This window comes from Macrotis lagotis, chromosome X, assembly GCF_037893015.1.
Source record: "Macrotis lagotis isolate mMagLag1 chromosome X, bilby.v1.9.chrom.fasta, whole genome shotgun sequence".
NCBI classification, from domain to species: domain Eukaryota; kingdom Metazoa; phylum Chordata; class Mammalia; order Peramelemorphia; family Peramelidae; genus Macrotis; species Macrotis lagotis.
Window position 1 is genome coordinate 143,553,519 of NC_133666.1, and position 72,089 is coordinate 143,625,607.

Consider the following 72,089-nt stretch of genomic DNA (forward strand, 5'->3'; position numbering starts at 1 on the left):
TTAAGACAATCAAACCTCAAGAACAGTTTCAATACCTTTTAAGGAAAAACTAGCTTCTTGGAAACTTTAAAGCACTATGGAAATGTCAGCATTTATTATGGTTTCTAAATTCCTTCATATACATTATCTTATAGAGGTCTCATAATCATCCATTGAAGTAGTTGAATTTATTGTTGCACTTTTGAAAGAGGAAAATGTATTTCAGAGAGTTTAAATGACTTGCTCAGGGAGACACAGCTAAATGTTCAAGGTGGAATTTGAATTCAGGTTTGTCCTGACTCCATATCTAGTATACTTCTCACTATATCATACTGCACACGTGAAGATTTCACATATAATAGAAACTCAGTAAATAAATTGTTCAGTGATTTCAGTTGTATCCAATTCTTTGTGACCCCATTTGAGGTTTTCTTGGCAGAGATACTGAAGCAATTTGCCATTTCTTTCTCCAGCACATTATACAGATGAGGAAACTGAGGCAAACAGAAGATAAGTGACTTGCCCTTAGTCACACAGCTAATAAATGTTTTAGGTCAAATTTGAATTCAGGACTTCCAGACTCTAGGCCTGAGCCCCAAGAGACAATAAACATCTTTAAATGCATACTATAGCCTCCAGGTAGGTGCTAAGCCTTGCTGTTATAAATGCAAAAAAGCTAGATAGTCTCTCTTTAGAGGAGCTTACAATTTAAAGAGGAAAGACCAAACACAAGAGTAGGGTATGGTAAAGGATGGGGTGGGAGGGGAAGGGACAGTACTTGACTTGGAGAAGTGGTGGAAAGGTCAAAGGAATTCAAAATGTGTGCTTCTGGGTGGGAAAGGAGGAAAATGAGGGGAGGTCTTGGGGAGATATCTTACCTTCTTAAATGGAAGTCAAGAAATTCTTGGGGGTACCTAGGTGGCACAATGGATAGAGCACCAGTCCTGGAATCAGGAGGGCCTGAGCTCAAATCCAGACTCAGACATCTAATAATTATCCAGTTGTGTGACTTTGGGCAAGTTACTTAACCCCATTGCCTAGCAAAAACTATTTAAAAAAAAAAGAAAAGAAATTCTTGGCTCCATTCTCTAATCAGTGAAGTGGAAGATGTTCACACTGATTGACCACATCTGATAGTACATATAATATCTCTGTTTTGACAAATATATCTTTTTAAATATATTTATTTAGCACTCTCATATACTCATTTGCTCTAATTCTGCTTGCAAAGCCCTTAAGAACAAGGACTGTGTTTAAAATCTTTTTTATTTTTTTCATCTTACCCAGTACCTGGAATATTGCTTATTGAATAGAACTAAGCAAGCACTCATCAGATTTCATCCCAAAGCATCATTTAGTAATGGGGATTTAAAGGGGTCCTAACTGAGAAAGCCTTCAAATAGATGTGGTTATTTTAAGAGTAGAATGGAATGTTATCAAAACAAATTGGTCACCTGCCATAAGAAATCTACAGAGTAGGCCTGGGTTCAGACCCAGGTCACTGTCTTGCTCAAGAATTATGATCTTGGACAAATCACTATTTAAATCCTGTTTACTTCCTTATAAAATGAGAAATGTGGACAAAGTGTCCCATAAGGTCTTTTCTCTGCTCTCCACTTCAGTCATCTAGTGAAATAAATAAATAAATAAATCCACCACAGCAGCAAAGACAGCAAAGATCTGATCTCCCTGACTTTTATTAAGCACCCACCTAGTATCAGACATTGCAATAGACAATGGGCTTCTAAAGACAAAAATGAGACCATTTCTGCCCTCCGGGAGCTTACTTTCTTGCAACTTATTTAACATCTAGACAATGCAAATACAAGAGTTTCTGAGAGGAAAAGCTGAGAGGATCAGGGAAAAGTCTTTCATCTCATCAAGGACTTACATAACACCTAGACTCTTCCCTGGATACACAGAGGCCTTGTGGTAAAGGTGGGAAGTCTCAGCTCTTAAGGGCATGCTGATTGGCACACCATAACAGAACAGCAAATGAAAGGAACCCATTTTAACCACCCAACTCCTGTTTTATCTCAAACAAATAGCACTTCCTTTTACCAGCCATGGTTTTTATTTTTCTCTACTGTAATGATACAGGAAACTATTATATGTTTGTGTTTTAGGTTCCAAGATTTGTTTATGATGCAATTAAGTATCATGAACTAAATATAGCACATTTATATATGCAGACCCTGTCTTTTAAGGTCATAAGAAGAGTGCTTGCTCTAGACCTGGGTAGTCAGGTGAGGTCAGTTAATATTCCTTTGAGGGTAATTTGACTTTTCCATACAAGGAACTTTTCCATACAAGTTTTCTTTAAGGTTAGCAGGTATCTGTTTCACATATTACATAGCCTAGCACAATCTATCACTCTCTTCTCTCTAATTTTTACTTATCTCATAAAATTCACTTGCTATCCCACCTCTCTCAAGGTTTTCCTGATGTCCCTTCTCTGATGAGAAAATATAAGCTAAAAAAAAAAAAGAAAAAGGGAAAGAGGTCACCAGGCAGAAAGTATCTGATGCTGAATTTGAACTCAGATCCATGTCTAGATTCCTGGTCCAGTGCTTTATTCAATGTACCACAAAATTCCTTCCATACATACATATACATATATATATATATATATATATATATATATTTGATTAAATTGATATGAACTGATTTCTCCCTCCCGTGTTCATCTAGGGGGGAAACATCTTTGGATGTGTTTGATGAATAATTGTTTGAAGATATAGGGGTAGCTAGGTGGGGCAGTGGATAGAGCACTGGCTCTGGAGTCAAGAGGACCTGAGTTCAAATCAGACCTCAGACACTTTATAATTACCTGTGTTGCCTTGCCAAAAAAAAAAAGTATACACACACACACACATACATATATAAAAATACATATATATGAAGTATATCATGAATATGCATATATAGATAAGTATATATGCATATGTAAATAAGTGTATATGAGTATGCATGTTTATGTATATGTATATATATGTATATATACATATATTTAAACTCTATATTACAGTGTAGTTAGATGGGAGCAACTAGGTAGCACAATGGCTAAAGCACCAGTTCTGGATGCAGGAAGACCTGAGTTCAAATCTCAGCTTCAAACCCTTTATATTTGGGATCTTGAGCAAGTCATTTCAACCCCATTGCCTCCCCCCCCATAGATGAAAGCAGGTTGTTTTATCTAAACTTTTATTTCCCCCTTTACCAAGAATCAATTAATCCAATTAACATTAATTAATCTCCAGTGGTCCTGATTCATATCTGGCCATTGGACCCAGGCGGCTCTAGAGCAGAGATTGAGGCTGGTGACTTTGCTCAAACCCTTCAGGTCTTGGCATCACCTCCTTGATGTCTCCGTCTTGGAGACTGAAGGACAGACTTCATTAAGCACCTACAAGGAGCTAAATATTGTGCTAATTGCAGGACCAAGGTTCTCTGAACTCATGAATTGAAATGAATTGATATGAATCGATTTTTCTCTCCGGGGTTCATGTAGAGGGAAAAGCATCTTTGGATGGGTTTGAGGAATAATTGCTTAAAGAGTGTTATGGGCAGTCCCTAAACTTCAGGGGGGAAAAAAAGTCCCAGGTTCTTAATTAGAGCCTTCTGAGGGTAATGCCCAGTACACCTGTAGGTAAAAGGAAGATCGATTTACGGGGGGGCGGGGGGGGGGGCGGGCAGTGAGGAGGGAGAACGATCATCTTTTTTTTAAAAAATAATTTCCTTTTTATTCATTCATTCATTCATTCATTCATTTATAGCACTGATCTTTTAATGTTGGGTGCAAAATGCTCCCCCAGCCCCTCCCCCACCATTAAGAAGGCATGCAGTATGATAATAATGCCCTTTCCATTCAACATTCCTCCGGTAGATTACAATGGTCTTTTCCGAGGGGGGCATTTTAATTGCAAAGAAGTTGTGTGTCCAACGCTGGACACAAAGCGGGAGGGGGAGAGAATACACACCAAAAAAATAAAAAAATAAAAAAATTAGTGGGTTGGGGGAGGGGGAGGGGTCGTAGCTGAGAAGGCGAGCCAGCCTCGGAATAGGTGCGGTGTCCCTTTAAGAGTCAAATGGAATGTATCAAAACAAAAAGGCCGCGCGCCCATTGGTCGGGCGATCAGCACGTGAACTCACAGCTGATTTCCTGGCTTTTTGTTGCTGCCGCCGCTGCCGCCGCCGCCGCCGTGTGTCAGTTTCAAAGCTCGCTGCCCGGCCCGCAGCCCCGCAGCCCCGGCGCCCCGCAGCCCCGGCGCCCCTCGCGCGCCCCGCCGCCCGCTTCCTCGGGGGTCGCCGCAGAGCGGGCAGCACGCCGCCGCCGCCGCCAGCCGCGGGGGCTTCCTCTCCTCGCGCTCCGACCGACCCCCCTCGAGGAGCAGACCCGACCCCCATCATGGCACATTCTGCCCAGCTGAACATCTTGGAGCAGAACTGCCCCATCCAGGTGGAGCACGATCGGAAGCGGAGGCAGTTCACGGTCAAGCTGAATGGTAATGGAGCGCCGGCCGAGGCTCACTTTTCTCTCCCCTCTCTCCTCACCCCCCCACCCCTGTCTCCTTCCCTTCTCCCCTTCTCCCCCCCAGCCATCACTACCCCCCTCCCCTTCTTTTCTATCTTTTGTTTGCACAGAAAGCAAGAAGCTAGCGAGCTAATGCAAAGAGTGCCCTCTAGCTAAACCGGGATTGATTTTTTTTTTCTTAGAATCGAGTTTTCCTCTTTCTCTTTTTTTTATTATTATAATTTTATTTTATTTAGCAGCGGCGGCAAGGCCGGTTATGCAATGGAATTAGAGTCCACAGAGCCCCTGGAAACCCCAAAAGGGTGGGAGGGAGGGAGAATCTGTGAAACGTATCGGAGTCTCATCCCTGCTGGAAGGACAAGTAATGAGTGCTCCCAGCTGATCTCCTCTTACCATCCCATCCCCCTGTCTCAGAGATCTGTGCTTTGTCTCTACCTCTTTGCCCTCCGGTGCCCACCAGAAGCTGGGCTGGTGCCTTGGGGTGCGAAAAGTGGGTGGCAGAGCACCTGCCCACTCAACTTGTGTTTGTAAACAAGCTACATTAGTGGAGGCTGTACTTGCTCTCAGGATCCTGGATTTTCGATTCCGACTCTTGGGGGTTATGGAGAGAGACCCTAGTCCCTCCCGATGATTTTTTTTTTTAAGAAAAAAGGGTCCCGGACTCTTGGAGATCTCCTTTAAGGGGCTTGCGTCCCCCTTCTCCCCCTCCGACCCCCTTCATGTGTTGCAGTCTCAGCCCTGACAGGTTGAAAGGTCCGAATTGCATTCCTTTCCTCCTTCAGCCCTGGGGCTACTGGTGGAAAGTCACTGGATGTGAAAAGTTTTCTTTCTGCAACTTGCAGCCAGGAAGGAAAGATTATCTCTAGTTCATTGTCTCTTCAGGTCAATTGGAGCATTTCATGGGCACATACCAGGCGGAGGAGCTTTTTGAACTCCGGGTGGGAAACTTTGCATTTGTGTTTAACTCTGAGAAGTGCAGTGTGTTGAATGAAGGGCCCTGAGGGGGAGCTCAGGGAAAGACTTGGGACAGAAATCCCACCTTCCAAGTGACTTTCTTGGGCAGGAGAGACCAGAGAAGGAGAGTTTTGTCCCTCTTACAAATAACATCTTCAATAAATGCTTGTTGAATTGAATTAAGACTTTAATTACTTCTTCTGAACTTAAAGCTGCTGTTAATGTTTCTCTTGTTCTATAAAGTTCTCACCACTTTTATAGATCCACCCCTTTCCCTTTTTCCCTTTGAAGTCTGAAATGTGGGGCTTCCTCTATGGCCTCTCTTCTCTTAGAATTTCTTCACCACCCACTTACCACGTTGGAGAAAGGATCTTAGGATTTTTGAACTAACCCGAACCCTGCTCAGTCTCCCTCCACTCTCACTCCCATTTAAGAAAGCCCAGTGAAAAATGATTTTTTCCAAAGCCATTTGGATAGTGTAAGTGAAATCTGAACCTAACACTTCTGGATTATAATCCACTGCCCTTTACACTTTAGATGGTCCTGGATTGAAGTGAATTGTCCTGTTTTTATTCCTTTAAAAAAACAAACAAACCCAAATTAGTCTTTCCCCAGCCTAATTATGGGGGCACTGCAAGAGTCAAGATAGATAAGGGAGAAATACAGCCAAACAGCCCCTTGGAGAGTAGAGACAACCCTGTGATCCTGGTGGGTTTTTTTTTTGTGTGTTTTGTTTTGTTTGTATTTTTTTGCAGTTCGAAGAACCACAGTTTCTTGGTGAGCACCCTAATTGTTCGTTCTAAACATATACAGAGATGGCAGTCTGCTTGCTGCATCTGGTTCAGAATGATTTGGGTAGAAACAGTAGTCCATTTTTAGACCGACAGAAATTGTAGGCAGAGCTGCTAAAAAAGAAAGGAAAGAGGGAGGAAAAAGTTTTGTTTTGTTTTTAAATTGATTTGGCCCTGGAGTCATCATCCCCTGGAGACAGCTTCAATCAGAGGGCCAGACTAGTTCACAGGGATATTTCTAAACTTTCTCCTCCCTTTCTTTCCCTTCCCCCATTCCAGACCACTAATTATAAAGTGTACTCCCTAAGTCAGCCCTGGGTGAAGAGAAAGCAAGACAAATCCAGGGGGCCAGATGAGGGGTTGTTGAGAGAGTGATTAAAGACTGTGAATCAAAGGCAAGAAATCAAACAGAGCTAGACTGGCTTAAGTCCAGAACAGAAAGACACAAAATTCTCTTTGGCCCACATCTGACTTTATTACTGCCCCTAGGTAGTGATTTCAGATTGATTGGCTTACCACCATGTGCCAGGCAGTCATTGTCCAAAACCTACCCAAGGCAGCCCCTGTCTTCTAGGATCTTCCAAATGCTGAGTAGCATTTGGTAAGTAAGACCCTCCACCTTCCTGGGCCTCAATTATCCCCAGCTGGCACAAGGAAAGAAAATGATAGAGGGGATTGTATGTAGCTGAAATGCCTGTCAAAAATATAAGGCTTCTTCTGGCCTTACAAGCTGATTGTTGAATGAATGAATAGCTTGTTGTAAGCCAAGCACTTGTAGACCCTAAAGCAGTATTATCCAAAAATACTCAGAGAGGGCAGGAGAGGGGGACAGTTGTCTACTTAAGTATTTTCAACCATCAACAATTGCCTGAGTCAGCACTCTTGCCAATGATGGATGTTCTTATTTCCTTCTGGAACCAAGGAAGTCTGCCCAATATGGGGACGTCCAGTGCTGCCTGGTGCTTCTGTCTCCCATAGGAGACAGAATTTCTCTCTGAAAGCAATCAGGCCATGGAGTTAGAGAATGTCAGAGCAGGAAAGGTCCTTAGAAGCTCAACGACCCCTTCATTTTATGTGAATTTTTTTTTACTACAAACTTAATCACCAACAAATATTTCTTTTTACAAAGAACGAGGAAGATGGTTATATATAAAACTCGATTTCTACTAAACTGCTAAAGTTCAAAACTGCACTAAGTTTTTTGGAATATCCTTTATAATTGAACAAGGAAATTGAGGTCTAGGGTAGGAAAGTGACTTTCCCAAGGTAACACAGAATAGAATCTAAGTCTCTCAGTCCAAGGTTCTCACTTTTCACTAGATAATAAGAAAAACCCAACCGAGAAACTAATTCCTGGGTTTTGTTATTATTCAACGTTCATTAATTCTTCAAATATGAGTAAAAAAATCTCCCTGATTGGAGACTTTGTCCAATATACAAAATTGGGAAAAATTTTTGTAGTTAAGAGTGAGTTAATCTCCTTCTCCATACAACTCACATTGATCTTGATGTAGGAATTCTTATCATTACTTTATCCTGGAAAAGCATCTAGGCATAATGGATAGACAGCTGGTCTTGAAGTCAGGAAGTGGGTTTGATTCCTACCTCAGATACTAGATAGCTATCAATCCATCAATGTGATCTTAGGTAAATTATTTAACCTCTCAGTCTGTTTCCTCAACTGTAAAATGAAAGTGATAATAAAAGCATTAACTCCAAAATTTCTAACAAGATAATGGATTTAAAAACACTTTGCGAATCTTAAAGCTAACACTGATTGATATATGATAGCTGTGACTATAATTACCAGGGAGACCTAGCTCACAGAATGGCAATATCTTGCCAGAGGCCCTCCTGGGAAAAGCAGTAAGCATGAATCCCTTCTCTGTGACCTGGTTCCTGGTTTCTTTGGTTGTACATGAGTTTCCTGCAAATCTGAATATGCTCATCTTTTGGTTTCTTCACTCATTAATTGAGAAGTTTGGAATGATGACCTTCGAAGTCCATCCAGCTCTGACATTTTAATGATATATGCAAGGATTTGGCCTAAGGAATGCTCTCTCTGATCTGACCAGCTGTGTGCTATGGTTACTTACTGGAATGAGTCAAAATTTATGCTTGTTAAGTAAGTGATTGGGAATGCTTTTTTGGGTCTCCCCAGCTGACTGGTAAAAGTATTTGCATATTTAATTGCCAAAGCTTTACTGTAAGCCTCCTGTGCACAGAACACTATGTGAGGGGATAGGAGAGAAGTATCCAAGAAGTTCTGAAAGTAGTTAATATCTCCAAAGAGCTTGTAGTGTGATTGGAGATAAGACTGTTACTCGTCCATCTAAACAGAGAAACTAGCACCACAAGTAGATGATAGCTTGTCACAGGTGAGGCACAGAGACAGTGGGGGATCAGAGGAAAGGATATCGATGGTGATAGAGTGCAGAGAAGAGTGGACTTGCAGTAAGAGGACCTAGGTTCTGCTCCATATAAGGGCCCTGAATCCAATGATCTAGATGGCCTTGAGGGTCCCTTTTGTCTTTAAAGCTCTGATCCTGTGATTAGTAGATCAATGAGGGAAATTGTAGTCAAGAAGTCTTCCTAAAAGAAGTGCAACTTGGGCTGAGTCTTGAAAGGTGCACTACATAAACCTTAGAAGAGTTGGGGAGAGCCGTCTAGGCAGGGGAGATAAAGAGTAAGGGGGCAAAGGGGATGCTCCTATATGAATGGGGGACAATGATGATTTAGGCAATCAGGCTAACTTGCCTTAGATCAAAGGTGTCAGCCCATGGTAGGTAGGACCTAGGTGTTGTCAATATGCGTCTTTCTAAGTCAATATGTGACCTGCAGGGATCCCTATGTACACATTAGTGCCCCTTCCCTTTTCTATTTGTTTCAGGTCACAGTCTTATGTTTATAAGAAGTTAGAGGGTGGGGGTCAGCTCGGTGGTATAGTGGATAGAGCACCAGCCCTGGAGTCAGGAGGACCTGAGTTCAAATCCAGCCTCACACACTTAATGCTTACTAAGTTGTATGATCTTGGGCAAGTCATTTAACCCCATTGTCTTGCAAATACCAAAAAAGAAAAAAGAAAGTGAAAACTTCGATCTTCCTTTTTTTAATCCTTATCTCTTGTGCCAGTGAACATTAAAGAAGTTTCTTGGGGTTTGATTTATAAAGGATCTTTAAACCTAAAAGCATAAGAATGAACTAGTTTGGGATACCCTATATTCTCTACTGACACTTGACTGATAAAAGATCTAAAAATTAGAGGGTATGTTTGTCAGTGTTGTAAAAATGTTTCTGTTAGTTGAATTGAATGTGGATGTTCCTAGAATTGGAACCTGACTAGAAGCAGAGCCAGGACAAAGATTGGGACAAATAGTAATAATGCCAGCCAGAAATGATTAAGGCTTGATGTTGGTAACCAGGGAGTGATTGATTCCTTCTTGAGAGCTGCCTACTCTCAGCAAAGGCCAAAGGATCATTCAGGATCACCTGAAGGAACCCGAGGACTACCCTCATATTACAGATTAAGTAATTGAGACTCAGGAAGAATGATTCACTTTTCTAAGGTCACACTGTAAGTTAGAAGTAGCTGAATAAAGAGAGCTGGGGGCCTGAGTTCAAATCTAGCCATGAATATTTAATAATTGTGTGACTCTGGGCAAGTCATTTAATCATTGTTTGCCTCAGTTTCCTCAAATGCAAAATAGGAACACTAATAATATTAATTTCCAGAGTTATTGTACCTGTCAATTGAGATATTTGTTTTTTTAGAAATATTTTATTTATTTTGAATTTTACAATTTCCCCCTAGTTTTGCTTCCCTTCCCCCAACCCCCACTGAAGTCATTCTGTTAGTCTTTACATTGTTTCCATGGTATACATTGATCTCAGTTGAATGTGATGAGAGAGAAATCATATCCTTAAGGAAGAAAAATAAAGAATAAGAGATAGAAAAATTACATAATAAGTTTTTTTCCCCTAAGTTAAAGGTCTTTGGTCTTTGTTTAAACCCCACAGTTCTTTCTCTGGATATAGATGGTATTCTCCATCACAGACAGCCCCAAATTGTCCCTGATTGTTGCACTGATGAAATGAGCAAGTCCATCAAGGTTGATCAACACCCCCATGTTGCTGTTAGGGTATACAATGTGCTTCTGGTTCTGCTTCTCTCACTCAGCATCAGTTCATGGAGATCCTTCCAGGCTTCCCCGAATTCCCATCCCTCCTGGTTTCTAATAGAACAGTAGTGTTCCATGACATAGATATAACCACAGATTGTTAAGCCATTCCACAATTGAAGGACATTTACTTAATTCCCAATTCTTTGCCACCACAAACAGGGCTGTTATGAATATTTTTGTACAGGTGATGTTTTTACCCTTTTTCATAATCTCTTGGGTTATAGACCCAGTAGTGGTATTGCTGGATCAAAGGGTATGCATATTTTTGTTGCTGAGATATTTGTAAAAAATGCTTAGCACAATAAATTGTAATTTTTCCTCACCCAGTGGCATTGCTTTAGGTCTAGACTATAAACTCCTCAAAGGCAGGGACAATTGTATTGTTGTCTTTGTAATATCAGCTGGAGGACAGTGCTTAAGACATACTAATTTGATAAACAGATCCTAGGTCTCTTAGGGTTAGGGTGCCCCTCACTATACCTCATGGCCACCCCTGGCACAAGGCAATAAATGATCAGGTGCTAATGAATGGTAAGTGAGTAAATGTTTTGGACTGGAGGAAATGCCTATTTTTGGTTGGTACCCTGTTTTGGGGGTAGCTTGGGAAGCTTGTCCTGGGTGAGAATCCAACCCTTTGGACTATCCTAGGCTCTTGAGTTCCCACTAGATTTGGGTAAATGGAAGGAGGGTCTTCTTGCTTGTTGAAGTTAAATCCAGAATCAAACTGGGAAATCCCAGTGCCTGAGGGAATAAGGAAGACAGGTTAGCAGCTCCTGACTTCCAGAACACCCAAGCAAGGTCAATGCAACAGATATTTATTAATCACTTCCTGTATGCATAGTACTGCTAGGGAGGAACATAGCCAAAGAGCAAAGCAGTTCTTGTTCTCTTTTACCTCCTCTTGACTACTGATTAATCAGGAGGGCATGGAAACAGAATTCTAGAATGTAAGAGCAACAAGAAGTTGGGATAAAGGAGAAAGTCCTGGACTGAGTTTGAGATACATGAACAACAGCAAGTCACTTAAATTCTATTTCTTCACTTTTTAAATGGAAATTTTCATTATCTGTTGTGTTGTGGCAAGGAGATTTTGTTGTAAACCTAAAAGGGATACAGAGACATGAACTGTACATTTATTAAGAATCTACTGTCTACATGGCATTGTGTCAAGATCTGGGGATTCAAAGAAAGTTATAAGACAGTCCCTGCCTCAGAGATCATAGGGACAATCTGGGAGGAAAATGCACAGAGGGAAACTGGAGCCCTAGTGAACATATTGTTACTCTATTTTCAGATAAGGAAATGGAAATCGGTAGCTGTGTGACTCTGGGCAAGTCATTTCACCCTGTTTTGTCTCAGTTTCCTCAACTGTAAAATGAACTAGAGAAGGAATTTCTTTGCCAAGAAAATCCCCAAATGGGGTCACAGAGAGTCAGACACAACTGAATAACAACAAACCAAAATCTAAAAGAGGGAATTGATTTGATATGGCTTCTTAGTGGCAGAGCTAAGACTTGCATAAAGATCAGTGGTTCTTTCTGGTGTGAACGGATGACCAGGCTGTAAATAGACTCCTTGGCTGTGCCATCTGCTTATATGTAGCCATACCAGATGAAGGAACCCTTCTTTCTGATTCCTGTCTCCTCCCCGTGCCTGGAACTAAAAGCCCCCCTTCTGGGATGTTTGCATTGCATCTACTGGGGTGTCTTCTTATGTTTATTTTCTCTCCTTGGTAACATTCTGCTGCCCAAGAGTATCAATACAGAGAGGGAGAGAATCATTTACCTGAAGAGTTTCTACCTTTCCATCTCCTCCCATCCCCACCCCACAGCAGGCAGCTTGTGTGGGCACTGCTCCAGAACCTCTGGTTCCCTTCATTGCCAGAACCTGTTTTTTTTCCAATTTGTTTGTTCAGCTTTTCTGCACATTCACCATGTTCTAGAAATCTGTTTCCATGCCCTTCTGACCAAGCAGTGGAACAGGAGAAGGTAAGCTCTTTTAGAGCAGTAACTGCTCTGCTTTGGACTGGATCCATTCCTAGCACCTCACACAAAATTATATATACAGTAGGTGATTAATAAATGTTTGTTGCATTGATCTTGCTTCAACAGGCATTCTCCTTCCATTCTCTCTATTCCAATGGGAATTCAAGAAGATAACTTCAGATTGATTTTGCAAGTGATCACCCTGGCAGACCATAGTGTGACTATGGCAGACTGGGGGGGGGGGGGGAAGGAAGAGTAAGGGGGGGATGATTGATCCAGCTGTGTTTGAAAGGTACTGGGAAAGACCCTGCCTTTGTCAGGGAGTAGATGAACTGGAGTCAGGAGCATCTGGGTTCCAGGCTCCACCTAGACACCTAGTAGCAGGAGAACTTCTTTAACCTGTTTTTCCATCTGTCAGAGGTTCGACCTCATAGCCAGGTAGACCCAAGGTCAAGTTCCACCTCTGACCCATCTATGCCAACCGGCTACCCCTGGACTTGAACCCTTATCCTCTCAGTGCCCCCCCCACCAAGAAATTCTCTGAGGCCATCACTTGTTGACTTAAATGGATAGAAGTGGCTTTCTGCATCCAAAAATATGGGTGATAAATGACTGGAATACTTAACTTATAGGGTTAGTGTGAGGATCAAATGAGGTGATGTAGTAAGGCAGTTGTTTGACCTGAAAAAGAACTGAGAAGATCTGAATTCAAATCCTGTCTCAGACAACCTTGAGGAAATCAGTTGACCTGTTTTGCAGGCATAGTTACCCCTTCTTCAAAACAAGATTAATTAACACCTACCTAAAAAGATAACAATAATAATAACAACAACGCTTGCCTCCCAGAATTAAATTAGATAATATTTGTAAGGGGCTTTGCAAACCTTAAAAAAAATACACTCATACATACATACCCACAGTAATAATAACATTAAGATGCTTTAAGTTTTCAGTTCTTTTAAATCCATTTGAGCATCATAATAACCTGAGAGATAGGGGTGGGAGTATTCTGGTCATTTGACAGATGAGCTAGTTCGGGGCAGAGTCAGGTCCAGAACCCTTGTCTCTAGGAGTGCCATCTCCAGACCTGTCCCATCATACCCTCCTGCTCTGTGGCCAGGCTGAGATAACTACTTATTCCAATGCTTCTACCCAGTCTGAGGAGCTGTGGTTGGCTCCTCACATAACAGTGTCAGCCGGAGAGGGAGTGAAGCTGCCCAATGGTGCCACTGATTCTACCAAGGACACACCAGAACTGAGCTGTGCCCACAAAGATGGGAGGGTGTGATACCTCTATCAGAAGGGTGCAGCTGCCTCAGTTCTCCTGCCTCACATAGAACAGGGGCATTCAGAAATGGAGAGGGAGGCTGATCAGGGATGGCTCCAAGCCTTACCCCTGCCTTCGTTGGTCTCATCTCTTTCCAGCAGTAGCTGCTTTGCTTTGCAAAGTGTGCCCCACCCCATCTGTACAAGGATAGCCACATCCTGAGAAATGGACACTTTGTGACCAATTTTTCTTCCGAAGAGGTAGTGAGCTCCCCATCCCTGGGAATGCTCATTAGCGAATCGAATGCTCACTAGTCAGGGAGAACTTAGAAATTATACTTGTACTGGGTGGTGGTAGTTGTTATTTTTTAATATTTTTTTTTGGTTTGTTTGTTTTCCTTTGTGTATACCTACCTGCCCCGGTTACTTCAGATTGATGTCTAAAATGATCACTTTGCAAGACAGCCAGTTGTGTGATGATGACAGACTGAGGAGAAGGAAGAGTTCTTGGGGATGGTTGATCCAACTAGATTTGAGAGGTTCACTCTGCCTTTGTTGAGTGGATAGTGACTGGGAATGCTTTTTAATTGATGTTTGAGTCTAGAATTGAATCTTCTAGCCCAGTTCTAGGTTTGGTCAGAGCCCATTTGGTGGTTTTACTTAAAACAATGTGAACTATCTTTTAAGTGATATCCGGTTTTTATTCCCTTATGTATTTATGGCCTCCAAAGAGTCATCATGGTTTCTTAATTGGGAAAGGACTGGCTCTTTCCTGAAGTATTTTGGTAGTACTAGATCTAAAGTCAGAAAGGACTGAGTTTAAATGCAGCCTTAGTCACACTAGCTGTGTGTGACCCTGGGCAGGTCATTTAACCTCTGTTTGCCTCAGTTTCCTCAACTTTACAATGGGGATAATAATTGTACATACCTCCCAGGATTGTTGTGCGATACCCATTCTGAATGTTATGGCTGAAAAAAAAAGATTGATTTCTGAGTATGTGTCTGAAAACTGTAAATTCCATAGAAGTGGGGGCGGCTAGGTGGCGCAGTGGATAGAGCACTGGGCCCTGGAATCAGGAGTAGCTGAGTTCAAATCCAGTCTCAGACACTTAATAATTACCTAGCTGTGTGGCCTTGGGCAAGCCACTTAACCCCATTGCCTTGCAGAAACTTTAAGAAAAAAAATTCCATAGAAGTCAGAACTCATTTTATTTAGAGCTTTAAGGCTAGGAGTTGGTTAAAATCACCTCAAAGAGAAAAACTGATAAAAATTTTTCCATGATTATTTACATCTCAGAAATCAGAGTTTAATGTATTATTTTGTTGCTTGTCTAGACTTAGGAAATTGAAGGAGAAAACATTAGCAGTATAGATTAAACTTGCAAGTGTATCATTTGTATATATTTTTTCTTTCTGGAAATCTGATTGTTAAATACTTAATGAGCAAGCCCCTGCTTTGAAGTGTGGTCCTTACCTTCTGGAATTTATAGTCTAATGGAAAGTGAGGAGTGTGGCAAAGACAAAAGGAGAAATAGCAATAGAAGATATTGGGCAGCCCAGCTTCTATTGCATTTTGTTTCAGAAGAGCAAGAAGCAGCAATGGCCTGAGCCCTTGGAGAGCTTGATGACTTGGCTGTGGAGGAATTTTGTGTCCAGTCTTGCTCCTCCATGTGGAGCTGCTGAAGGCTGGGCCAGGCTTCTCTGGGAGGCCCTGAAATAGCCTCCCCTGTCTGGGTGTTAATGAAACCCATAACAGGTGGCTGGCTGTCATTGAGACACAGCCAGGAGATGGAGAAGGGGGCTGAACCAGAAAGGAGGCAAGCTGGACCCAGAACCAGAAAAATCTGGGGTCTGGGAGGCCACTAATGCTTGCTAGTAGGGAGACCATGGACAAGTCATTTCACTCCTGCAAGTGTCCCCATCTGTAAAATAGGGATGATGAGACTAAAAGTACTAGATTTATGGGCTGTGAGACAGTTTTGATCTAAAGTCCTTTGCAAACAGACAGGGGGGGGGGGTGGTAGAGTGGAAACAGGAAAGCTCATCTTCCTGAATTCAGATGTATCTTCAGATATTTACTACCTGGGTGACCCTGGGTTGGTCACTTGACTTTGCCTCAGTTTCATCTGCAAAAATGATCTGAAGAAGGAAATGGCAAACCATTCCAGTATCTTTGCCAAGGAAATCTCAAATGACTCCTGGAGAGTTGGAAACTATTTAAGTATCTTCATCAGGCCCCCTCTCTCTAGTACCCTAAGCAGAGTTATTAAATCTAATGTTGGTGAAAATCTAAGCCATCTACTCTTTTCAGGTGTTGATAACCAACATGAGGAAGTACAGATGGAAAAAACATACTTGGTTTATTTTGTTGTTTTTGTTGTTTTTGCAAGGCAATGGGGTTAAGTGGCTTGCCCAAGGTCACACAGCTGGGTAATTATTAAGTGTCTGAGGCCAGAACTGAACCCAGGTCCTCCTGACTCCAAAGCTGGTGCTCTATCCACTGTGCCACCTAGCTGCCCAAGGAAAGAATACTTGGAAGGCACATGGTCCAGCCACATGCCCTCAAGCAGGACTAGATCAGTTTGGTGGAGTAAGGGATAGAACATTAAATCTGTAGTCAGGAAGATGCTACTTCAAATGTGGCTTCAGGTGCATGCTAGCTGTGTGGCCCTAGGCAAGTCACTCAACCTCTTACTGCCTCAGTTTCTTCAAATGTAAAACTGTTGTGCTCTCTGGGCCTTGAGTCAGGAAGACACCTTTTCCTGAGTTCAAATCTGTCCTCAGACACTTTCTAGCTGTGTGACCCTAGATAAGTCACTTACCTCTTTTTGCCTCAGTTTCCTCATCTGTAAAATGAACTAGAGAAGGAGGAAATAACAAACTACTCCCAGTATCTTTTCCAAGAAAACCCCAAAATGGAGTCACAGAGAGTCTGACAGCACTGAAAAGTGCCTACAAATTGTGATCAAGGTGATTATTCGAATAACTGATTGATTATTGTCCTTTGTAACAGAAGAAGAACATGTGTTCTTGACCACCCATTTGAATGCCCAGGAGCTCTTTGCCTGGGAAGGATTAGACCCTTTCTCCCCTAGGTCATCGCTTCACAGCCCAGTCTGTATATCCCATTTATACATCAACTTTCGGAGCTGCTGCCTATCATCCAGAGCATAAAGATGTCCTAGGTGCGTTGGCCTTCCTCATTACCCTTCGATGTTTTTGACCCATCAGAAGAGACACTGCTGTGGGTGTATGAACCTGTGTATTCAGGGAGTGTAACAGTTGTGATGGGAAGAATCCTAGATTTGGAGTTAGGTGACCTGGATTTACCTCTAATATAGTCAGACTTCTGACTATGGGTGAGTGATCCCCTTGACAAAACTCTATGATCCTCTGCTTTCTTACCTGTAAGAAGAAAAAAAAAAAGATACTTGTATTGCCAAACACCCAGAGGTGTGAACATCAGATGAGATGGTGCATCCTAAAAAAAGTGATGTGGGGGCGGCTAGGTGGCGCAATGGATAGAGCACTGGCCTTGGAGTCAGGAGTACCTGAGTTCAAATCCGGTCTCAGACACTTAATAATTACCTAGCTGTGTGGCCTTGGGCAAGCCACTTAACCCCATTGCCTTAAAAAAATCTAAAAAAAAAAGTGGTGTGTGTGTGTGTGTGTGTGTGTGTGTGAATTGTTAATAATAATAATGCTAGCTTTCATTATAGATAGGTCACTTCAAAGGTTCACAGAGCTCTTGACCTATGTTATCTCACTTGATCTTCACAACAAGAGAGGTGTTTTCATTATCCCCTTTTTGTTGTTATTGTTTCTGTTTCAATTGTGTCTGACTCTTTCTTAACCCCATTTGGAAGTTTTCTTGGCAAAGTTACTGGAATATTTTGCCATTTCTTTCTCCAACTCATTTTACAAGTGAGGAAACTGAGGCAAATAAGGTGAAGTGGCTTGGCCAGGGTCACATAGCCAGGAAGTCTAAGGCCAGACTTGAACTCTGGTCTTCCTGACTTAAGGCTTGGCATAATATATCAATCAACTGCTGCTTATTATTTATTATTATTATCCTTATTATTGCTGTTTTTAATCAATGATATTTGTGAAGTACTGTGTGAGGTAATGTGATGGCAGGTCGGTCTTGAAAACTTCAGTTGAATACCTTTTTTCTTTTTCTTTTTCTTTTCTTTTTCTTTTTTTTTTTTTTAGCAAGGCAAATGGGGTTAAATGGCTTGCCCAAGGCCACACAGCTAGGTAATTATTAAGTGTCTGAGACCGTATTTGAACCCAGGTACTCCTGACTCCAAGGCTGGTGCTTCATCCACTGCGCCACCTAGCCGCCCCTGAATCCCTTTTTCTAATATATTATGATTCATATGACCATGGACATATCACATAACCTCTCTAGTGTCTTGACAGCTCTGTAAAACGACTCTTCATGTGTGGAGGGAGTTTTCGAAGGAGGAGGTCCTCACTGATGAAATCCAGAGACAGGAACACCCCACCAGGTCCATTAGAACCTGCTGGGGTTCTGCTGCTTCAGGTTTACAGAGGGCCTTTTTTTTTTTTTTTTTTTTTTTTAAACAACAACCCTCTGGAGGAAGACAGTGTAAAGTATTAGAATCCACCCTCCTTTTGTGGATGAGGAGACTGGCTTAAAGAATTCATTGAAATTCATTGATTTGGGGCAGCTAGGTGGCGCAGTGGATGAAGCATAGTCCCTGGAGTCAGGAGTACCTGAGTTCAGCTCTGGCCTCAGACACTTTAATAATTACCTAGCTGTGTGGCCTTGGGCAAGCCACTTAACCCCATTGCCTTGTAAAAAAAACCTAAAAAAAAATTTTTGTCACAGAGTTCTTTTAAATTATAAACTTCTTTTACTGTTTTCTTTATATGTGGTGAATTTTTTTTTTCCGTTGTGAGAATCTATAGTGTAAAGTCAGGTCCACAGAGCACACAGAGCTAGGAATTAGACCAATAGTTAGATTGGAAGCTCCTTGAGGGTGGGGACTATCTTTTGCTCCTTTTTTTAGGCATAGACTTAACATTTAGCTTATTAAATGTTTACTGACTGACCTGCCACTAGCTCATTGTCTATCTTGGATACTCCATGTCCCCCTTCTCTGGGCCTCAGTTTCCTCAATTGTAGAGCACCTTCAGTAGTTCGAAGGAGTATTGGGGAAACAAATGAGTTCACATGTGCAGAAATACTTTGGGGGGTGGGAAGGAACACACTTCTCTAAAGCCATCCTGTTGGTGATGGTATTATTTCTTTCCTTTTCATTCAATGCCATTGAACCAGAGCCATTCCGGATTGCCTGGGAAAAGAGTCAACTTGTTTATAAGAACTGAATTAGCAGGAAGTTGAATTTATGAATGAAAATACCCCAGTGCCGGGTGCAGTCTGTCAGATTAAAAAACAAAAGCATCATTCCTGACCCTAAAATTTTCTGAGAGATAATTTCCCCTTCAACAAAGTTTCCTAATCTTTTTTTTCCTAATCATGAATCACTTTAATAAAATGAGTCTATGAAAACTACAAAATAATATTTTCAAATGCATAGGATTGCAGGAAACCAGTTATAACAAAGAAGAGTTATTAAAATGTTTCTTTTTGTTTTTTAAATTTTTATTTATTTCATTAAATATGTTCTAATTGCAGGTAAAAAGAAGTTTACAATCATTTGTTAAAATTTTGATTTCCAAATTCTCTCCCTCTTTCCTTCTTCCTCCTTGAGAAGACAAGCAACCTGATATTGATTATATATATGAAATCATATAAAATTTTTTTTTACTTTTTTTTTAAGTTTTTGCAAGGCAGTGGGGTTAAGTGACTTGCCCAAGGCTACACAGCTAGGTGATTATTAAGTGTCTGAGGTTGGATTTTAACTCAGGCACTCCTGACTCCAGGGCTGTTGCTCTATCCACTGTACCACCGAGCCACCCCTTGAATAAATTTTTTTAAAAAATCACAAACTCTAGATTAAGAATTCTTACTCTAGGATCTTGTCAGAAAAAATATGTGAAGTATAGACAGTTAATCTATTCATAGCAACATCTTCCCTGTATTAGCTTTTTGATTGGGAGAGGTGGAATGAAGCAAAGCTCTGAGAGGAATGAGCAGGAGTCAAGTGGGTCTAGTGGATAGAACATCATCTTAGAATAAGGAAGTTCAAATCCAGTCTCATATGCTTGATACTGACTAGACATGTGACCTTGGGCAAGTCATTTAACCTAATTGTCTCATTAAAAAAAATAAAAGAAAATTACAAAAGGTCTTCTGGTAGAATTGGGGCTAAGGGGAGTTGGGGAGAGGAGATAGGAAAGAAGTTTCCTGCAGTGTTTAACTTTAAAAACAACAGCTTTAACAGTTTTGGTTGCCCACCTCTCTAGCAGTATCTATAGAGAATTGTTATAATTTATCAACTCCCTTCCACAAACCTCATTCCTGCTTCCTTTACCCCAGGCCCTTGAGCAGCAATGATAATCCAAGGAAAAACCCAGCCTGGATCTTCCCCCAACCGATTCTTGTGTTTTTCCAAACCTTTTCCTATGAGATTAGTCATCTCTTAGTACAGGAATTGACTGATGAAAGAGATAAGGAGACCCTTGCTGCCAGCCAGTTGGTCTCACTCTGCCTTACCCTCTGGTGGTGCTGGCTCTGAGGAGGTCACCCTGTCTGGGGAGGTGGTGACGCGTGCCCCACATTGATTCTGAAACGGGCCCTTGTCAGATGGTGACACAATCAGACAGCTTGGATTTCTCCTGTAACTTTTCTAAGCCAAAGGGTTCAGTTTCTCATCTGATGTCGTGGATGAAGCGAGCCCATTTTGCAGATGGGGGAGACTGAGGGCCAGAGAGACAATGAAACCAGATCAAAAAGAATCAGGGAGTTGGGGCTGAAATGAAGCTCCATTTTTTTCTACAGTGTCCAAACTTTTTTTTGAAAGTTTATTTTATTCTGAACTTAATAAATAAATGGGCATTTCTGCATACACAGTAGAATAGAAAGCAGAAATCATGAATGAAACTGTGAATCTCTTATGTACAACTTGCTTTTCTTTTTGAATATATGATGAATTCAACATGTAGATTTGCAAGCTTATCTCATCTTTTTTTGGCCTTCTTTTCTATAACTTTTTTTTTTTAGGTTTTTGAAAGGCAAATGGGGTTAAGTGGCTTGCCCAAGGCCACACAGCTAGGTCATTATTAAGTGTCTGAGGCCGCATTTGAACCCAGGTACTCCTGACTCCAGGGCCCATGCTTTATCTACTGCACCACCTAGCCGCCCCTATAACTTCTTTTAAGTGACTCTTTTTTTTTCTTCTTTATCTCTTTTCTTTCTCCCTCTGTCCTTCTCTGTCTCAGTCTCTGAGAGAGAGAGAGAGAGAGAGAGAGAGAGAGAGAGAGAAAGAAATCTGAGGTTGAAGATGGTTACTGACTGAGGGGAATCAGGGTTCCTAAGAGAGGTGGAATTGAAGATGGGGTGTAAAGAAAGGATGAATAGGGGCAGCTAGGTGGAGCAGTAGATAAAGCACTGGCCCTGGAGTCAGGAGTACCTGAGTTCAAATTTGTCCTCAGACACTTAATAATGACCTAGCTGTGTGGCCTTGAGCAAGCCACTTAACCCCATTTGCCTTGTAAAAACCTTTAAAAAAAAAAAAGAAAGGATGAATAGAGGTGTGAGGGCAGGGAGGTGAACATATCAAAAGTAAGGAATAGGGTGAGTAAAGACAGACTTGAGACCTTGGGAACGAACAGATAGAGGCAAGTAGGGTGTTGTCCCTATTTGTTGGGGTGTAAAAATAAAAAACAACAATAATATTGATAGCATAACATTATATAAATATTAACATAGAGCTATATGATATATTTTATATAATTATATATTCTATTATATGATGCATATGTTTAATCTATAACTATATGCTAACAATAGCAAGAAAGGTTTTTTGAATGTTGTTTTATTTTTTCAATTATATGCAAAGATAGTTTTTAACATTTTTCCACATTTTTCTCCTTCCCTCTCCTGTTTCCATGACAGCACATAATCTGATAGAAGTTGTACAATCACATTTAACATATTTCTATATTAATCATGTTGTGAAGGAAGAATCAGAACTAAAGGGGAAAAACCATGAGAAAAAAGAAAAAATAACATAAGGTTTAAAAAGTGAACATAAAATGTTTTGGTCTCCATTTGGACTTCAGAGTTCTTTCTCTGAATGTGCGTGGCATTTTCCATCTCAAGTCTTGTAGAGTTGTCCTTGATTACTTAAACTGCTAGCATGCAGTGTTTTAAAATTTGCAAAACATTTTTTTCAAACAAATCTCTAAAGTAGCTCTTGAAAATATTAATTGTTCTCACTTAGTCATTGTTTGCCCTTGGTCCTCAAAATAAGACTGTGGCATCTAGAAGGTGAAGCCATGACTTGGAAGTGAATTAAATTTAAGAGAGAAAGAGGTGTGTAAAGTCACCTTTCAGTGTTCTCACTCTACAAATGAGGACATTGAGGCTCAGAGTGATGCCTAAGATAATAACCAGTATGGGTCAAGGGCTGAGATTTGAACCCATGTCTTCTGACTTCCAGGGTCCAGCCTACTTTCAACTATCTCACATTGCCTGTGAAAAAGAATAAATTGGAGGGGCAGCTAGGTGGCACAGTGGATAGAGCACCTGCTCTGGAGTCAGGAGGACCTGAGTTCAAATCCGGTCTCAGACACTTAATAATTACCTAGCTGTGTGTGACCTTGGGCAAGCCACTTAACTCCTTTGCCTTACCAAAAAAAAAAAAAAAATCAGTCTGCAGAGGTAGTATGTCATGAGTTTGGGTGGGAATTAGAAAACTGATACAGATTTTTATGCAGGGAAAATGAAAAGGTCAGATCTACATATAAAAAAGATTGTTCTGGCTTCCTTATGAAAGATGCATTAGAAGAGGAGCTGTTTATATAGATAGAGAAACTGAGATGAGTCAAGGTTAAGTGACTTGCCCTGGGTGTTACAGTTAAAAAAGTGCCTGAGGCTCGATTTGAACTCTGGTCTTCCCGACTCAAGGTGCAGCAGTCTATCATTGTGCCACCTATCTGTAGACCTGTGAAAAGGCATTGCACTACTTGAAATTCCCAGGACCTCATTTCCCAAGAGAAGGGTATATCTGAGGATGATTGTATTGTGATGGGATAATAGCTGGGACATAGGGATCATAGCAGTTTCTGATGGGGTGGAAATGGGTATAGGGGATGGGGGAAAGGGAAAAAAAGAGAAGGGAGGGAGAACAACAGTTCGTGGACAGAGACAAAGACTGATGAGGGACCTGAGTACCTGAGGCCAGTCAAACTGGGAACCTGAGAGTTTCAGGCTTAACTCACTTGGAAATTCCCTAATCCCATGAAATCATAGGTCTAGTCTTAATCATATCTCTGTTATTTAAGTCACGTCCCTATGATCTCATTAACTTTTTGGCTTTTTTGTAATAGTCTTGACTCATTAAGCTTACTATCACTAAAAGCTTCCTCTCTCCCCGCCACCCCTCAAAGTTTGAACTGCTGCAATATTGTTCCTTCCCCAGTCCCAGTCACCAAACACCTTCCTCTTAGGACTAGTTCCTCCACTCCTTTGGTCTCCACCCATTGCTCCTAGGATCAGTCCAGACTGAAGTCTGACCTTACAGATGAGTGTCTGCCCACCCAGTAGAACCAGAAAGGTCACAGGTAGCCAGGTCCCAGCCAAGAATCATGGTATCATCAATTGCCATGGAATATATATAATATATAAAATCATGGGCTGTCCCTAGTTGGAAGGGACCTTTCAGGATCATCTAATCTAGTCCTCTACCTTGAGGAACCTGAGGTTCAGAGAATTGAATTAAATTGCTCCAGGTCACACACCTTGAAAGTCTAATTAGGATTAGTTTAACATCAGTTTTAAAAAAAGGTCAACCAATAATAGGAAGATTCCAGGAAAGGGAAAAGAGGAGATGCATGCCAAAGACAAACCTGTCTCCATTAATTACTTACTGAGTTCAGCATACCCATTAAGCATGAGGCCTCATGCTAGGGAAGATGACATAATCCCTACTCTCTAGCAATTTATAATCTAGTAAGGAAGATGATGATAACAACGTCAGTATTGATGTAGTTTTGTTGTTGAGATGTTTAAATTGTATCTGACTCTGAAATCCCATTTTGGGATTTTTCATGGCCAAGATACTGGAGTGGTTTTTCCAGTCTATTTTATAGATGAGGAAACTGAGGCAAACAGGGCAAAGTGACTTGCCCAGGGTCACACAACTAGTTGAGACTGAATTTGAACTCATGAAAATCAATCTTCCTCTATCCCCAGTGGCACCAAGCTGCCCCAGATAGTGCTTCATGATTTCATTTGATTTCTCACAACAACCCTGACAGATAGATGTTATCACCCCCATTTTACAGATGAGGAAAAAGAGAAATCAAGTGAGTTGCCCAGGATCATCCAACCAGTTTGGAGTCAGCCAGGACTTGAACACAGGTCTTCTGGCTTCATGCCCCCTTCTCTCTAGCTTCCTTACCCCAATGCTACAAAACAATGGGCTAATAGGCTACATTAAAGCCAGTGTAGAGAGCCAGCATCACAATCAAAGCTCCAACATTCCTCATGTGTCCCTCCCTGGGATTATCATGATCTGAAGAACTGTGTTCAGTTCTGGGGCCCCATTTCAGGTAAGACACTGAGAGTCTGGGTCCAAGGCCAGGAGGGTGGTCCTCATGCCAAGGAGTGCTCTGGGAGGATCAGTTGAGGCAGGTGTGGGAAGCTTCTTGGCAAAGAAGAGCCCCTGGGATGGTAGCTATGTTAGGGTGTAAGAAGTCGTCCACCATGTGGCCCTGATGGACAGGACCGGGACCCTGGGGCATGTTGGTATCAGAGTGGATTTGGGCTCAGTCTGAGGAAGAATTTCCCAACAATGAACTGGTCCAGTGAAAGGCGACTGTTTCCTCATGTGAGTCCCTGTGACCAGAGGCACCCCTTCAAGTGGGGACAGATGGACTAATTGGCCACGATGTGGGATGGAAACCTAACATCCAGTAGGGTTTGAGCTTGGGCCAGCTAGATGGTGTCAGAGAGGAGCATTCCAAGGAACAAGGAAGGGACTGGGCTTCAGAAATAGGGAGAGAAGTTACTATGAAGTATTTATTGGTTGTATGAACTTGGACAAATCTCTCTCAGCCTCCATTTTCTCATCTGTAAAATAGGGACAATGATACTCTATTCCCTACCTCAAGTGGTTGTAAAGAAAGTGCTTTGTAAGGACCCATGTTGAAAAATGCTATCCATCTCTAGAGAAAGAACTGATGAAGTTTGAATGCAGATCAAAGCATACTAATTTTTAATTTTTTTTTCAAATTTTGGGGATATCTATTCTCAATCTACACAGAGGGGTAGCTAGGTGGCACATTGGATAGAGCAGTGGTCCTGGAGTCAGGAGTTACCTGAGTTCAAAAAAAATACATATATGTATTATGTGTATGTACATTTGTATGTGTGTGTGTGTATTTTATATATAAAATATAAAGACTTCACATGTATAACCTATATCAGACTGCTTGCCATCTCAGGGAGGGGAGAGGGAGAGAATTTGGAATTCAATATTTTTTTTAAGGTTTTTGCAAGGCAAATGGGGTTAAGTGGCTTGCCCAAGGCCACACAACCAGGTACTTACTAAGTGTCTGGATTTGAACCCAGGTACTCCTGACTCCAGGACAGGTGCTTTATCCACTGTGCCACCTAGCTACCCCTCAATATTTTTAAAGGGAAAAAAATATTAAATTGTTTTTACATATAATTGGAAAAAATACATTATTCCATAATTTAAAAAAGAGATTTATGAACCTTAAAACTTTATAGAAATTTGAGATATTATTATATAAGCACAACTAGATCACCCAGCATTATTAATAGGTTGGATAAATATAAAGTGTTGAATAAAATATTACAGACTGCAAGAATTTGATAGGAACAGATAGCCAAATGATGTGACATTGAGAGTTCCCATTATTCAAGTGGGGTTTTTCATGCTAGTGATTGGGGGGCAGCTAGGTGGCTAGGAGTTAGTGGAACCTGAGTTCAAATTTACCCTCATTCATTTACTAGCAATGTGGGCAAGTCCCTTAACCCTGATTGAATCTAAAAATAAAATAAATGATTCTAGTGACTGAACAAGGTTATGATAGCATGGTTGGCCAGGGCAGTGTTACTTCACTGTCAGTGTGGATTGCTTTGTACCAAGGCACTGTGTTGGTGAAACAGACTCTGGGAGCTCCTGTTCTGGCCAGAGACACCATGTACTAAATGAAAACAGGATCATTTTCATGTGGGAAAAAGTACACTGGAGGCTGGTTGGTCTGGGTGGGGAACAGTCTTCTAAGTCTATTTGAGCTGCATCCAAAGATGGAGGGTAAAGGAGGGAAGTGCCTTCCAGGTAAGGGGAGGTCAGCCAGTGTAAAAGTATAGGGTTTCTGGAGAGAATATTGGTTATTTGTGAAAATAAAGAATTGGCTCCATGTTAGGCCAGGCTAGTGGGAACATCCAGGAATTTGCTCCAGTGGATGAGTGAAGGATTGACTAGGATTCTCTGAATCCTCTGATTCTCTGTCCTATTAGGACAGATTGCTCTGATTCAGTGAATTTTCTCTCGTGTTCAACCCATTGTTGACTGCATTTGAGGGTTTTCTTGGCAGAGAGTTTACCATTCCCTTCTCCCGCTCATTTTATAGAAGAGGTAACTGAGGTACTGGGTGAAGTGACTTGTCCAGTGTCACATAGCTAGGAAATGTCTGAGACCAAAGTTGAATTCAGGAAGATGAGTCCTCCCGACTCCAGGTCCAGAGCTCTGTCCCTCTAGCTGCCACCTTTACCTTTCTCTCTTTCTCCATTTTATGTGTGGTTTTCCTTTATTAGAATCTGGGCTCCTTGTGGGCAGGGATTGTCCTTTCTGCACAATGGCCAGAATCGTCTAAGTACTGAAATACTAAGAAGTCCAGTGTTCCAGTTCACATGGCTGGTAAAGATGGTCTTCCTGACCCCATGGTCAATGTGCTATCCACCATACCTGTTGTCAGCTGGTACCAAACTCAAAAAGAAATGGATCCCTATGGTCTGCATGTTGACTTAAAAAAAAAAACAGAAATTAACATTATCTGTCTTGTATTTTTATCTATTTTTGTTAAACATTTCCCAATTATATTTTAATTTCAGAATTTGATGGACTTGTGAGTTAGACATCTCTTCGTACTGCCTCACTTTCTTTTTGAGAAACTTAACTGTGTAGCTGGCCTGAGGGGCTAGCTAATATATCCTCATGTTGTTCTCTCTTCTGATGTCCTTGTTTTTTTCTGTTTCCTATAGCCATTTTTTTTAAAGGAAATGATATTTTCATTCTGAACCTAACAAACAATAAATAGAATGGGCATTTGCAGCAACATAGTGAAACAGAAAAAAGAATCATTTGTGAGACTGCACATCTCCATTATGGACATATTGTCTTCACTTCATTCTTCTATACCCTCAGGTTACTGATCTCCCTTACAGTCAGATTTCCAACCTCACTTCTCACCAGGTTACCAATAATATCTTTAATTCTATCTTATGGAACCTCTCTGACACTTTTGTTATTATAACCCAGTCCCTCCTTCTAGATTCTTTCCCCTCCCTGGGCTTCAAACTTCTCTTGACCTCAACCTCTCTCCTGGTTCTCCTATTACCTGTCTGACCAGTCCCTCTCAGGATTACCATCTATCTTCCACCCACTAACCAGATGTGTTTCCCAAGACTCAGTTTGTATCCTCTTCTTTTTTCTCCCTACCTTTTCTCTCTTGTTGATATCACTAGTTTCCATGGATCCTATTATGATATAAGCAGAAAAGCATCTATATAGTTATATCTATGCATACATATATACATGGGGGTGAATGTGAATATACACTTAGAGCCGAAAAGGACCTCAGAGGTCATATACATATATGTATGTGTCACATACATATATATGTAACCTTACGTAAATATTGTCCAATAGGCGATCATAACATGAGACATGTGAAAATCAAATTTATTATAAGACAAGTGAACATTCATGTGGAACCCAAAGAGCTTGCAGTCCATACAGAAGTTTGCATAATTATGATAGTAGGACAAAAGAAAGAAGAGAAAGCAGAAATAAATCTCTACCTAGAAGTATGTGACGTGGAAGGGGGAAAAGTTACAGTAAAGGTGGACAAAGGACAAAAATCTCTCCTGAAGGGTAGAGCAAGGCAACAGCAAAAGCTATATTCTTTTCCTTTAGGGACCACTAGATTATGAAGATAGGATACTCTTTGTATCTACAGGGTCTAACTCACAAGCAAATTTCCCAGTTTGGCAGAATTGGCCAGTGCCAATTGTGACTCCCAAGGACACAGAGGGATGCAGAATCAAGTTGTCAATCCAGGTCCCTCATTTGTATTATTGTTTCTCCCTGCTTTTCTTCTTTTTCTTTTATTCATTTAAAGCAGTGGGGTTAAGTGACTTGCCTAAGCTCACACAGCTAGGTAATTGTTTAGTATCTGAGGTTAGATTTGAACTTGGACCCTCTTGACTCTAGGGCCGGTGCTTTATCCACTGCACTACCTAGCTGCCCCTCTCCCTGCTTTTCTTAAGTCTAGATAATCAATAAAACTATAAATCAGGCCCTGATCTTTAGAATTTGCTGATTTCTAAGGTGTAATACATTGAAATTTTACCAATCTGACTTTGTTTGACCTTGACTTAAACTATTTAGTCTTTCTGGGTCTCAGTTTTTCCCATCTGTGAAACAGAAACATTAAGCTCAGTGCTAATTTACGACCCTTGTAGCTCTAAAATAATAATCTTATCCTCTAATAAGGGAATCTACAGGCTTTAGTTATGGGGTGAGGAATACCTATATAAAATCAAATTTTAAATATTTCTTTTAGCACTTCTTTGATTTTTATCAGTGTAGGTATATCTTCTTCCAGCACAGATTATAACTCCTCTGTGATTTAGTTGAATGGTTTTCAAGAGTTACACTGAGCAGAAAATTCTTCATCCTGCCTGGGGATGACTAGCTTTGCAGGCCTTCAGGTGGTATGATCTATAATCACCCAGCCAGGTTTAGAAACCGTTCCATCCTTGCAAGCCCAGTCAGAGATTGCCTTTTGCTAATATAGCCCTGGAGGGGCCAGAGATGCCTCCATGCCACAATGAGGCATTTTAGATGAGATTTGAAATCTATTTTAAGAATTAACTATTGAAGGAATCCTCATGCAAGACAAAGAAGTTCTCTACTAAGCATTTCTCCCATCTCCCATAAATGTGAATTGGCTTAAAATAAGGCTTGCTTTGTAACCCAAAAGGAAGGCTCCATGGCCGAGGATCCTTAGCTTGGGGTCTGTGAACTTTTTGTTTGCATTTTTTCACTTTTTAATTTATTTATGTTTGTTTTTTAAGATATATTTTTATTGATTTCATTAAGTATTTGTCAGTTACATTTTTTGGTTGGGTTTTTTTTTTTTGTTTCTGCAAGGCAATGGGGTTAAGTGGCTTGCCCAAGGTCATGTGGCTAGGCAATTCTTAAGTGTCCTAGGTTGGATTTGAACTCAGGTCCTCCTGACTCCAGGGCCGAGGCTCTATCCACTGGGTCACCTGGCTGCCCCTATCAATTACATTTTAAAAAATTTTAACATTTTTTTTAAATTTTGAGTTTCCCTCTCCCCTGCCCTTTTCCTACCCATTGAGAAGGCAAGCAATATAATATCAATTACACATGTAAAGTGTATACTTATTTTTTAAAATTATTTTAGTAACTGTATTTCAATACAATTTATTTTCTTTGTAACCAGTTTTTATCTTAATATATTTTAAAACATCATTATTCTGGGCATCATGACCATAAGCTGTAATTCTTCAATAGATGGAAAACTGGGGCTACTGAATCTCTTGATGTTGGAAGTTCTGAGCTTCCGTAGCCTGGGCCAGTTGGGCATCCCATTAAATTCAACATTAATTTGTTAACATGATTTTTGAGGTGGTTTCACTGCAGATTTTTTTGACCCCTAACTCTCTAGACCAAGACAGATATTTAATACTTAATTAGCTACGTGACTTTGGGCAAGTCACTTAAGCCTTGCAAAAACAAACAAACAAAAAAAAGATGTATTTTAGTTGACACATAAAGAAAACCAGGGAGGAGGGAAGAGGAGGAAAAGAAAAAAAAGGGAGAGCAGATAGCTTCATTTTTGTATGTCCTCAACCCCAAGCCTGGACATAATAGACCTGCTTACATTCTTTTTTTTTTTTTTTTAAGTAGGCATAGTTCAATTTATTCCTTGTTTATAAAAAACAAGTCTATGTGGTTGCCACAGCAGCTGTCTGGGTCCTCTGAACAGACACGCGAGTGTGAGTTTTCACAAGATGATCTGTGAATTCTTGAAAGGGAGACTTAGTGAACACAGTCTCCTTCCGCAGATCAGGGGTTAGGTAGCTGTATGTTTTAGAGGTGGCATCAAAGGTAGCTTTAGCAAAGTTGTCCAGAGTTGCAGTACAGCCTCTTGCAGAAGTGTAGCAGTCATCAATGCCAGCCATCATTAGGAGCTTCTTAGGCACAGGAGCAAAAATAATGCCAGTACTTCGAGGGTGGGGATCAGGCGCACCAGAATCGATCCACATCGCCCAGTGACCTTGCAGTGCACTGTGTGAGGCTTGCCAATCTTATTCTTCCCCCAGTAGCCACGTCTCACAGGAATGATGGAAAGCTTGGCCAGAATGATAGCACCACGAATAGCTGTGGCCACTTCCTTGGAACACTTGACACTCAGACCAGCATGGCCATTGTAGTCATCAATGGCCACAAAAGCCTTGAACCTGGTACGTTGTCCAGCTCATTTGTTTCTGAACAGGCATGATCTTTAGAACCTCATCTTTCAGTGAAGATCCCAGGAAGAAACCTATGATCTCAGACTCCTTGATAGGACGGGAGAAAAGATAAATCTCTTCCAAAGACTTGATCTTCATGTCCTTGACTAGTTGGCCCAACTTAGTGACAGGAATCCACTCCTTGTGTTCAACCTTTCCTCCCTGGGCCCCGTGGCTGCGGCCATGGCCCTGCCGAAGCCATCACAGAAGTTGCCTTGGCCTCTGACTCCAGCATCATCCAACACTGGAAGTAGAAGCTTACATTCTTATTGATACAGAACATTTGACCCTCGGCCAGTATCCTGGCCCTCCAGAGCTCAAGCTGCTCTTCCCACAACCCCTTCCCCACTCATTGACCCTGCCCCAAATGCCTACTCACCATTCTTCTTCCCAGAATCTCTGCTACCTGACTCTTGTCACCATCATGATGAGCCACCACTAAGCAGTCCTGGCAGAGTGCTGCTATACCTTTTATCTTAACCTTTATATCCTTTGCTTCCAGAAAGAATGTGTAGAGAAGTCTCACAATTTGAAGATGTCTGAATTTTTAGTTAACTCTCTGTCACCTTTATTTTGTTGGGATTTTTTTTTTTGGGGGGGGGGATTATTGGGTTTGAGTAATAGTTGGAGAAAAACTAAAGCACACCAAATAAGTTGACCCTGGGGCTTGGATATATACTCTGATTCAGTGACACTGTCCTTCCGGCTGTTCAGTGAATAAGATGAGTCATCTCTCAGCTCCAGGCATTTTCTCTACCTGTCCCCCCCATGTTCCCCTTCCTCCATTTTTTTCCTCTTCTTCCTCCTCTTTCCTGTGTGTGTGTGTGTGTGTGTGTGTGTGTGTGTGTGTGTGCATGCGCGCGCCAACTAAATCCATCTTTTGGAGATTTGGGCTTTTTTTGGCTTTTGCAAGGCTTAAGTGGCTTGCCCCAAGACCACACAGCTGGGTAGTTATTAAATGTCTGAGGCCAGATTTGAACTCAGGTCCTCCTGACTCCAGGCTTCTCTATCCACTGTGCCACCTAAGTTGACACATCTTTCCATCTTTTACTGAAAGCCTTCCCCAACCACTATGAATTTTCATGTCTTGTCTCTGTTAATTATTTCCTATTTACCTTGTTCTGTATATATTTATTTTGCATGTTTTCTTCCCCATTGGGTTGTAAACTCTTTGAGAGCAGGGATTGTCTTTTGCCTCTTTACGAATGCTTAGAGTTTTAACACTTGCCTGGCAGTCTAGTTGATGTTGTTGTCCAGCTCTTTGAGACCCTGTATGGGTTTTCTTGGTAAAGATACTGGGGAGGTTTGCCATTTCCTTCCCCAGTGGATTAAGGCAAACAGAGGTTTGAGTGACTTGCCTAGGGTCACACAGCCACCAAGTATCTGAGGTCACACTTGAACTCAGGTCTTCCAGACTGAAGACCCAACTTAACTGACTTCTGATGGATAGAAGCCTTGGATTAAGTGTTAACTGATTAACTCCTATACTTACAATGGTGTGCCATTCCACTGCACAGTTTAGAGTGGAAAAGGGGCCTTGGAGATCTTCTAGTTCAACCTCAGTGATGAGGAAAGGGAGACCCAGAGAGGTTAGGCTACTTGCCTAAGGTCACACCAACAACAACAGTGTCTCCCAAGGTTGTTGTGGGGATCAAATTTGTGGAGTGCTTTGCAAGTCTATATAAATGCTAGCTAAGAAACTATTTGAATTGAGGGCATCTGATTCCAAACCCAGAATTCTTTCTATCCTACCACAGTCTCTTTCATCCTGAGGATTAACTAACTGCCTCTCTCCCTCCCTTCTCCCCCCCCCCCACCTCCCCCCCCAAAGAGTCTACATTTGTCTCAGTTCTGCTGTTTGGGAAGGATGGAAGGCTTGGAGCATGCCTATTCTCACGAGGAGCCTCAGAGCTCCTTTCTTCACCTGAGCATCCTACTTTTCCTTTTGCTTCCCTCCCTAATGGTCCACAACATATGCAATCCAGTCTTCCCTTATATTTTCTCATGTACTTTAAGAAGTACATGGTCCCTTGCCTGGGATAGACCATATCCTTCACAAAGACACTTTGTCAGAGGAGACACAGAATGTTCTCTCTGAATCATACGTTATATATTAAACCACTCAAGGAGCACCCTCTGCTAGGCTCTCCCTGTACCTAGCCCCGCCAGATGTTGCACCACCAGAGGGGCTCTGGGGCTCCATGGAGAGCCATTGCCTTCCCCAGGTAGGAGAGTGTTTGTTTTAGTTTAATTATTGTGGAAATACTGCTTTGTGTATCTGTGTAGCCATTCCCTGGGGAACTTGAAGGATTTCTCACAAAAGCAGCCTCCTTGAAAGGTTCACCCAGGCCTGGGGAGGTAGGTTCGAGGGCCAGGAGATGGTGGAGGCTGAGCAATTTCATAGATTGCCTAAGATGCAGACTCAGCTCTCTTCCACCTGTTCCCCATCATTGGCCCAATTCCAGGAACCTTCCCTGTTTTACATTGGGGTATACTCCCCCCAAGTTGTTGAGCTCCAGCCCTAACCTACCATTAATCTAGTTGAACCCCAAAGATACTAAAGTGACATCCTTGCAGGGCAGAGTGTTTCATTGGTTCTCTTGTATCCCAGAAATAGAACAGTGTCCAACTGGTTTAGCCAGAGCTTAATAAATGTTTGTCTACTGACATTATGACTTCAACTTGTTGCCATGATGAGGACCCAGAATTAAAGGAGTTGAAGAATCCAGAGCCTTAAAAATTTAAGAATGACGTAGAATGAAGAAAGGAAGAAGTGAGATTGGTTCAACTTTGCAAAACAAAAATGTACTTCATATTTGCTGTGTGTGTGTCTGTGTGTGTGTGTGTGTGTATAATGTCTCTTTTCTATTATTTGTGTTTGTGTTATTTCATCCTAATAGAATGGGATCTCCTTGAAGGTAGGGACTGTTCTGTTTTTGATCTTAAAGCTTATTGAATTAAGATTCTCCAGTTTAACCTCCCTGAGAAGAAGCATGGCACAGTGGGAAGAGTGGCAGATTTGTAGTTATAGGACCTTGATTCAAATTCTGACTACACCTGATCAAATCACCTAACTTCTCTTGGCCTCAGTTTCCTCATCTGTAAAGTCAGAGGATCAGAGTTGGGTGACCTCCAAGCTCCATTTTAATTCTGAGCCTGTGTTCTTTGCTTCTTTGAAGACAATTGCTGCCAAAGAGAGAATTTGTGGAAACCCCATCCCCAGTTATTCTGAGCATGGTCCAAGAGCAAGTGGTGTGTGGAGGGTGTGTGTGTGTGTGGGGAGGTGATAACTAATCTTTCCTGTCCCATGTGGTTGGTGAAGGGCTCTATCAAAATTCACCCTCTGCATTGACCTATCCCTCTCTGTTTCTCCCCAGGTTGTCATGACCGGGCAGTCCTGCTCTACGAGTATGTTGGGAAGAGGATTGTGGATCTACAGCATACAGAAGTCCCTGATGCCTATCGAGGGAGGGGAATAGCCAAACACCTAGCTAAGGTACCACTGACTCTGCTGTTCAGATAGGGATACTGGCAAAGCTGTCTTTTTTGGAGGGGAGAATTTGGAGATGGCTCAGGAGATGAGACTATAGAATTCCAGATTGTTGGAGATCAGGGGAACCACTGAGATCATCTCCCTTGTCTTACAGATGAAGAAACTATGCCCCCAAGAGATAAAGTGATTTGCCTAAGCTAGGAAGTAGCAAAGCAAGACTTCAAACCCTGATTTTTTTTCATTCTAAACCCAGAGATTTGGTAATCTGATTTTTTTCCATGCTAGGTTTCACTTCATGTATAACTTTTCTTTCTTATTTAAAACTTCTTTCTCTGGCTTTTTAAGGGCTCTACTCTTAATTCCTATTTAACAAAGTAGTGACTAAAAGTATATATTTTGTTTTCAAAAAAAGAGGAAGAAAAATAGTTCAACAATCAACCAACACATCAACTGAATATGAGAGTGTATATATGATTCCACACTCATAGTCCCCCATCTCTGCAAAAATGAGAGGAAGATACATTTTTCTCTTCTCTTTTCCATGATCAAGTTTCTTGGGTTATAAGACAGTGATTTAAAAAGAAAATCATCTTTTTTTATTTTGTGAAGGCTGCTTTTAAAATGATCACTTTTTAAATCCTCAATCAGAAATAATTGATGAGTATGGGCAGCAATTTTGTGCTATAACCAAGGTGGGTGTTTAGAATAACTATAATAGTTTCTATGTGGTTTCTTCTATCTCCTGACTCCAGGGCCAGTGCTCTATCCACTGGGTCATCTAGCCACCCCCACTTTTTCTCTCCAAATTTTTTTATTCTTCCTTTTCCCTCTTAAAATAGAATGGATGAATGAATGCATAAACATTTATTTATTAAGTATTTACTTTGTATCAAGCATACTGTATCCTGCTCCCCCAGTCAATAAATATTTGCAAAGTCCTGGGAATTCACATTTTAAAAAAAATGGTTCCTGTCTCAAGGAGCTTTCATTTTCATAGGACAAAATACTTTGGAAAGTTCCCAGGGAGAGTGACTGGGGAGTCCTAGGGAAGGAGAGTGGCCAGTCCCTTCCAGGTACGACAGGAGAATTCATTTGATCCTGGAAAGAAGAAGAGAGCTGGAAGGCAAGGTGTTTGGTGAGAATGTCAAAGATAGCTAGAGATGAGAGAGAAAAGTAAAGCATATTTGGAGCCTACTTGAAATAGTGGGTCATGGGAAGCAATCATCTTTGAGGAGGTTTCAGAAATGAAAGGCTTAAATTTGTTCAGTGCATGGTCTCTGGCCATGCAGTTTGAGAGACTGTTGAGAAGATGACCAGGGAGGGGAGTGGATCTCCTCTCTTAATGTAGGTGAAATGAATGAAGCATCAATTCTGATTTAAGGGATAAGAGGTCAGCATTTTGTGGTTCAATTAAATAACTTGCACTGGACTCTGAATTGCAGGGGGTAGGAAAGAACCTGACCTCAGACATAAGAATTGCCTAGCTGTGTGATCTTGGGCAAGTCACTTAGCCCTATTGCATTGCAAAAAAAAAAAAGAAGAACCTTAAAAAAAACATCAGCTCATCATTTCTTATACATGCGAAACACTTTTTAAAAAATATTATCTCAGGGGGAGATTAGCTCATCTAGGGGCAGCTAGGTGGCTCAGTGGATAAAGCATGGGCCCTGGAGTCAGGAGTACCTGGGTTCAAATCCAGCCTCAGACATTTAATAATTACCTAGCCTTGGGCAAGCCACTTAACCACCATTTGCAAAAACCTAAAAAAGAAAAAAAAATATTATCTCATTTTACTCTCATGACAACCCTGCCAGGTAGGTGCTATTATTATCATCTGCATTTTACAGGTGAAGAAACTGAGGCTGACAGAGGTTAAGTGACTTGCCCAGGGACACACAGCCAGAGGTCTGTCAGGGGCTGTCTGGCTCAGGTCTGAGGCTGGATTTGAACTCAAGTCATCCAAACTCCAGGTCAAAATCTCAATCTACTGTACTACCTAGCTGCCCCAGCCAGCCTCTTAGACACACTAAGACTTTTAGGGCACCCTATATTATAACAATAACAAAAGTAGCATTTAAATAATGCTTTAAGGTCTATTGAGCATTTATGCAAGCATTACCTCATCTATTCCTCCCAGCAAACCTAGGAAGTAGGTACTGTTATTATTGCCAATTTACAGATGAGCAAACCGAGGTCAGCAGAGGTAAAATGACTTGCCCAGAGTCACACAACTTGTAGAAGCCTCTTTTGCCTCTTTTTTGTATCCCAACCTTTAGCATAGTGTCTGGCACATCAGCACTTAATAAATGTTGATTGATTGATGTTTGAAGCCAGATTGGCTCTTGGGCTAGAAATAGAAAACAAGCCAGCTTGGCAGGAAAACGAGTTCATGATAAGGAGTAATCTGTAAGAAGCCTTGGAAGATAGACCACAGCCCAATTATGAAGGGCTTTAAACATCAGGGTTTTATTTTATTTTATCATACAGCAATGAGGGAGCCACGGAGGCTTTCCTGACAAAGGGGAAGTGGAGCATGGATTGGAGGCTGGAGGCAGGAAGCCAGTCTGGGCTGCCCTCCTCCCTGCAATGCTCACACACTCCTCACCTCCCTTCAATGCCCCACTCTAGTGCCACAAGTAGCCTTTTGGGGATCACTCTCCGTTGCTGGTGCATCCCCCAAGTCACTTTATATTTACTAATCTGTTCTGCATCTATGTGGTTTCCTTCTAATAGAATATAAACTCTCTGAGATCAGGAACTATTCCTTTTTTTCCCCCCTTGTCTCAGTATTTCCACTGCTGAGATAGCAACACTGTTCCTTGTTGAATAAATGAATGAATGAATGAATGCCTCCTGGTTGATTAGCTGAAGCTGCACATTACTGACTCTCCCAGGGAAGTCTTAGGAAACTGGGTAGTGGAAGGGATTTCCATTCTATAATTTAGGACTAAGGACCAAGAAGTGTCCCTTTTCTTCCTGGCCTCTTAATTGCCTTCTCTAGAGACTGATAGAGATCTAGATTGTACTCCAGGGCTGGCACTCCCATTTTACTTGTGAAGAAACAGGCTTTACCAGATTAAATGGCCTTCCAATGACCACACAACTACTTACAGCACTTTTTATAGCTGGATGCCCCAGAGGCATCTCACAAGTTTAGGAAGAACTGGAACCCACCTCTGATTCTCAGACTGGATGGATACAGGATTTGTCCATTTGTTTCCTGCCTCTGTCTGAATGAGCCTGTGATTGCATGACTGCCTGTGGCAGAGCCTCCAAGAACCTTAGTTAACTCTCTACGGTCTTGCCATCTTGGTGACCCTATTTGGAATTTTCTTGGCAAAGTTTAGACAGTGAAGTGATTTGCCATTTCCTTCTCCAGCTCATTTTACAGTGGAGGAAATTGAGGCAAACAGGCTTAAGTGACTTATCCAAAGTCACACTTTTAGTGTCAGAGAACAGATCTGAACTCTGGGCCACCTAGTTGCTCCTCTTTTCTCTGCCCTCCCCATCTTCTCCACTGAAACATCCCCTCCTGGGGCCTTGTCATCATATCTAGCATTTTTGAAGTAAAGTAACCCACAAAACCATTTTGTTTATTATTCCAACCTCTTTTCCATTCCTTGCCCTTCCTTTCTGCCTCTATTACCTATTCTCTGATCCCTTTTCAGATCCCTGGGGCATATTTATTCAATCACTTTACCTTCGAGCCACTAAGTGCTAGAACTGGGGAAGAGTGGCTAGACGCTAGACTTATCCTCTCTACCAGAGCCCTTGTGGTGACTTTCCCACCAGCTCATGGAGAACTTGGTATTTTTTGCATTTATCAACTAAAAGGCTTTTTACTAAGGAATGGCAAGTGCTGAAACCATTACACCACAGTGGAGTCAATGTGGCATCTGTTGCCATTATGGAAACAAATCAGTAGCCCTGAGATAAAACTTTTAGCCCAACCATTTTAGGTCATCATCTGGATTTGGGCAAGACAATGCCAACTCTCCTGAACCATCTCTGACTACCCTGGAGACATTAATCTGTGAGCTAGGGGCTGGTCTTGATTAGAAAAAAATAGCCTGGAGAGCTGCAATGAATGTCTCACCTATGAAGTTTATTTTGAGAATAGTTGATTGCATCTTAAAAGCCAATACTGAGTGACCCAGCACTTCAGAAAAGCTGTGGCTGGAAATCTCTCAGGAGTCCAGGTTCTTCCTGAGATCAACAGGACCACTGTCCAGTTTTAATGGGCAGTCTTCTGTAATCATATTTAAGAACTGGGAATCTTGTAGTAAGTGTCTCCCTTTGTCTCCACTGTAATTCAGCATAATATCAATACTTCATCTCTATTTCACCACTTGACTTCAACATACCTTTCTTGCCCATTTCATGTTACTCTGCTATCTGTTTGTTAAGTCAAGTCATTTCAGTCATGAGCTACTCCTTGTAGCCTCATTTAGGGTTTCTTGGCGAAGATACTAGAGTGGCTTGCCATTTCCTTCTTCTGCTCATAGACTGAAGCAAACAAATTAAGTGATTTGTCCAGGGCCAAACAGCTAGTAAATGTCTGAAGCAAGATTTACATTCAAGAAGTTGAATCTTCCTAACTTCAGGCATGATTCTTTATCTGTCACTTCACCTAACTGCCTCAGTACTGTGTCATTCCTCATATGTGACACTCCAATCTACCTCCAGACCCTTGCTCTTAGAATCATTCATTCTCAGTGAGACACTTCCTTCACCTTAAATTGCCTAATATGTATTCTCCTATGTATACTTTTTCTGATTTCTGGGTTGTTGTTTTGGGGATTTTTCCTTGGTTGGATGAATTTCTTTGCATTTATGGGGGTGATGATTTCCTTCAAGGCTTAGCTCAGTCACCTCCTTCTACACAAACTCTTTTCTGATTTTCTCCTCTCACCTCTCCTAGCTGCTACAGACTTTCCCCACAAAATCACCTTGTATCTGTTTTTAAATTTGTACACACACACATTTACGTGCTGTCTTTCCTGATAAGTATTTGCTCCTTGAAAGACAGACATTTTTGTATCCCTAGCCTGATAAACAGTGGATGTTTGATAAATACTAGAATAATTGATAGATCAATATCAAGCAGCAGCTTCCGGAAACAGAAAGGTGGGATTAGAAAGCCGGCGAACCAAGATCATGGGAGAAGGGAGAAAAAAGAAATGTCACTCTTTGAAATTAAATTTCTACTGCCTTTGTCTGGAGCTACTAGAGGAAATTCCATTGAAGTGAGTCGGAAAGAAAATAAGTAGGGGCAGCTAGGTGACACAGGAGATATAGCACAGGTCCTGGAGTCAGGAGGACATGAGATCCAATCCAGCATCAAACACTTGAACTTACCAGCAGCATGACCCTGGGCAAGTCACAGGGCAAGAAAGGAAGGAAGGAAGGAAATGAAGAAATGAACTCCTTATACAGATCCCCTCCCTCTTACTCCCCAGGGACATAACAGGAGCTAGTGTGACTGCTTATAAAGACCGTTTCCTTTCATTCTAGAAACAGTGGCATATATATATATATATATATATATATATATATATATATATATATATATACACACACACACACATATTAATTTCTCCACAGACTCAGTGTTGACAGGCAGTATAGTGAAATTGGAGTCAGTTGAGTTAAGTCCTGACCTCTGCCAATTATGAGCTGGGTAACTCCTCTGTCATTTAATAAATTCATCTGAACCTCTGTTTCCATATCTGTAAATAAGGATGTTGGATTTAGATGATTAGTAAAAAGAGCCTTACAACTCTAAATCTCTTGATTTAGAAATGAACCTTGCCAAAAGAAACTGGATGTACATCATCCACACAGGGCTTGGTCCAGGGAGATGACTTTGGAGGTCCGATTGGTCAGTCAACAAGCATTTATTAAGTGCTGTCTTATGCCAGACACTATCCTGTGAATACAAAAAAAGGTAAAATACAGGGTTCCTTAACTCACATCCTAATGGTAGATACAACATGCAAACAAACCACTGTATACATTTAAAATACACATGACAGCTATATGTACAAATGGATATGTAAACATACATGTATGCTTGTGTGTGTGTGTGTGTATATATATATATATACACATATATACACAGAGAGAGAGAGATAAACCTATCTACATATTGCATGTGTAAGTCTTTAGTCAGTGAAGGGGAGTGGGCAAGATCTTTTTGCAGAATGAGAGAGTTAAGCTCAATCTTGAAGGGAACTAAGAGACAAAGGTGGGACAGCTAGCCACATGCAAGGATGAACACAAAAAGGATGGGTCACTGGATAGATAACAGTATTTTTGGAGAGCAGTCCAAAAAATGTCGAACAGCCTGTATTCACTTTAGCCCCAACAGCATGTTTACTTAATAGTAAAATGGTCAGAAAGATTATACTCTGAATCTAGGTCTCTGAACCATCACTTCAAAGTTCTGCCTGTGATTATTTTTCCCCACTGTGATATACATGGATCATCATAAGAAATTAGGAATTTTAGGGGGGTTTTACAGAAGCTGTGGACAACATGCAAAGGCTAGCAGATAATATAGAAAAGGTTTAGAAACTTAGAAATGCAAAAATATATAGAGGTTATTGTGTCATAGTCACATATTCTGTCTATCATAATAACTCAGCTTCTTTTCTGGTATGAAAGGGAAAGACAAAAAATTTAACATGGATTTTCTAGGTCACAGAAGAGCTGCACCCCTCCTTGATGTGGAAGGGATAACTATATGTTGGTCATCAAGGAAGAGCAAAGAGCAAAGTATATGGTCACCAAAATGACACAGTGATGCCTGGGTTAGGAGTCAGGAAGACCTGAGTTCAAATCTTGCCGAGTGCAATAGCTATGTAACCCCAGACAAATTGCTTAACCTCTTAGCCTCAGTTTGCTGTAAAAATGAGCAGGATTCAGTAGCTTCTAAATATCTCCTGCAGTTAGAAATCTATGATCCTTTGATCCTGAATGCAGGGATGAAAAAAAGTTAGCACAATCTTTCTATATTTAGTGATGATTGAAGAGAACAGAAGGTTCTCAGTGGCAGACACATTGGAGACAGTTTATCTTGCGAAGAGATGCTGGCTTGGTTACTTAACCAGGATAATGGGTGAGAGATGGACTGTCCGGGTTACAGACTGCATGCATACCATGTAAACAAAGATGACCACACAAGATGCTGAAGCTGCAGAAGATTAGTCCATTTGTCTGGAAAAATGAAAGTTTGGAATATGATGATCAGTTCTCTTATAAAGTACGACTGTGCTTGCCTAGTATGAGCAATGAAGCAACTAGACAGAATGAAATAGCCAATATCAGATGGATAAGGACCACAGTTAAACTTTTGTGTTTTTTTTAAACACCATTTTTCCTTAAGTCACAGTCATTTCCCAATTTGTTTGTTTTAACCTTCTTTGAGACCGTTTATTTCTAGGAATGGCTAGGTGGTTCAGTGGATAGAGCACCAGCCCTGGAGTCAGGAGTACCTGAGTTCAAATCTGGCCTCAGACACTTAATAATTACCTAGCTGTGAGGCCTTGGGCAAGCCACTTAACCCCATTGCCTTGCAAGAAAAATTAAAAAAAGAGAGAGAGAGAATGTTTATTTCTAAAATGTACCACAGTTTCTTGCCCTAGTAATTACAAAATGTGGAACATCATTTAGTTTTTTTTTTATGGGGGATGGATAGATGGGATCTTGGATTGACTTAAGGTCATCAATATGGAGAGCATTACAGTCATCATTATGGAGAATATTACAACCAAGATGATATATGATATATCCTTATAGACAAAAATTATACATCTTGGTAGTTGAAAATAGTAAATAGATTTATCAGTTGCAATCAATTCAACATTGCAATCAATTCAACAAGCATTTATGAGGCACCATTTGCAATCCCCGTGCTAAGTGTTGGAGAGACAACAACCACAGATAAAGGCTGCCTTAGCTATAATTTTCCTTCAAAACTAAGTGATGTTCATTCTCATTCTCTCTCTCTCCCTGCCTCTCTTTTTCTCCCTCCTGTTTCTCTCTCTCTCTCTCTCTCTCTCATATACACACACCAATCAGTTAGGGTTAATTGTTTTGACTATATATATAATGGTTTGTTTATTTCTAACATTGTTTCCCTATACTGAAAGCTTCCATTATTGGGCAATAAATTGTGCCATTCAGAGACCCCCTAATTGTTTTACATGCAGGGCCGGGGTTTGTACTTGAGCACAAATGTCCAGGCCAGACCAATTCTTGAAGGTGGCAGGTGGCACTCTCCTCTCTGGTATTTTTGCCAAGAAAACCTCAGCTATAAAATGGCAACAATAACAATAGTACCTACATCCCAGGGATGTTGTGAGGATCAAATGAGGTTATATTGGTAAAAGTGCTTAACATAGTATCTGATAAATTTATATTTATAGATTTATAGATTAATTCTCTTTTATCTGGAAAAGACTATGATATTTTAAAAACAGTAAAACAACTTATTGTTTTCTAAAGTTTCATAGCCATTTCCAGATAAATCTCTGGCCTACTACCCCCATCAATGAAAATTTCATTGTAACAAAAAAAAATCTTTGTATAGTGTTCTGTTTCCATATTCCCCCGCCTCTCAGTCAAGGAAAGGAAGGTAAGTTTCCTTATATGTTCTCTGAGACCCTCCATACTAGTCATTGTAGTTACTCAGAGTTTAGTTTGCTTTTAGCTTAGAACAGATCCCCATCATAGCTCCATTCACTGACTATCTGAACCTGGTTCTCTGAGCCTCAGTTTGCACATCTCTAAAATGAGGGTGCTGTGTGAAAATCTGTCTACCTCTATATTGATGAGCTTATTATGATCATGCCCAAGTGTTGGCTGGACCTTCACCCAGATGGGAGACTGGACCACACAACCAACACATCCTCAATCTCCTACTTGTGTTTATAATGTTAAAGTCTTTAGGAAGGACTTGGGTTTCAAATGCAAGTCTCTGAAGGGACTTGTAATGAAGAAGGGTCATGAAATAACACAGAGGAGGAGGGGAATGAGGAATGGGCCTTGTAAAATGAGGATCAGGAGGATTTTGGAAAGACACTAGACATATGTGAGGTAAAGCATGACTAGGTCCTTCCTAAAATGGTAGTCCTGAGAAGAGTCACCAATGACCAAAGGAGGGTCTGGGGATGGCACTGTGGCAGGAGAGGAAAAAGGAGGATTCTGGAGAGAGTTCAGAGTAAATGAGAACTCTTGGGAAGGAGGGTGATTTTACTGACGTTGAGAGATAGTATACCCTACTTCCAAAGGACTAGGAGGTCCTGGTGCAGGGAAGTTAGGTTGTAAGGCAAGGAAAAAACCAAAGGAAGAGCCATGTTGGACCTACTACATCACAACAGTAGTTCTGCCCTAAACATTTGGTTCCTTTCCACTTCATTGCTGCTTGGAGATGTGGGGTCAATGTGGGATAGTGGGGTTTAGGAATGGAATAAATTAGGTTCAAAATATCTCTGACCCAGGTATAGACAACTACTGACCTTAAGGCAGGCTCACAGTGTGAAAAGCAGGTCCACTTGCCCAAAACCACCTCCATCTTTTTAGCTGAGACACAAATAGAGGAAGCAAGGTGATGGCAGTGGATAGAACGCCAGCCCTGAGGATGAAATGAGTGAATATAAAGTACTTTGTAAATCTTAAAGTGATATCTATGAAATGCCAGTAATTGTCCTGATTAATTTTCACTTTTATCATCATATATGAAATATATCTCCAATAAAATAGTGCTCAGTTATTGCTATTTTTAGATGCTGATGACATATCTTCCATTTTGTTTTGTTTTTCTCTCCTTTCGGATTCCAAGGCTGCCCTGGACTTTGTAGTGGAGGAGGATCTGAAAGCCCACCTGACCTGCTGGTACATTCAGAAGTATGTCAAGGAAAACCCATTGCCCCAGTACCTGGAGCGCTTGCAGCCTTAATCCCAGCCTGGAAAGAGCCTGGGTTGCTCGCCTCTTCAGCCTCCCTCTCTCTCTCTCTGTCTCACCAGCACACTCTGTTCCTGACTGTTCAATGCGGCCTTTGCTTCCGTATGGTCTCAGGAAACATCTTCCCCGCCAGGGAACAGACTCAGAATTATTTTTCTAAGGACGCTTGAACGCCTCCTAGGGAAGCTACCCCCTCCTCATGCTGTGGGGACACGTGTGGCCATCATGGGGGTCTCTCCCATGTCTCTCCTCCCTGCCCCTCCCGACCCTCTGCCACGTCCTCCTGAGGAGTCGTGGAAACTGGGGAGAGGGAGTGTTCCAGTTTGAATCTTGTTGCCTCCTTGTCCTACTCAGAGAAGTATCTGGAGAAAGGGTCTGGGGCAGTGATTCTGTTTAGTTTGGGTCTCCTCCCCCCCCCCCCATCCTTCATAGCCTCCTGGGCTTTTTACTTAAGGACCATCATTCCCTCCTTTTTTAGGTCTGGAAACAAAATGCTTGTCAACCACTGGATTTTTACCAGGGCAGGGGAGGACTGTTTAGCCCTCCTAGCTCTACCTTCCCTTTGTTTTTGTTGCAAAGGGAAACGGGGCAGAAGATGGGAAGGGCAGGAAAAGGAGATAGATGGAAGAGACAGTGCTCTTCCTTCCCATCCCTCAGGAATAAAGGTCATCAGTTGTCAAAGGGAGGCACCAGGAGTGGATTCATCAAAGCAGGAAAGCAGGTTCTAGCCCACATCTTGTCCGAGTGTGAGGGGAACATGGCTATCTTACTGGCTTACACTAATAAGCCCTGGGAATCAGCCACCCATCTGCCTCCCTCCTTGCAATAAGGAAAGAACCCAAGCTTCATGCTCTACTGCTGGGGTTTGATGTTGATATCCAATGAGGATTAGACGGAGGTGGGGGAGAGGGGTTCCCTGGAGAAGAGCAGGGGTATCTATCTGTGGCCACCTTTAGAGCCAGTCTGCCCCTCTCAGAGTTTTGCACTTCCCCCAGTCTCCCCCACCCCAGAAGAGAGGCAGGGGGTAGGTTGACTGTGTCTACAGATGGAAGGACATTTCTTGATCCACATTCATTTGAGTCCCCCCACCACTTTTCTTTTTCCCCCTCTCCCTTTGAATATGGTGGCATAAATCTAGGAGCAATAAGCAGCACTAGTGATTGGAGGGTCCCTCTCCATTGGCTGTGGTGCGCCAAATCCCAGATGCCATACACACACAAACACACTCACTCTCACTCTCTCCTTTCTCTAGCCATCTCAGAGACCAAGGGTGGGTGAAGCACAAGAGGTCATTTCTCTTTTCAGGATGATGCATGAGGCCTATCTGAATTTAAAAAAAGAAAAAAGAGATTGTCAGCTAAAGATCAAAACTATCCCATCTTGTCAAACTTGTGCACGTGAGTGTACACCTACCCCGTATAAACAGATTGGAGAAATGCTTCAGAGGAGCATCACTTGTAGCGCCAAGGGTCCCACGATGGCTACCTGGGGATTCTCTGGATGAAGACCATTTCCATTTGATACAGCTGATCTTGGTGCCAGACCTTAGCTCTTCTACATCTTCCTTCTATCCAGTCCTTGACTCAGCAAGGGTGCCACTCTGAGGGGTCACCATCCAACTATTTGCCACAACCTCACCCAAGCTAGCCTGGCAGCATACTATTGATATCACCCAACCTGGGACAAAACAACCAGTTCTTGCTGAGAGATTACGTTTTCAGCATCTTTGTGACCTCTGCCTTCTTAAAGGATGGGCTTTGGGCAGGACATCATACTCATGGCTTGGAAGTAGTTGAATAGAACTGGGGGAAGGGAGCAGTGTCAAAGTCTTAGCAACCCCATGCCAGAATCTCCCTCCCAAAGGACATTTTCTTTATGTCATGAAATATCAATAGTCCTTGTTGAGCTGGGCCTCCAGAGCCTGGGTGGGTTATTCATTTAACAGTATTTCACAGAGTAAGGAACAGCCAACTCATTTCATTCCCTATCCTTGGTCACCAGTAGCAGAGGTCACATCTTCCCATTTTAAACTCTTCTTCCTCCTCTCTCACTTCTTTCATTCACTGGTTCAGTATTATTGAATCTTGGCCTTTCTTAAGTCTTTGGCAGAAGAGACAGCTATGTTGGAAGAAAAACTGTTAAAGATGGGGTGGGGGAATGGTGCTTCCTTCTGTGAAGGTCCTTTCTCCCTACAGTGGCCTCTGTGGTCTGTTCATGAGGAAGGATTTGGGACTTCAAGTCCAAGCTAAGTGACTTTCTAACCCAGCAATTGAGGTTAGATCCTTGACTCCCCAAGATTAAGGGGATGATGGGCCAGAATTCTTCTGGGGGAAGGGATGAGAAGCTAGTTCCTAACACCATCCAATTGAGGCATTTTGTGGACCTTGCTTCATCCCCATGTGTGCAAGAAAAGTAACCTGGTGCTGTGTGAGCCAAGGCTGACTTCAGTGTGTGTATGGATTAGTGATGGGTAGAGACTGACCCCCCTACTCCAGAGTGCTGAGAAGTGTGGGGAGGAGGAAAGAAGGGGCCAGGGAAAGGGGGCCTGGTGATTTTCATTCTAACAGGTCTCCCCACCCTGGCTGTGCTGTGTCTCGAGGCAGAAGAGTTGGTGTGGGGTGGAGGCCTCAGATTTCAGTGTTAGCATTTTGGTCTCTATCTAAATCAAAGTCATTTGCCTTCACTAGGCCTGGCTCTGCAGAGTCCTTAGCAATCCTCTGCTCAAATCCACTCATAGCAGATCTTCTGTACAGAAACTTCATTCTCTAGGGTCCCTGAAAGGAGACCTTGGAACCCAGTGGCCCCTGGGGCTCTTGGGCTCCCTTCCCAGTAAGGGACTGGTAACACAAATTGAGGTTTCTCCAAAGCATATCTTTCGTGCTGCAGCTGTTGGTGATGGATACCTTTGCAGGACTAGTGGCAAGGGTGCCATCCTCCTAAATGCTGCCCCCCCCATTGTTTGCCCTTCTATGGAAGAAGTCATTTGGGGACATGTTCTCCTCCTTGTTGCCCACCTTCTAGGAATTGCAAGGATGAGGCCACAGTGACACCCTACCCCTCTCTTAGCCAGTTCTGCCCTTCACATACCTCTGCAGGTCATGACATGGCACTGCCTTTGATGGAACAGACTGGGTATCGCCAGTGGGGTATCCTTGCTTCTTCCAACAGGAAGGTGAACCCTGTACAGCTGGGTGCCAGTCAGGGAAAGCGGGAATGGCCTTGGAACTTTAAGATGTCTTTAAAGATTTGAGTTTAACAGGAAGGAAAGATAGAGATGTGGATAAGGACTGACAAATTGAAAGTGTAGTTGGATGCTGGGATGCCTTCCTTTCCCCCCACCCCCCATACACCCTACCTTCAAATATAGTTTAAAGAAATGGTGCTTTTCAGGCTCAGGGTGGGAGTATCAGGGTCAAGATTCTTCCTTCCCTCCACTCAGAGATGTTAGGCCAACTTGGGTAGGAAGCAACTTCCCCAAGAATGTCCCTGGCCACAAGACCTAGGGTGAAAGGATGGTCAAGCAAGTACATGCCACCTCCTTCCCGTTCTAATGTAGCTTCCTAGGACATCCTCCCTGAGCACCTTCCCCACCTCACTCCCCCTCCAATTTTGTCTTTTGTATTGACTATCGGCATCATGAAAACCATTCTTTCTCCTTATGACAAATCAAAGGAGAGAGAGGACCATTCACCCATCTCAGGGAGTCTAGCATGGAATATTAGTGGGTGCTGCTTGCTGGGCCTGGCCCTAAGTGTCCACCTGCAAGTTGGTCAGGAGTCCCAGGATGGATGAAAGCAGGTTGATGTCCTATGACTGAAGGAACAGTCTAAGGTTTGCCAGGAATCCTTGCATTTAATCCCTGTTCTTTGATAACTTGAATCTAAGCCGATAATCCCATGTGCTAAAAGTGATCATGCCTAACAAAAAACTCAGTACTTGAATAGACATGCTGAAAAAAACCCATAAGGGTTAAGTCTTGAGTCCCTGCTGCCAGGGGTTTGTCTTTGCCTTGGTTCTGCTGATGAAACCCTTAGTTTTCCTACTGCTTAAATTCAAGTATTCCTGCCAACTATTCATTGACAGTGATCAATGGGCTGCTGCCCCCCTTGCCAGGGGCTAATTCTTCCCAAATATAGCTCTTAGGAGTTAAAGCTCATGTTGCAAGTGTTTGCATGTTAATTGTGCTTCTTCAGTCCTCCCTTTCTTAACAGTAAGATAAGAAATTAAATTTGATCAAGGCCCCAAAGGGAGAATTGGGGAGCAAAGAAGACCATCCTCAAAAGTTTGTTTCCTTATGTCTTCACTTGGATTGACCTACCCTAGCTGCTCACTCCCTTCTGTGGTGTGGCTCTCCTTTCAAACTGGTGACTTGAAGGGAGAAGGAAAGAAAAAAAGGCTCTCCATTTCAGCTCACACTCTTCTGGGTGGCTACTGGATCATATTTATTAGGAGCATTTTCCCAGGGATTATTCTCTTCCTCAAACTCCTCTAATAAATGTGTAGCTACAAACTTATACTGGCAAAATCCAAATTGAGTTGATAAAACATACATAATTTAGATGTCTTCAGGGTTTGTCCACCCTTCTTGCTTTCTACCTTGCACCCTAATAAACAGTTGACATTTAACAACTGACAGTTTTTAATACACTTGGAAGTGACAACTTAGTTGGCAGCAGGAAGGGGCTCTTCTTACCCCCACCTCTCCCCATTCTCCATTGGGAAGGTAATAGTCATCTAGAAGGATGCTATGTCTTGAGTACAAGGAGTATAGTGATGAAAGCAGATGAAAGACCCCAGAGCATCTCAGTCAGTAATGTACCACATAGCCCACTTTCCTCCCAGTGGTTATCTAAGGAAGGAACACTCCTCTCCCTCAGTTCTGGGAGAAGTGGTCTCTCTGCCCAAGGCTGGAATATTATAGCAAGGGCTCCCTGGCCATTAGCTTGTCTCACTTTTTGGGAGCAGCTGTGGACCACTTTCACTCTCCCCAAACCATTGAGAGTAGAAAGATGTTTCCTTCCAGACAAAATCTCCAGGGAATGCCTTGTCTTTTTGACCTCCTGAAGGGAATGAACTACTTCAGTGGTCCTGAATCTCATCCTTGTTGTGTAACATCTTTTTGCTGAAATCTTTCTTAGCTTTCAGGCCAGTGTCCAAGCACCAACTCTTCCTTAAGCATAGAAGTTCCCCAAAAGGGGAGGCCGATTCATGAGAATACACCTGAGAATCTTCCTGTCTGAGCTCTAACCCACTTTTACAGCTAGTCAACAGATAGGAGGTCAAAGTGGGGAAAAGGTGTTTTCTAAGCAAGATATACGCACAAAAGACCACAAGGAAGAATATCCTGTTCACAAGTTCCTGGGATACCTGGACCTCCTCAGATCTCTGTGGCTGCCTCTGAACTGCCTCCTTTCCCTTCCTCCACTTGAAAGCCCAATGTAGGTGAAACCTACCTCACCAACCCTAGTTAGTAACTAAGGCTGGAGACCCTCACCACCCCATTCCTCTTGGGGCTCTGGCTTAAGCTTGCTGATCTTTGGTGCTGAATTCTTCTCTGCCTTTTCCACTCCCAGCATTTAACCCTTCTTGACTTGTCCTTCAGGGCTCCTGTACAAGAACTCTGAGACTTAAGGAGTCCTGGTGGGGATTGGGGTAAGGTTAGAGTTGAGCTCCCAAAACACTTGTAAACTTTCTTCACCCTTAGGTGGAAGGTCAGGTAAGGTCAGACTCCCTTGTGTGTCAAGGATCAAAGCTGACTCAGCTCAAAATGAGATGAAAGGGGAAAATTATAGGGGGGAAGACAAAAGTTACCCCCTTAGGAGTTTTTCCCCAAATTCAAACTCACTTGAAATTTTCTTTTTTAGTGTCTCAACCTGGTGTTATTTCCCTTTGTGCCCTGGTTTCTTTTGTTCTGTTGATTTAAGTGGTCAATCATGTGCCTTTCCTACTCAGGACCTGTGACCCATGACCTTTTGGCTACCATTGGTCTTTTGCCCTCCCCCTTTGTCATTATTAAAAGTTATGAACGTTATTGCATGGATTACAATTTAATAAAAAGGTGTGATTTAATTGTCTGTAGTTCTGTTGATGACTTCCAGGGAAATACCTTTCATACATTGATGCCAGAAGGTCCCTTGGGGATGAAAGAGGCAAAGAGTCTGTAATATTTTTAGATTATAAAATCTAGCCTCCCACTGGAGACTGCCAATTTACATTCTTAAAGAGTTGCCTGAGGCCCAGAGAAATTGAATGAAATGGGGGTGGTAGGTGGCGTAGTGAATAAAGCACCGGCCATTTGAGTCAGGAGTACCTGGGTTCAAATCCGGTCTCAGACACTTAATTACCTAGCTGTGTGGCCTTGGGCAAGCCACTTAACCCCATTTGCCTTGCAAAAAAAAAACCTAAAAAAAAAAAGAAATTGAATGAAATGTAAAAACATTAAGGGGTGACCATTTGCAAAGCTAATCCTCCAGTGCCTCCATACAAATAGAAATACTGACTTTCCTAATGAAGGAGATTACATATTTAGGAAGTAGTAACTAGATGCTGAAGAAGGTGCGGGGCTGCATCTCCCTGCAGAAATAGCTGCTAAGTTGCATAAATATTTAGTCCATTGGTGAAGCCATAAGTGTCAAAGGTGAGATTTGAATCCAGCTCTTTCCAGGTCCATTCACTTTACACCCATCTCCTATTGGCTTCCATTTTTAAAAAGTCAGCTAGATTCTAGGGGAGGGAAATAAGAGCCAAAAATGTCAAGAAAGAGACTAAGATGATTTCCACCCACTTGGCTTAGCTGCTGTGTATTGATAGTCTTTACTGTAATCAATGGACCGTGGACCACAAGAAAGAATCTTTGACTCTCACAGTCCTAGTTTCTAGTCCTTAGTCTCTGCCTTCTTGGGTATGAGCCTTCCAAATGCCTGCTAGGAAGTCTTACCATGTTTCACCAGCAGATGCCACCATCTAGTGCTTTATCTTCAAAGATTCTTCATTTCCATTTCTTTCAAATGGAATTGATGCCCTTCTTTATTAATTCTGAAATTATGGGAAATTATTTAAAATGAGTAGAATTTATAGGACAAGTCTCTTTAGGTGTAAGATATTAATTTCACTGGTCCTTTGGAAAAAATGCAGAGTATTGTTTTCACTCAACCAGTTCCCTATCAGTGGAATACTACCAGCTCTGTTTCTCCAAAAGCAACCTATATGCTTTGTACCAATCGCTCCAAGCTAAGTAGAAATGACAGATTTCTGAATTGAGATACTGGTTCTTAAACATTAACCCAAAAGTTTACAGAGGGTAATCCATTATTCCTAATGGGAGCAACCCAATATTTCTAACTTGTTTCTTTATTGAGGATATTGTTTAAGTACAATAGGCTCAAGGCTTTGGGGACACCATATATGTTTACATTTGCCTGTTCTAGATGACAAGTGATTTAACAAAAGAAGCAGATGATGTTTTCATAACATCACCCACAAGATAGGACACAAAGGGAGACACAGAATGTACTAATGGACATTCTAATTTGACAGAAGCACCTTTTTTTAATGAAGGAAGAGATTTTTCATGGAATTTCAAATGTTCTCTCAAGCTGTGCTTTAAGTAATTTAGAAATGTGACAGACAACATTGTGAGGGATTTGGGGGATCTCCCTCCACCCAGTCTGATCACAATCAGTAAATAAGTGGTAAGGAATTATCTGAGATCCTAAAGGTTTAAGTGACCAGTCCAGGGTCAGGTAGCCACTATGTCTGAAGCAGGAAATAAACCAGGTCTTTCTGCCATCCCAACCTCAAGCTGTCTATACTCTGCTATTCCAAAGCTACATATTTGTCCTTTGTTCCCAAAGAAGACCAGGTAGGGGATGCCAGGACAAGCAAGTGAATTGGATTTGAGGGAGGGAGGAGTCACCAGACTCACTTTCTCACTTTCTTCTCTGGAGCTATTTGGATCCAGGGGCCAGATAGGGATCAAGATAACTAGAGATGACCCTGGATATGAGGGAGTCAGGATTAGGTGACTTGCCTAAGGTCATACAGCTAGAAAGTATTAAATATCTTGAAGTCAAATTTGAACTCAGGTCTTCCTGACTCCAGGCTGATGCTCTATCCACTATAGCAAGCATACATAAATCTCAAGGGAAGGGATGTATTTATATTTTCATTTTATTATTATTTATTTATTATTCATATTAAGATCATTATAGACAGAAATTACAGCTATCTAATGATGGAAGTAGAAACTATTTTGCAAAAAATATGAGGCAACTGCCTCATACCCAGCTGCCCAAACAAAAATCCATTAAAGAAGTTATAACAAGGGGCAGCTAGGTGGCGTGGTTGATAAAGCACTGGCCCTGGAAGTTACAACACATAAGAAAATGGTAGGTAGGGGGCAGCTAGGTGGTGCAGTGGATAGAGCATAGGCCTTGGAGTCAGGAGGACAGCCTCAGACACTTAATAATTGACTGGCTGTGTGACCTTGGGGAAGTCACTTAACCCCATTGCCTTGAATCAATGAATCAATGGTCGAATCAATGGTACTTTGAGAATGGGGATCTCTACCCAATTTGACAAGATTTAGCAGTCTTTAAGATTACAAATGTTGTTTCCCTTACATTCATAATTCTCTACTTCTAGTCAATTTACTTCTCAAGAGCAGGAAAACTCCACCCAATTTTTTCTCTTTTACATTGACAATTCTCTTCACCTTTCCCCTGCATCAGTTGATCTCAAGAATCTTTATATCTCATCATAAAGACAAGTGAATTGCTGGAGAGAGGAAGTTTACAAGGATGGGGGGGGTCTTTTATCAGTGAAAAAAATTACAAGGCTCTCTGACTCAGGAGGATAAGGAAAGCCTTAAATTTTAATTCACAGATTACAGCAAAAAGTTACAAATTAATGAATGCACAGAGTTCTTTAGGCAGGCAGCAATGTAAAGTAAGTGAGTTTTTTAAAAGGTAGTAAAGTTTAAAAAAGAAGGAAACACCTATAAACTGGCTGGTGAGACATCAAAGACAGCTAAAAAGGGGTAAAGGGAGGAGGGGAGAAGGAAAAGCCAAAAGATAGTTCCTGGGCTAAAATAATCCTGGATCAGCTGAGGTCAGCCTGGAGGAGAGGGTGAGCAGAACTTTTAAAGAGAGCCTAGATTATCTCCTATGCAGGGAGGAGTCAAGGGGAGGGGTCAAAGAGCGACCCACCTGGACGTGACTGGAGTCAGGCAAACACCTAAGCAGGCAACCTGCCAGAGGGGTGGAAGAGTAGTAAGAAGAGGTTGAGGTTGCTCCTATTGTCTTAGTGAATTTAAATTTCAGAAAAGGGTTAGGCTAAACTACGGGAAATCCAAAGATAAGAAAATGATAGATAAATATTTCCCTAACATTTTTCCTCCAACAATAAGATTCTATGAATGTAAGGAAAGAGTGAATCAGACAAGGGATTGATCAACTTTTATGTAGTTGGTATAGATGGACTAGGTTACAGGATTCAAGGCATTCAAGACATTGTCCACTGTTACTGGAAAATTAGGCATTGAAATTACAAATGATTGATAGAAGGGCATTAATTGAGGACTTTGTCAAGTTACTAAAATAACTTGTCCAATATTTTCATGACCCCTGTTGGGGTTTTCTTGACAAAGATACTGAAATGATTTTCCAATTCCCTTTCCAGTTCATTTTAAAGATGAAGAAACAGACAAACAAGTTTAAGTGACTTACTCAGGATCACAGATAATAAGTATCTGAAACTGGATTAGAATTCTGCCTCACTAACTACTCAAGGAACTTGCTTCTTTGCGAAATAGTTTCTCCTTCCATTGCTAGGTAGATGTAATTGCTAGAAAAGTCACTGCACCATCCAACTGCCCAATGTTGTACAGTCATTTCAGTCAGTGATTGAGGTCTTAAACAACAGAAATTAGAACATGTGAGTCAAAATGGAATCCAGATTAAGATTAGAGGAGTAGACATTTTCCAGTATTGCTTCTTTGCTGCCTAACGATCATTGTTTAAGACAGAGAATGGTCTGACTGTAGATAAATCTTGACTATTTAGACCAAAATATCTCAAGTTGGGAAGTACACTTTGCAACCCCCATTCCCCACCTCCTCTAGACCTATGATTTCATTTTCAGTATAGAACCTCCCCATACAAATATAGATTGGCAATCATGTGTGACTATGATTTTGGAGAGTTGCTGGAACAATTGGATGGATGACTTATCCATTATCTCACAGATAGTAAATATCATAACAAGACTAACCCAGTTCCAACCTTCTGACTCCAAGGACAGTGACTGCCCATCCAATGAGAAACTAATAAATTGGCGTTACATTTGATAAGTCTATGTCTTATGAACTTGGTTAGAGTGAACTTATACTAATAAAAATAAGCAAAATTTAAATACCCAACCTGCAAGGCAAGCTAACCAAATGGTTTTAGCAGTGATTGTATTAAAGATACAAAAATCCAAGAAACTCCGCCTACACAACCCTCATTCATTTGTCCATCCAATCGAGCATTTACTAAGCATCTACTGTTTGCCTAGCACAATATTGGGCACCAAGATGAATGAAAAATAAATTAAAGACATAGTTATTTCTCATTGGGTGTTCACAATTTAGCTATACCTGATATAGGTAACACTTCAAGAAAGAATGGTTAGTAAGAAGTGTAGATGAGAACTGAACTTGGAGTCAAAAAGGCCTGGGTTCAAATTCTCCTCTAACACTTGTTATATAACCCTAGATGAGTCATTTAAGTTTTATGAATCTTTTCCAACAAACTGGAATTTATCTACTAAATCATAAATTAGTTGTTCAAGGAACTTTCCAAACTGATAGTTCCCAATTCCTTTTTTTTTTTGATAGTTCCCAAGTCTGAAAAAATGGATGTAACCTTATTTCTACCAGAGTTTGGGGTAACTGTGTGCTGCTGCAGAAGATTTGATCCGTGGCTGACTAAGAGAATGTTGCATTCAATGTAGTGTACCAATCATAAGGGACTTTTTAAAATTCTCAAGAGAAAAAGGACCTCCTGGTGAAGACAGGAGAATGGGGCTTAAGGATCTATGTGGGTTCCTTTTGTGTCAGTGTTATTAATTATAGAACCTATCTCTCTTAACACTTCCCCTACTTCACTGGGAGGTAGAGAAAAGAAAGACATTTGAATGATATCCCTTTTGAGACTTGGACCTGTGTGATAGTTAACCTCATAATATTTCTGACCTTTAATGCCTACCAGTCTAAAGACTGTTGAGAACAATTTCCTTGGATGAGATCATTTTTTGGCTCCTGGTCTGAGCTGAGATCTTATGTCCAAAACAATTTCACATTTATACTTATCTTTTCTTAGTAAGACTTAATCTGCAAAATTTCTCTATTACCTGTCTGTTGTTTAACTTGGATAAAAGGGTTTATTTTCTGTTCCCTGTTTCTGATAGTTGTTTATATAATTAAGAGAAGCTAAGCTAGTGAGTATAAGTTATATGTGTATAGAACAAATGAAGAAGAGGAAATATTGGACAGAGAAGTATGATCTATAACTAATCTGTTTCTTTGCTGACCGTGTCAAATAGTTAACCTATGAGCAGGTCTTACATTAACACTGACTCCCATCTCATAGTCCAAGTTATCAAGATGAGTTCAATAAACTTTTTAATTGCCTTCCTATAATTGAACTTTATATAGCTAGTAAATCCCTGCCACCAGGCATCAGATAAGCCCTCCATCGATTAAAAAAAAAAATAGATCTCTGTCTTAGCCTGAAAATATTGTCTTTGAGCTACTAGCCCTCATCTATAAATTCCGAATTACTTCATCTCTGCTGAGTTACAGCTCCCACCAATACATACCTAATTATCTCATTTTCTGTCCCTTTTAAAAGCCCCCCACTACTCAATTGAGTTGACCAGCTACCTGGTGTCCCTCTGAGAAACCAGCCCACTCTTGGGGAGCATGATATCTATATCTGCCCTTACTGCTGCTCTCCTCAGGGGAGCTGCTATTGTTATTGCTGCTAATCTCTCTTTCCTTAGCTTCTGTTAATCATAGCAATCTTAAATAAACTTTTTTGTTCCCTAAATTCTTCTGGGTCAGAGTGGGATCAATTCTTTTTTTTTAGGTGTTTTTTTTTGCAAGGCAAATAGGGTTAAGTGGCTTGCCCAAGGCCACACAGCTAGGTAATTAGTAAGTGTCTGAGGTCAAATTTGAACTCAGGTACTCCTGAGTCCAGGGTCGGTGCTTTATACACTACACCACCTAGCTGCCCGTAGGATCAATTCTTTTATGTTTGCTCGAACCCCTGAAGTGTTTAGTCAGCCACATTTTTCCACAACAGAGGTTTCTGAACCCAGACTTATATCCATAGACCTGAGATACTTGAGGAAAAATCAGATAGCTATAATTCTAGCTCAGTCTCTGTCTTGGAGATTAGAGGAGAGATTGCCCAACCTTAGCTGTCCCAGCTCACCTTCCTTTTCCACAGATATCATGCTGGTGGTAGATATCCATACCATCCCTGAGCCATGTCTATATATTTAAATAACCCACATACATATGGTCTACATATTTAAACAATGCCCCCATATACATATATATATATATATATATCTATATATCTGGTACACATATTTTAGCTATTCCATATTATATATCTAACAGCAGTTGAGAGTTGGAGGAGGTGTTTGGTTGTAAATTAGCCACTCTTCCTCCTCAGGCCCCTATCTTTTTGTTGGTAGAGGTTCTTTTCCAGCTCTTTCCTCCAGGTATTGGGGGGGCGGTTTGGGTTTGACTTTTCCTTTAGTCAATACCCTACTCTTCCCAGGGATGCTAGGGGTTCATTAAACCTGCCAGAGATAATAAAGAAAAATTTGCCTGAGGCCACTGCCTCAGAGGAGCTTTCTCCTATTTACCAAGTTTCCTGGACCAGAACACTACTAACTCACTGTCCATGTCTGTATTCATTTAAACTTTTCTCTGCTTTGAGGAAGCTAAAAAAATATGTCAATAAAAATTATTTTAACTCAAACCCTCATCTGGGGGGAAAAATGTTTCAATAATTAGAGAGAAAATTCTCTTTCTCTATTTCTCTCCCTACCCTATCCCTTTGGTCTCTGTCTCTTTGATTATCTGTCTCTCTCCATTGCCCCCTTCATGGCTTTCAAGGATACACTCAGAGATATAAATGCACATGTATACATATTGAATATCTTAGAGAAACCATTATCTTTTGAAAATACATGGCAAAGGGACAGCTAGGTGGCGCAATGGATAAAGCACTGGTCCTGGAATCAGGAGTACCTGGGTTCAAATCTGATCTCAGACACTTAATAATTACCTAGCTGTGTGGCCTTGGGCAAGCCACTTAACCCCATTTGCCTTGCAAAAAACTAAAAAAAAAAAAAATTACATGGCAAATACAGAAAAGCAAATAAATCATTAAAGAAAGAAAGAATGGAAAATAGGTTAAGCACAAAAGCCAAAATGATATAAAGGACAAGGAAGTAAAATGAAATATTGGACAGAGAAATATGTTCTATAATTAATCTGTTCCCTTTTAGCTCTTTTAAAAGCTCACCCTTTCCTCAATTGAGTTGTGGTCTTCCTTTGGGAAGCCAGTCTTGGGGAGCATGATTCCCCCATAAACTGATGTTACGATACCCCTCTTTATGCTATTTGTCTTCTAATAATAGCAGTTGCTGCTGCAGCTAATGCCCTCAGGGGATCAGTTGCTTACAACTGCTTTTTTCCCTGCCTTTTCTCCAACACACACACACACAGACACAGACACAAACACACCCCTCTATCTCTCTCCCTCTCCCTTCCTTTCCTTCTACTTAACCACATTAATATGTAAGAAACTTTTTTTGTCCTCATACTTCTGGATCAGAGCTGGTCCTTTTGTAAACACCCAGAACTAAATAACACCCCAACATTTTTGTCACAGCCAAGAGATTGTTACATGAGCTATATTTCTCAGGAAAGTTTAGAGAATTTCTTAAGAAAGTAGCAAAGTGGAGCAGCTAGGTGGCACAATGGATAGAGCACTGGCCCTGGAATCAGGAGGACCTGAGTTCAAATTCTGTCTCAGACAATTAAATAATCTGACAGCTGTCTGACAGCTGTGTGACCTTGGGCAAGTAGCTTAATCCCATTGCTTTACAAAAACAAAAGGATGTATCAAAGCTGAGGGAATAAGTAAGGACTTTATAAAGTCCTTTTAAAAGGTAAACTGTGGAAAAGACTGTTCTGGGAGAAACTGGGGAGGAGTAAGGTTGGTACTAGGGAGGCACTAAGGCACGTCTAATACATGGATTAAGGCAATGTTCACTGTGCATGTTCAGAGGGGTTACTTTTTTTGTTCAAGGTCATAGTTCTAATTAGCGTCCAGGTGTTCTAGCAAATTTGTTGTTCCTTAGCATCCCTTAAGAGAAATATATGTGATGAGTGCCTCAGCCTCCCCTCTGCTAAGATCACTTTAAGATGCCAACCCAGGTGTCTTCTGTCTAAATAACAAGATATATGGGATGGAAGTCAGCATGAGATGTAGGAATACATACCAGAGGGTGCCTTTCTTGGTAAGATATATGTGACACGTGTCAGATATACAGCTTGGTGCCTCATTAGTGCCTTGTTAATACAAGGTTTATGGGTGGCTTGTTGGTACAAGGTCAATACAGAAAGGAAAGGATTACAATATTTGCCTCTAATATGGAAAGTAAAAAAATTACAATATTTCTCTCTGTCCAGTATTCCCCCAGCTACACCACCTCCACATAATTTCTCACTTCTTCTGACCTTTTTATGTGCCCTTCTCAAGAGGACAGAATGAAATTTTCTCAGTCATAGCCCTGAGTTTAGATTAGACTACACTAAGGATTTCTATCTCACCCTACAGGCACTCATCTCAGTTATATTCCAATTTCTTGAATAAGAGGGTGTTGTATTCTTCCTTAGAGTAAAGAATTTTGCAATCCCTTGACACCTGACATATACAGTTACACAGTTACACATCAGATTATGAAAATAACATCAGTACTTAACAGATTAAAGATGATTAACCCAGCATCCTAAGAATTTAACTTAGGGTATCACTCATAACAAAGAATATATGCAGTACCATAATCATCAGAATAATGTGGTGCTAGTTTAAAAAACTGAGAGAAATTATTATTATTTTTGTATTATTAATAACCAATTATTAAATTAGAACTGAGGTTCCTCCCCCCATTGATTTCCCCATTCAGGGAGTAGCCCTTGTAGGTTCCTCAGTCTCTGAAGGACAGGATTGATGATGAGATCAGCCTTAATTCTCAGAGAATGTTCTCCTTTATCTTGGGTGTGAGTTTATTTCTGATTAAAATATATATAGAATCTAATCCAGGAGAATTCTAGCCCCCAAAAGCATTAGGCTCAAGTCCTTCAAAAAACTTTCTCTCCCTCCCTAAACACACATATTCACATTATTCTGCTTAAGAAGGGATCTGAGTAGAAATAGATTCTCTTATCCAGAGTGCTGGAGGCTGTCTCCTGATCAAGTCATCAAGACAAGTTATTCACAGGGGAAGTTCAAGACTTTTGCCACATCTCCTGCCTGTCATGGACCCCCACTTTTCCAAAGATATTAAACATTTGATAATCTCAGTACCTTTGGCTACTAGGAGAGACCACTGAGCAGCAATTTATAAATTAATAAATTATTAAATACCCAGAAACTCTGTCTCTTGGATTTTTCACTCATCTACAAAATGAAAACACTGGTCAGTGAAACAAATTAAATATCTAATTGACAGAAGAAGGAAAAAAATTAACACCCTATTAGTTTTGTATTAAAGAAAACTCAAACACTCTAGGTGCTGGTTTTAGTGTTCACTTTTTGACAAAAACTGATTGGAAAACTAAAGAGCAATCTGCCAGAAATTAGGCTTAGACCAACATTTACACTATATATTTTATCTAGACATAAAAGCAACATTCTAAATAAGTTAGAGGATCACAGAGAAAAAAATACCTTTCATATCTAAAAATAGGAGAAAAGTCAATGTTTAAACGAGGGAAAAACAAATCACAAATGAGAATGTGGACAATTTTTATTATATTAAATTTAAAAGATTATACAAATGCAAAAAAAGCTAAGATTAGAAGAGAAACAATTAACTTGAAAAAAATTCTTTGAAGCCAGTTTTTTCCTGATAAAAGTCTCATTTTGTAGATATCTAATTAACTGATACAAATTTATAAGAATAAGAGCTGATCTCCAATTAACAAATGGTAAAAAAAAAAATACATGAAAATGGAATTCTCAAAGTAAGAACTCCAAACTAACAAGTAATTAACAAGCCTTTATTTTTTTCCCCTCCTACTGTCAATATTTCCTTACTGGTCATATTCAAAAATATATGATTTATTAGGCAAATTTAGTTCATCCCCCTCTATTGGGAGGTAGAAAACATTCTTCATCATTAAACTTCTGGAATAATGATGTCTTAGTGATTTAGATAAATGCAAATTAAAGAATGAGACTCTACCATACTCCCATTAGATTGGTGAAGAACACACACACAAAAAAAGAGAAATGTTAGAGGTCTATAGGATAACAAAAACATTGATACCCTGTTAGTAGATCTATAAATCTTTAGCCCAGGAATGCAACTAATAGGTCTATAATCCCCAAAGAGATGAAAGACAGAAAATTCCCATATGTACAAAAATATTTATAACAGCTCTTTCTGAGGTGGCAAAAAAGAGGGATACTCTGCTATCAGGGGATGATTGAACAACTTATAGTCTGTGAATAGAAGAGAAAGAATACTATTGTGCAATAAAAATTGATGGAGACTTTCAGAGAAACTTGGGAAGTTTTATATGAACTGATGAAGAGTGAACAGAAGAAAACAATCTGTACTATAACAACACTGTATAAAAAGAACAATGTTGAAAAAAATAACTGATAAGTATAGTATTTAACCATTATTGCAAAGATGTTAGAATCACAAGTTCAAGGTTTTTGAGATATTTTGCAAAGGTGTAATGATAAAGAATGTTCCCTTACTTCCTGGTACAGAAGGAATGGACTAAATATGGTTTTGGGTTTTTTTGCTAGGCAATGGGGTTAAGTGGCTTGCCCAAGGCCACACAGCTAGGTAATTATTAAGTGTCTGAGACCGGATTTGAACCCAGGTACTCCTGACTCCAGGGCCGGTGCTTTATCCACTGCGCCACCTAGCTGCCCCATGGAATGGACTAAATATGAAGAATGGGACATACATTTTTGGATCTGGCCAACAAGAGAATGTTTTGTGTGGCTATTTATATTGGTTATAAGTCGTTATTGTTTTTCTTCATAGTGGAGGAAAGAGGAGGAAGAAGAAAGAAAATGAATGCTAGTTAATCAGAAAAAAAACAAAACATGGAATATATATATATATATATATATACACCAAAATTTCAACAACTGTAGGTGTAAATTACATATGTAACATGTACATTTTATAGCCCTACATATATATGCATTACAGCAAAGGAAAAGTTTAACAATAATAATATCTCAGTAGACTTAAAGGAAAACAAAATATGCAAAATTAGCAACATATAGTCAAATAAAAAAGTAATATAACAATGGATAGTTAACAGACTAATGCACCTGCAATATAGTCACGGTCCTAACATAAAAGCAAAGAAAAAATACTTAAAACAGATGCATACTCAAAACAAGTAATAATTGATGTGTCAATGGATACATTGTTACATTCAGTGTAACACAATCTAACACATCTGTTATATTCAAGACAAAAGAGCATAGGTAAACACTGGCATTGTTGTCTGGCTCATAGTTCAGAGTTTCTCCAGTTTCCCCTCCAATACAGTAAACCAATCTAATAGCTGGTTGACTACATCTAACTCTCCTATGGCTGTTGTTCTATCTGCTAGTATGGTATAAGCAAAGTGCTCATCATAATTAAAGTCCCACATCCCTAAACTTGAACTTGTTGAGGGCCCAGGAAAGTTAGTGGGACTACCATACTCAATCATAGGGGGTTTTTCTTACTGAAGTTTGATTTAAAAAGTTAATTCAGTGAAATGAAGGCTACATATACTTCCAACACACTATCTAATAAAAGTCTCAAATTTTCATCACTTTTACCATTTGTCTGTAACCAATTTCCCTGGATATTATATAGAATTTTCCCTCCTTTAGGTACATGAGGGTTTCACTTGTCTCTGGGACAAGGCATCTACAACTACATGTCTTCCTTGACTAGAAATGTATGCTGGCCAGGGCTGCTGCCTATCTCTGACAAGCAGAGTCACAGTTGCTGCTTCTTTCCTGTCTTTGAATATATCAATGGCAATGCTCTTCAGAGCCAAGAACTCCAGACTGTGCATGGGTGTTAGAGTTTCCCTGGTATTAAGGCTTCTGTGGCAAACTGTACCTTATTTTGGGGGCCCACCAGTCTCTTAACATGGAGCTAATCCTAAATCCTCCAAGCTGAGATCTGTATTTGAATTTGCAAAGACAAGAGAATAATTCATGTGTTGATTGAGTCTGAAAGCTTATTCATATCTATCTATCCATTGGTTCCCAAAAGGCTTCAGAGAATTTAAGACAACTTTGTATTTCTGGGTCTATTATTCAACCATATATGGTTTTTTTTTAGGTTTTTGCAAGGCAATGGGGTTAAGTGGCTTGCCCAAGGCCACACAGCTAGGTAATTATTAAGTGTCTGAGACCGGATTTGAACCCAGGTACCCCTGACTCCAGGGCCGGTGCTTTATCCACTGCACCACCTAGCTGCCCCTATTCAACCATATATGAACAAGTGAGCTCATTAACTGGCTTACAAATTCATGATAACAAATCACCAACTCCTAGAAAAGTTCTGATGGATCCATGGATATGTACAAATGAATCTCCTTTACATCAGCTTCCAAACCTTACTGAGATTCTATGTGACCCACATACTTAACAGAGGCTCTATAAAATGGTCACATAGATTAAAAGCCATAAGTGGATCTAAGTAATCCAACACTTTCAGTTTCTCCTCATGTTCTCCAGGAATCCTCCCAAAGACAACATACACTACCTGAAGGTAACTTTTGTCTCTTAACTACCACCTCCATCAATCTTTGGAAGGTAATAAGCAACTCTGAAATTGTATGGAGCAACTTTGATTTCCTTCGAAGTTCAGCTCAGTTAGCTTCTCCTTCATGAGACCTTTTCTGCCTTTAGCTGCTGGTATTTCCCCTTCTCCCTCTTAAAAAAATTCCTTCACATATATTGGGGAGGGAAATAAACTTTTTATTTTGTCTTTCATTATTTTTACAAATAATTGTTATCACTTCCTTCCCCCGGCCATTGCAATTGAACAATTAGAAACAGAAAGTAAAGCGTTCACTGCAAACTCAAAATATTCAACAAAGCAAATTTCCATACTGGCCATGTCCAAGACTGCATATCTCATTCTCAATTTTAAACCCATTCTTTGTATGTGTTTTGTATATATGAGGCAATGTGGTGTACCAAGTAGAGAAATAGTCTTGGGTCAGGAGGACCTGGGTTCAAATCCTGACTCTAACAGGTACAACTTTTGTGATGCTGAGATTTTCTATTTTTTAAAAAAAAATTTTATTTATTTAAGGCAATGGGGTTAAGTGACTTGCACAAGGTCACACAGAGAGGCAATTAATATGTGTCTGAGGTCAAATTTGAACTCAAGTCCTCCTGACTCCAGGACCGGTGCTCTATTCATTGTGCCACCTAGCTGCCCCATGATGCTGCATTAATCACTTGACCTCTCCATGATCTATACAACTTGCCATAAATTGCCAAGAGAAAGTAATAGCCTACTTTGGTATGAGGAGTTTCCTCATATGAGAATTCCTCTACCAATGAAATAGCAGATCCTATTCCTATATTTTGAATAAACAAATATTTATGCACATGTTGTTTCTCTCTACAGGATGCCCTCTTGAGAGCAAGAATTATCTCCCTTTTATTTTTCTATTCCCAGTGTGAAGTATTATGTGTGGCATGAAGTAAATATTTAGTAAATTTTTATTGATTGATTGATATTAGATGCTTTTATTATCCCCACTTTACAAATGGAAAAACTGAGATATACAGAGCTTAAGTGAATTGCCCAGGGTCACACAGGTAGTAACTGAGACTGGATTTGAATTCAGCCTCTGACTCCTTTGTTTCTTTTGTGTATTTTTTTTCAGATTGTGTTGCTGTTTTTTTATTTTATCCATTTTATGGATTTCTTCTGTTTTTACATCATTTTCCTTTCCAAATATATCCCTGCCTCCCTTCCCTACATATCTTAATATCCTTTATAACAAAAAATAAAAAAGAAGAAGAGTTCAGCAAAGTCAATCAATGTAATGGTATAAATGCAAAATTCCACGGAGTCCTCAAAGAAATGTGGACTCCAGGCAGCTAGGTGGTGCAGTGGATAGAGCCCCAGTCCTGGAGTCAGGAGGACCTGAGTTCAAATTTGAGCTCAGACACTTAATAATTACCTAGCTGTGAGACCATGGCCAAGTTACTTAACCCCATTGTTTTGTAAAAAAATAAAAGAAAAAAGAAGTGTAGACTTTATACCTTGGACTCTGCCTCTGGGTATCCTAACTCTGATAAGATGAATTTTTACTTTATATTGCAGAAAATCAAGCCTTAATGCCATCTCCAAAGTGCTCCATTCTCCCTTTTGAGTTCATTGTATGTTATCTTCCCTATTAGAACATAACCCTTGGAGGACAGGAACTGTCTTGACTGCTTGAATTTGTAACCATGTGCTTAGCAGGGGGGTCTGAAACATAATAGGTATTTAATTAATGGGTTTTAAAAATTCATTCAATCATTAAAAAAAATCAATTGTCCAACGTCAAGATATCAATAGCTAGCAGGATAACAGTTCATGAGAAAAAGATCTGGGAGCTTTAGAAGACCGAAACTTAATATGAATCACAATGTAACATGCCAGCTTAAAAGCCACAACAAAGGCTACATTAGTGGAACCAGAGTATTCATAATGAAGTAGATTATAAGGTAGCCCCTTCATATCCTGTCCTGGTCTGATATTTGGGTTACTTTTTTTCAGTTTGGATGCCATATATTTTATTTTTTAATTTATTTTTATTCCAGATATTATTTGAGTTTTACAATTTTCCCCCCAATCTTACTTCCCTCCCCACCATGGAAAGCACTCTGTCAGTCTTTACTTTGTTTCCATGTTGTAACCTTGATCCAAATTGGGTGTGATGAGAGAGAAATCATATCCTTAAAGAGACAAGAAGTCTTAGAGGTAACAAGACCACACAATAAGATATCGGTTTTTTCCTAAATTAAAGGGAATAGTCCTTCAACTTTGTTCAAACTCCACAGCTCCTTATCTGGATACAGATGGCACTCTGTTCCCGATTGTGACACTGATGGAATGAGCAAGTCCTCCAAGGTTGATCATCACCCCCATGTTGCTGTTAGGGTGTACACTGTTTTTCTGGTTCTGCTCATCTCACTCAGCATCAGTTCATACAAATCCCTCCAGGCTTCCCTGAAATCCCTTCCCTTCTGGTTTCTAATAGAACAATAGTGTTCCATGACATACATATACCACAGTTTGCTAAGCCATTCCCCAATTGAAGGACATTTACTGGATTTCCAATTCTTTGCCACCACAAACAGGGCTGCTATAAATATTTTTGTACAAGTGATGTTTTTACCCTTTTTCATCATCTCTTCAGGATATAGACCCAGTAGTGGTATTGCTGGGTCAAAGGGTATGCACATTTTTGTTGCCCTTTGGGCATAGTTCCAAATAGCTCTCCAGAAGGGTTGGATGAGTTCACAGCTCTACCAACAATGTAATAGTGTCCCAGATTTCCCACAACCCTTCCAACAATGATCATTATCCTTCCTGGTCATATTGACCAATCTGAGAGGTGTGAGGTGGTACCTCAGAGAAGCTTTAATTTGCATTTCTCTAATAATTAATGGTTTAGAGCATTTTTTCATATGGCTATGGATTGCTTTGATCTCATCTGTAAATTGCCTTTGCATATCCTTTGACCATTTGTCAATTGGGGAATGGCTTTTTGTTTTAAAAATATGACTCAGTTCTCTGTATATTTTAGAAATGAGTCCTTTGTCAGAATCATTAGTTGTAAAGATTGTTTCCCAGTTTACTACATTTCTTTTGATCTTGGTTACATTGGTTTTATCTGTGCAAAAGCTTTTTAATTTAATGTAATCGAAATCATCTAATTGGTTTTTGGTGATGTTCTCCAACTCTTCCTCAGTCATAAACTGCTCCCCTTTCCATAGATCTGACAGGTAAACTAGTCCTTGATCTTCTAATTTGCTTATAGCATTGTTTTTTATGTCTATGTCCTATAACCATTTGGATCTTATCTTGGTAAAGGGTGTGAGGTGTTGGTCTAATCTAAGTTTCTTCCATACTAACTTTCAATTATCCCAGCAGTTTTTATCAAAGAGGGAGTTTTTATCCCAATGGCTGGACTCTTTGGGTTTATCAAACAGCAGATTACTATAATCCTCTCCTGCTTTTACACCTAGTCTATTCCACTGGTCCTTCACTCTATTTCTTAGCCAACACCAAACAGTTTTGATGACTGATGCTTTATAATATAATTTTAGATCAGGTAGGGCTAAGCCACCTTCTTTTGCACTTTTTTTCATTAAGCTCCTGGCAATTCTTGACTTTTTATTTCTCCATATGAATTTACTTCCAATTTTTTCTAACTCATTAAAGTAATTTTTTGGAATTTTGATTGGTAGGGCACTAAACAGTTTAGTTTTTGGTAAAATTGTCATTTTTATATATTAGCTCTACCTTGTATGCCATATATTTTAGAAAGACATGGCTCTATCAGAAGACAGGAAAATTCTGCCATCTTAATTTTGGGAGGGAAGGAAAGTATCATTTTGTCCCTTAAATTTGATATTTCATTTTTCCCAGTTACATACTAGTAGTATGTAATCTGGAGAAGAAAAGACTTAAGAGGGAGACAGAATGCTCATCTTATACTACTGAAGAGCTATTCAGTGGAAAATAGATTTGATTTGTTCTGGTTTACCCCAGAAAGTAGAAATCAGCCTTGAATGCAAGTTACTCAGAGACAGATTTCACACTCACAGAATTTCAGAATTGGAAGAGACTTTTATGGTCATCTGATCCAACTTGAATCTAATCCCTGAACAGGAGCTTGTCTATAGTTTGAGAGAACATGGGGGTGGCTAGGTGGCGTAGTGGATAAAGCACCGGCCTTGGAGTCAGGAGTACCTGGGTTCAAATCCAGCCTCAGACACTTAATAATTACCTAACTGTGTGGCCTTGGGCAAGCCACTTAACCCCATTTGCCTTGCAAAAAGCTAAAAAAAAAAAAAGAGAGAGGACATGGCATCTCAAAGCTGAATGGGTCCTCAGAATCTAATAGGTCTATATGAGCATCCCTCACATGTAGTTTCTAGGTTCAGATGGTATATCATCCATAATAGATAAATCCACAATTCTTGGGGTAACCCATTCCACATTTGCATTGCTCTCTAATCATTGGGGTATTTCCTTTTATAATGAACAAAAACTTTTGAAAATAGTATTTTATTTTTTCTAATTACATATAAAGATAGTTTTTAACATTCATTTTTAAAATAAGATTTTGAGGGGTGGCTAGGTGGTGCAGTGGATAGAGCACTGGCCCTTGAGTCAGGAGTACCTGAATTCAAATTTGGCCTCAGACATTTAATAATTACCTAGCTGTGTGGCCTTGGGCAAGCCACTTAACCCTATTGCATTGCAAAAAAAAAAAATTCTAAAATAAGATTTTGAGTTTCAAATTTTTTTCCCTCCTTCCCCTTCCTCTCCCCTCCCTAAGAGAGGAAGCAATCTGAAATAGGTTATATACTTGCAATTCCACATTAGGCATATTGTGAAAGAAGAAACCGAACAAAGGGGAAAAATCATGAAAACAAGCAAAAAAATGTGGAAATAGTATGCTTTAATCTGCATTCAAATTCCATCAATTCTTTCTCTGAATATGGATAACTTTTTGCATCATGAGACTTTTGATCATTGTATTGCTGAGAAGAGCTAAGTCTATCATAATTGATTGTCACACAATGTTGCTTGTTACTGTCACAATGTTCTCCTAGTTCTGCTCACTTCATTTATCATCAGTTCATGTAATTCTTGCCAGATTTTTCTGAAATTCTCCTGCTCACCCTTTCTTATAGCACAATAATATTCCATCACATTCATATGCCACAACATGTTCAGCCTTTCCCCAAATGTTGGGCATGTCCAATTCTTTGCCACGATGAAAACAGCTTCTATTAATACTTTTGTACATATAGGTTCTTTCTCCTTTTTTATGATCTCTTTGGGGTAAAGACCTAGTAGTGGTATTACTGGATCAAAGGGTAAGCACAGTTTGATTGCTTTGGGCAAGATTGATTTGGACATAGTTCCTAATTGTTCTCCAGCATGATTGGATCAGGTTACAACTCTACCAACCCTAATGAGCAGATACTTTGACAGGCTAGAATGATTCATCAAAGTGCCTAAGAAGAAATTTAATTGAGAAGTCCAACATTAGCATTAAACAAAATCAACTTGGAGAAGGCACATCTAGAAGATGGTCCATGAGAAAAAGATCTGTAATCAGTGTGGCAGAGTGAATCAAATGCTGGAATTGTAGTTAGGAAGCCCTGGGTTCAAATTCTGCCTCTGACACTAATTAGCTGTGTGACCCTGGGGAAATCACTTATCTTCTCTGTCTGTCTAAGTTTCCTCATCTGGAAAAATAAAGGGGTTAGACCAGATGGCTTCTAAGGTGCCTTCAACCCCAAATCTATGTTCCTTTGGTCATATAAATCATATTAGCTCCCAAACCCTAATGTCATCATTAATGTCATCACATTAAGAAAAGTATAGATTAAAGAATGAAGATGAGAGTCTTGTTTCCAGACCATTCATTAGCTCACTGGTGGTATTCTAGTAAATGTTTAATAACTGACTCTAGGGAGGGGAGAAAACATACATACTAAGCTTTTAAGTTTAGTCTACATTATTATCCTTTTGGAAGGAATCTAAAAAAGTCATCTAGTTCAACCCACCTTTTATAGAAAAGAAAACCATGACTCAAGTTGGTTAATATACCTGTCCAAGGTCACACAAGTAGGAAGAATAAGAAAGGCAAAAAAAAAAAATCATATCAGATGTATTCTACCTTGGGCAGAGTATTGTGTTCTATTCTGGTAAATCTTTTTTTGTTTTGTTTTGTTTTGTTTTAGGTTTCTGCAAGGCAAATGAGGTTAAGTGGCTTGCCCAAGGCCACACAGCTAGGTAATTATTAAGTGTCTGAGGCCGGATTTGAACCCAGGTACTCCTGACTCCAAGGTCAGTGCTTTATCTGCTAGGCCACCTAGCCGCCCCCTATTCTGGTAAATCTTACAGTTGTTTAATGATCATGATACACAGTACCCAGATTATAAACAGTTTCTAGTCTACACAGCCACCAAATTAATATTTTGAAAAAAAGTCATCAGCTTCCTTTGGTTCCATTCTATATTTGAAGGAGTTATTTTCTTTTTTTATTTATTTTTATTAAAGATATTATTTGAGTTTTACAATTTTCCCCCAATCTTACTTCCCTCCCCCCACCCCACCCCCAGGGAAAGCAATGTCAGTCTTTACTTTGTTTCCATGCTGTACCTTGATCCAAATTGAATGTGATGAGAGAGAAATCATAACCTTAAGGAAGAGACAAGAAGTCTAAGAGGTAACAAGACCAGACAATAAAATATCTGTTTTTTTTCTAAATTAGAGGGAATAGTCCGTCAACTTTGTTCAAACTCCACAGCTCCTTATCTGGATACAGAAGGCACTCTGTTCCCGATTGTTGCACTGATGGAATGAGCGAGTCCTCCAAGGTTGATCATCACTCCCATGTTGCTGTTAGGGTATACATTGTTTTTCTGGTTCTGCTCATCTCACTCAGCATCAGTTCATACAAATCCCTCCAGGCTTCCCTGAAATCCCTTCCCTTCTGGTTTCTAACAGAACAATAGTGTTCCATGACATACATATACCACAGTTTGCTAAGCCATTCCCCAATTGAAGGACATTTACTGGATTTCCAATTCTTTGCCACCACAAACAGGGCTGCTATAAATATTTTTGTACAAGTGATGTTTTTACCCTTTTTCATCATCTCTTCAGGATATAGACCCAGTAGTGGTATTGCTGAGTCAAAGGGTATGCACATTTTTGTTGCCCTTTGGGCATAGTTCCAAATAGCTCTCCAGAAGGGTTGGTTGAGTTCACAGCTCCACCAACAGTTTAATATTGTCCCAGATTTCCCACATCCCTTCCAACAATGATCATTATCCTTCCTGGTCATACTGGCCAATCTGAGAGGTGTGAGGTGGTACCTCAGAGAATCTTTAATTTGCATTTCCCTAATAATTAATGGTTTAGAGCATTTTTTCATATGGCTATGGATTGCTTTGATCTCATCTGTAAATTGCCTTTGCATATCCTTTGACCATTTGTCAATTGGGGAATGGCTTTTTGTTTTAAAAATATGACTCAGTTCTCTGTATATTTTAGAAATGAGTCCTTTGTCAGAATCATTAGTTGTAAAGATTGTTTCCCAATTTACTACATTTCTTTTGATCTTGGTTACATTGGTTTTATCTGTGCAAAAGCTTTTTAATTTAATGTAATTGAAATCATCTAATTGATTTTTGGTGATGTTCTCCAACTCTTCCTCAGTCATAAACTGCTCCCCTTTCCATAGATCTGACAGGTAAACTAGTCCTTGATCTTCTAATTTGCTTATAGTATTGTTTTTTATGTCTATGTCCTGTAACCATTTGGATCTTATCTTGGTAAAGGGTGTGAGGTGTTGGTCTAATCTAAGTTTCTTCCATACTAACTTTCAATTATCCCAGCAGTTTTTATCAAAGAGGGAGTTTTTATCCCAATGGCTGGACTCTTTGGGTTTATCAAACAGCAGATTACTATAATCCTCTCCTGCTTTTACACCTAGTCTATTTCCACTGGTCCACCACTCTATTTCTTAGCCAACACCAAACAGTTTTGATGACTGATGCTTTATAATATAATTTTAGATCAGGTAGGGCTAAGCCACCTTCTTTTGCACTTTTATTCATTAAACTCCTGGCAATTCTTGACTTTTTATTTTTTTTTATTTTTTGATAGTTAATATTTATTTATTCTCATTTTGTACAAATAATGTTTTTTATACATTAATAAAATATTCTTGTTTAAGAGTATACAGAATACTCCCTCCCCCCCAAAAATATAGACTTGAGCAAAAAAGTAAAGGGGAGAGAAAAAAATTAAAATTAAAAAAATTATAGTAATAATTGTAGGTATGGCCAGGTGGTACAATGGATGGAGCACCAGCCCTGGAGCCAGGAGCAGCTGAGCCAGTATCCAGCCCTGTACAACCAACAATCACCCAACTGTGTGACAAGCAAGGCAGCCCAACCCCACTGCCCTGCAAAAAACAAAAAAAGAAAAGGAAAAAGACCCAAAATAAAATAAAATAGTAATAATTGTAGGGGGTAGCTGGGTGGCAGACAGAGCACTGGCCCTTGAGCCAGGAGCACCCAGGGTCCAAATTCAGCCTCAGACACCCAATGATCACCCTGCAATGCAGCCCCAGGCAGGCCACCCAGCCCCATTTGTGCTGCACCCCCCAAAATAATAATAATGATAATAATAATAATAATAATAATAAATATGCTTCAGTCTTTGTTCCAACACCAACAACTCTGTTGTGGGTGGATCACATCCTTTTTGATAAGTTCATTGCAAAAGTTACTTCCATATTTTTCCACCATTGCCATTGCTGATCACAACTCCCTCCTTTCATATTTCTCCACTACCATGTACCCATGTACTCTGTTTTCTCTCTCTCCTTTCACTCTGA

At 40.5% G+C, this 72,089-nt stretch overlaps 1 protein-coding gene across 2 annotated transcripts; it reads left to right on the forward strand.

Moving 5' to 3' along the window:
• The first annotated feature begins 4,311 nt into the window (after positions 1–4,311).
• Positions 4,312–50,366, forward strand: NATD1 (N-acetyltransferase domain containing 1). 2 transcript variants are annotated; one of them, XM_074207356.1, is made up of 3 exons: positions 4,312–4,484; positions 34,019–34,137; positions 43,979–50,366. In XM_074207356.1, the coding sequence occupies exons 1-3, from the start codon at positions 4,388–4,390 to the stop codon at positions 44,093–44,095; spliced, it is 333 nt and encodes a 110-aa protein (XP_074063457.1). In that variant the 5' UTR covers positions 4,312–4,387; the 3' UTR covers positions 44,096–50,366. The 2 variants fall into 2 exon arrangements, with proteins under 2 accessions (XP_074063457.1, XP_074063458.1); XM_074207357.1 differs by lacking the exon at positions 4,312–4,484 and adding an exon at positions 29,134–30,593.
• Positions 50,367–72,089: the final 21,723 nt, after the last annotated feature.

Bases quoted from the DNA above. Each gene is read 5' to 3' on its own strand.
- NATD1 (XM_074207356.1), top strand. From the start codon at position 4,388: ATGGCACATTCTGCCCAGCTGAACATCTTGGAGCAGAACTGCCCCATC. The intron at 4,485-34,018 runs GTAATGGAGCGC...GTTTCTCCCCAG, and splicing joins GTTCACGGTCAAGCTGAATG to GTTGTCATGACCGGGCAGTC. The intron at 34,138-43,978 runs GTACCACTGACT...TCGGATTCCAAG, and splicing joins TAGCCAAACACCTAGCTAAG to GCTGCCCTGGACTTTGTAGT.